The 60,969-nt window shown below is 41.8% G+C and overlaps 1 protein-coding gene and 1 pseudogene across 1 annotated transcript; both read right to left on the bottom strand.

Moving 5' to 3' along the window:
- Positions 1 to 16,225: 16,225 nt before the first annotated feature.
- On the bottom strand, positions 16,226 to 20,516 carry Slmap (Sarcolemma associated protein). The gene is made up of 5 exons (XM_017253837.3): positions 20,221 to 20,516; positions 19,638 to 19,726; positions 18,189 to 19,569; positions 17,561 to 18,133; positions 16,226 to 17,498 (listed from the first exon to the last, which is right to left on the bottom strand). Exons 3-5 carry the CDS (start codon positions 19,500 to 19,502, stop codon positions 16,650 to 16,652), a joined length of 2,736 nt encoding a protein of 911 aa, XP_017109326.2. The 5' UTR covers positions 19,503 to 19,569; positions 19,638 to 19,726; positions 20,221 to 20,516; the 3' UTR covers positions 16,226 to 16,649.
- Positions 20,517 to 27,551: 7,035 nt separating this feature from the next.
- On the bottom strand, positions 27,552 to 32,388 carry LOC108126068 (sialin-like; annotated as a pseudogene).
- Between the last annotated feature and the right edge of the window lie 28,581 nt (positions 32,389 to 60,969).

Here is a 60,969-nt window from a genome sequence, read left to right on the forward strand (position 1 = left end):
GTGCTCCGCGTCAAGGTTCAAGAATACGTGGCATTGTGCTTGGCTGTGACTCGTGTCGCCGCAAGCTACGGACCTCAATTAAACTTGCTGCTGAGCTGCTTCAGTATGTATCGCGTTCGATCGTGTTTGTCCTCGTGATGCTCCAGGCACATCTTCCTCTCCCTTGACCAGGCGGCGACTGTTGAGGAAGTTAACTGCGCCCGTTTTGTAAAACGATGGCGCCACCACTAATGACGCTGCCGCAGCGATTTTACACAGCGAATCACTGAATGCTTTCAAAGTGCTGAGAACTTCTGGGACTTGGTTAGAAAGTAGGAGATTATCTCCAACCAGTTCACGAGCTTTCCCTTTAAGCGACTTTTGCAGACGTAGCATATTTTCGACATTCGTATATCTGATGACGTGCTGTGTTCAAATGTGCTGATAAATAACGTCCTCAGGACTCCTGTGAATGTTGGAAGGTGCTTGGGTATAGCTTGCCGGGCCGCTATTTGAGTACTCGTAGGTGAATCTGTGGCTCGAAACATCCCATTTGTACTTTTCTTCTATGAACGTTGCCTCAGATTGTTTTTTCTCCCCGAGCATCTTTAACAATAGTTAGTTCTTGTTCAGGTCCGGATTGTCTTCCCCAACATTCATGTTCTCTCCGTTGCCGGCAGTATTGATTATTGTAGCTAGCGCTTTGCCGAGCGGTTCTGGGGTAGCCATTGCGTCTTCACGTGTTTGAGGCTGTACTGGTGATCTTTGCATACCGCTGTACGGTGCTATGTGGCTGCATCCCGCGAGACAGTAATCGCAACTCCAATCCTTGCTCTCATTGTGGTCTTCTATGCCGGCACACTCGAAATGGTACAACCTTCCGCAAAAGTCACATTGGACCTAATTTTTTTAGGCTGTCTCGTGTTTGTTCTCGCAAATTCTGCACACTTCTATATTTATGCTTCGCGTCGTCCGGCGTGCGTGAAATATGGCATAAGCTCTTCTTCTTAAGTGCCTGGGCCTAGGTCCGCAGGTCCTAGCTAGCTTTTGTCTGCAAGCGACGCGACGATGTTTCTCCGCCCTAATCCGCAGGTAACGAAGTTTTTGGAGGAAGTTTTTTAGAAATGTTGGGATCGGGGCGAGGTTGATTGATTTGAGGAAAAATTAAGGAAAGATAAACCAAATCCATAATTTAGCTTTTGTAGCCTTGGGTTAACCACCACCGTTTTTGGATATTTTCAATTTTGTATTGATACTCGCGCCTTTGAACTACCTCGACAGTCGTCTTAAAGGCTTCATTTTCGACATGTCACTTCCAATAAATATATTGGGGTAAATCCGACCGCATTGTTTTTTGCTTCCATCTGTAAAGGTGCTGGGGGCAGATTAAAACGGGGACTCTTACGTCTACACCTCTTTAAACTTTATTCCGGGTTTTGTTAAGTTGTCTAGTTGCCACTTTTCAAATTACTACTTTCGAATCTCAGCCACTCTATTTGATATGAACGTTGACGACAATGAAGAAAGGAAAGGATTCAATGAAGCGGAAAGTTGAACCCTACTAAAATACATTTCGTGTTATCGGAACTTAGTCAACACCGAATCTTTAAAACAGTGTTGCTCATCCCATCGCTCTCGCTGCTCATTTGTTTTTGCAAATGCTCATGCATACGGAGTTGTGTGTGACTGTTCACGCCATAAGGTTCCGTTGCTCACGCCATAAGATTCGTTGGTCCCAGCATAGGCAAAGGGCAATTACAATAAAAATTTTTCGTGTTCCTCAATCGTGCTAATTCGAATGCATTTTGTTGTTGGAGTGCCGAAAACTTTTCACTGCCAGAAATTCATTCTTGTTTTTGTTTCTGCCAAAATTCTCGACCTGAAGCGATGAATTTGTTCTTCGCAGAACATTTTTTTTAAGTAAGAAGCTCCGCATTATTTGTCATGGTATAAAAATAAGCTGTTGTAAAAAATGTTGTGACTTTTTATAATTGCTGTAATAAAATATATTTTTTTATTATATATATTTTTTCAAACCCCTTGTGAATGTTACTATAATTTTATTTTTCAGTATAATTTCAGTTTTCAGTATAATTGTTCCCACATGGATGGGAAAAAAATTCTCGCACCAATGTATTGATGATTTTTTGCATTGGTATGGGAGTTTGCTCTCCCGTATACAGAGCTTGGGCACCACTGCTTTAAAACCTACGGCAGTTTTTAAAAGAATATATCGAAGCGTCAGAAAAGGCATGAATTTGAAATGGTGACATCAGCTCGGGAAACACAAGTCTTGGTATCGAGATTACCCCCACTTTCGACACGGCAATATGCATTTTGTTTCACGCTCTCTTTTAGTGCAGAATTAACTTTATCTTAATCTAGGTTATTAAGTTCCAGCAATAGGATCTTTTTTTTTTAATATGTATTGGGCTTAATAAGCCAAGGAAGCCAAATAGGTCCGACTTCATGGAGTGGAATTGACTTATTTTAATCTAGTTGATTGAGCTCCTGCAATAGGATCTTTCCTTTAATCAGTACTGCGCTTAATAAGCCAAGGAAGTTAAATAGTTATGTTAGGATGAGGCGACGAATCGGGAGGCCAGTAACTGAATGCCCGTATCCACATGAGCCGCTGGGGGTCCTTGTAATACCGCATGGGCAAGTGTGGCAGCCGCGTGCTTTCCTATTAGTCAGTGCCCCGCGATGGCCTTTATCGATAGATTGCAGTTCTCCCCATCAAGGGAGTTAAGTATAATTAATCTTTTCCTGAGCGTTCTGTTCTGTAGAAAGTTCTAGAGATTCCTACATTTCCTCAGTGCTAACAGGTCAAAGTATTACTTGCAATTTTTCTTGCAACCTACAAGTTGGTAGGGTAAGGGGATGCCTTCTGGTTCGTTCTCTGGGAGGAGAGGATTGGTAGTACCTTCCTTTAGTAATTCGTCCTCGGCGGAGTGGTCCCTCGTGGTCCCTATGTCCGAACACATATATGAGGAATGAAGACCCTATAGTTTTAGGTATGACCATAGTTAGTCCTTTTCCATAGGATCGCCTCTCGTAGCCTAAATGCCGATAGCGTGGCTACCTTGATTATTTGGTATAGTACCAAAGCTGCCTGTAATGCAAACTTTCGCCATCTTTTGAGTTTTCCTAAACCTTTTCCTACATAAGGAGTGTATGTTATTCCCCATACACCCCATAGACAGTGTAAGGAGCAGACTATTCCCCAGTAGAACAGGATAGGTTTATGAGCCATCTCACTATTTTTGGACCAATGGTCTTACAACAGGTATAGAGCGCGATAGACGCTTTGTTTGCTCTATCCATGGTATTGAGAATCCACTCCAGTTGCCTGTCTAGCGTACAAGGAATTACTTGGCGTTACCCCTAAGGGTAAGTGTATCCTCTCAAAGCTTTGGAAGCCTCAAACTTGGTAGTTTGTTCGGTCTTGGATGGATTCACTCCTAGTCCGTTGATATCTCCCCATGTGGAGAGAACCCTAAGTTTGTCCGTTATACGGTCACGCAGTCTTTGGAAATTTTCCAGTGAAGGCAATTGCCAAACATCCACATAAGCAATAACTTTGCATCCACCGCCCTCTAAGGGTCGTAGTAAGTTATTCACCGCCACGTTCGAGAGAAGGGGGGTCCTTGCCTCTCCTGACGAATCTTTAAATAGACTTTCCTCTTAGTGTCGCCTTAGCAGTCTTGTTTGCCAGGATCTGCCTTAACAGTTGTACGGATCCATTATCTACGCATTGGTCTCGTCGGCGCCTTAGTGATCGAACATGGCAAGTTATTGTTGAACGCACCTTCCATGTCTAGAAAAGCAATAACCGCATATTCCTTGTCATTAAATGCCTTTTCGACCAACGTAGTGATATCGTGTAGAGCTGAAGTCCTTAGGAGAGCAATGCGGTGAGGTATTTTTCTGGCATGATACCTGTCCTTAAGATTTCTGTGATGATTTTCTTGATCCATAACCTCAGATTAGTCCCGGCTTTAGTTAATTGGGACGGGAAGGTGCCATTCGGCCTGGTGATTTAAATAGCTTGAAACTGTTTATCGCCTAACTGAGATTCATATTTTTTGGAAGTATTCGAGCGGACTCGAGTCCGCCTGGCTTGGCGTTTTCTGGATTTTCTTCTCCTGTAAGCATCCTGGGAAGTGTTCGTTTGTGCGGGAGCCTCCAAGGTCTCCTAAATGCTACGGCACAACGGTCCAGGAAATCCTCTTTGCCCTACACAGGTACGGTGTACGCGGTGATTCTTGCGAAGGTGAATGCTAGACACTAATGCTTAGCTTCATACAAGCAAACTGTGGTCGAGCTGGGACCATTGAGCTAGCGGTCCGGCTCAGAGAGTCCGGTTGCATGTTTGCACTGCTGCAGGAGCGATTGGCAGCGGGATGAAGGATGTTCTGCTAGATGGAATGCGAATATACACCGACCGGAGAGAAAAGGCCAGGATGTCATCTGCATGCTGATGGAGCCCCTCAACCACCGACAATTCGAAGCCGAGCTAGAACCGTACCTCAGGTACATGCATGCGGTCCTATTGCAGGCCAACAGAACCAATCTTGGGACTCGCAATCTTGGGACTCGACGTGAGCGCGAAGTCAGGAGACTTTGCCACCGGCTTCAAATCGCTCGTCGTCGTGGTGAGGCAAGCCTCAGCCAAGTGCAAGAAGCTCATCCTAAAGGCGAAGGAGAAGATCTGGAGAGTCTTCGTTGGAGAAAACTCACACGACCCTGGGTGCGCGTCTACAAGATCTGCCAAGGACGCAGGTAATGCACGAAGATTGGGTACCTCCGCGTTGATGGCGAGCTGGTAACCGAGTGGGGTGACATAACTTTATCCCAGTTTTTCCCTGGCTGAAGAGCAGACGCTCTTCCGGCATGGATGGCATCACAGGCACTATCTGCAAAGCAATGTGGCGCGCTATACCTAAGCACCTGATGGCGGTAGGACCGGTGCGAACCCTCGTTGTACCGTGAGATCACAGGCCTGTTACCGGTATTCGGCAAGGTGCTTGAGGCCATCATGATTGATCGGGTAAGAGAAGTTTGTCCGGAAGGTTGCAGGTGGCAGTTCGGATTCCGCCAAGGACGATGTGTCGACGATGCCTAGTGGCATGTGAAGAGCAGTGTCACCGCCAGTCCGGCGAGATACGTGCTCGTGTACGGGTACGTGTCGTTCAATGCATTTCTGCAAAAACGAGCTCTAAGCGATTATGCGCTGTGTGGCTAGAGGCGGAGAATTCTGCCACAGGTCGCCATAGCTTATCGTAGGAGGCGACTAACATGGCATGGCGCCCCTTTCGAGCTTGTCGGAGCTAAAGGGATGGGTCACCGACCGACAATCTTTGATGCCACGGGTTGGATAGTGCCAAAGCACTACCATTGAGGTAGGCCTCTTGTGGGGGTATCGTGGTGGCTGTGGTTGATACCCATTTCCCGGGTAGAATCTTCAGATTCGATTTAACTCGGGTTCTGTGACCCATAGATCAGTAAAGGTGAAAGATACACTTCCCCTCGTATTCAGAGGGAGTATACAGCACAGCAAGCACATATTCGAAAGGTACCAGGATGGTCACTATGTACTAGTCTGGAGCGCTGGCAGACATGCCATCCGTGCCCATGCACTAAATGCCTCTTGAAGGTATATTCGAGTGCTGTGTTTGTAGTCCCTTTCCTGAGGAACACGCCACGTTAAAAAAATTGGCAGAGATCCGCCTGTAACTTTGACAGTACTATTTACAAGGATCCGACGTATTAGGTCAATGGATTAATTAGTTTCGCGTAGGTTCGTCAGCGCATCGGTTATTGGCATGGAAAAATGTTGAAAGCACCTTCAATGTCTAGAAAGGCAATTAGCCCATATTCAATCATTAACCTCCATCTCGGTCATTGTTGTGATCTCATGGAGAGTTGCCAAACGCGGAGATCAAATGAAAAGGTATATCGGAGTTTTGTTATACTTGGGTGTATAAAAGTACCGCAATGAAAATTGGCCTGGTCAAAACAATGATATCATGAATGCGTCAAATAGTTTGATAATATGTCGATTCAACTACTATCTTTGTGTGAAAACCATTGCATTGAACATTCTGTGGTATTTGCTAAAAAAGAGCGTTGCAGACTGTGTAAGATAGAAACGCTATTGTCAAATGCTGTAACAATAAAAACAGTTTTTTATCTTACGATACTTAAGAGTTGAAAATAAACAGAAAAAAACTTCAAACTAAAAAACCAACAGGTCCTATATGGCAGTTATACATATAATGATTATTCAAAAATGCCAAACCTCTCGTTTTTTTAGAGTTAGAAATTTGGGATTTTCTATGGATACTATTTGATTTGGCAAAACAATACAAACTATCGTCGGTCGTGCGGAGTCGGATAGGTCTGAATACCTGCAACGTAGGCAGCTCGGGAAGCTTTCGTGGAATCGAGCTTCCATATCCTTCATTGGTCGTCTCACAGGCACCATGTAGGCGCGGCACGAAGATATTCCACGTCGTACAGCTCTGCGAAACGGTACACGGTACGGGTTCACTCCAAAATGGCGGTCTATCTGACGCCACACAAGCACTTGTTGGGTTAAGTGCGGCTATTCCCGTTGCAAATGGCAGCTGAACTACTCTAACCTCAGTGAACATAACGGGATCAGCACGGGCGGATGACGCTGGCTTCACTGCCACATCTTACTATCTCCTGTCCATCGTTCACACGAGGTATTTTTCTGGGCGAGCACTGCATCATCTCGTTCAGGCACTAATCCAGCAACATCCAATTCGCAACAATTCGGCGACTCTGTGCATCATGAACTGATGAATGTTGCGGGGGTCCACAGTTAGCCACTGCAACACTGTCTTGGAGTTCGACCAGTATGTGGCGTTGTCAATTCGTAGGTTGCGTGTGTTCATAACCTTGTGGGCTAACCGTGCTTCCATAACTGCTGCCTGCAGCTCCATACGGGGAATCGATAGTGGTTTTAAAGATGCCACCTTGGATTTCCCTATCACCAAAGATACGATGACTCTGTCATCCGTTGCCACGCGCAAGTAGCAGACTACAGAATACGCCTGCTCGCTGGCGTCGACGAATGTATGAAGCCCAATTTGACATGGCTCCCATGTAGCTAGGGAAGAGAAAAAGCATTCCTCTAGAATCCTTTCAGGTAGCTTCTGATCCCATTCAATTTTTTGCCGCCATATGCGCGGGAGCAGTATTTTCAGCCAAATCGTCTGGCATGATAAAAATCCCAATGGATCTAAGGTCCACATCAGAACTTGTAGTACTTCTCGCTTGGTGGGGACTGCGTTTTTCGCCAGAACGTCACGCTTCAGCCTTAAAAATCTGTAGATAAACTTTAACATATTATTATGTGGGTCCCAGGACATACCAAGTATCTATTCTGTTGAACAAAAATCTACATGCTTTTGGCTTCCAAAGTTGACATTATTCTTCAAGCTGCAAGAATCTATGACGTCTAGTAAGACGTCTATGAGTGGGTTCTGGCTGGGTGCCGGCAATTTTTCGGTTTGGATTTTTGTTGTTTGGATTCAACGCTATGAATATCGGCAGATACCAGGTACGGCTGTTCACCCGGCTGGTTTCTTCCTCAGACAGTTTAACCGCATATCCTTTATCTAGGAGCTTCTTGATTTGGGCGTAAATCTTTTCGTACAGAGCAGGTTCCTGAGAGACCTTTTTCTTCACATGTTCCATGTCCAGTAGCAGTGGTACATGGAAATGGATCGTTGTTGGTACGCCGATCCTTGGATTCTCCATCCTAGTATGCACTTCGATGCTATCGGCTCGTTCTATTTTCCTTCGCGGACCTTGCGAGGGACTGCTAGCTTTTAGTTATTTGTTCCGATTAGCATTGTCGGCTGGGCAGAGTAGGACTGTAACGGTATGTCTCTCAAATGCTGGAATCGGTCGCATAGCTCTTTGAACGGATGCATTTACGGATCCACTTTCGAATCGAGTCGTCTCTCCGGTCCACTGTAAAAACATTTGCGCTGCCTGGCCTAGTATTCCCAGTCTTTGGAATACTGATGCGTCTGCTAAGGTCATGACTTCATCTAGAAAGGCGATGATTTTGGTCTGCCTGCTGCCTTAATGCAGCTTGTCTAAAATGATGCGAAAGAACTGATGCTCGATGCGTACTCACGTGACTTTGTGATCTGTCTTGGGCTATGTTGTTAGGAACGTATTTTGTATAAATTAACTCATGGTGTCTCCTTGTACAGCCATTAATTCCACAGTTCCCGGTTCAGCATCTGTTCCGTTGTACCTTGAGGCAGCAGAAACAGGCTTTACCCGCTCTAATTACCTGCCACCTGTGCTCCGCGTCAAGGTTCAAGAATACGTGGCATTGTGCTTGGCTGTGACTCGTGTCGCCGCAAGCTACGGACCTCAATTAAACTTTCTGCTGAGCTGCTTCAGTATGGATCGCGTTCGATCGTGTTTGTCCTCGTGATGCTCCAGGTACATCTTCCTCTCCCTTGACCGGGCGGCGACTGTTGAGGAAGTTAACTGCGCCCGTTTTGTAAAACGATGGCGCCACCACTAATGACGCTGCCGCAGCGATTTTACACAGCGAATCACTGAATGCTTTCAAAGTGCTGAGAACTTCTGGGACTTGGTTAGAAAGAAGGAGATTATCTCCAACCAGTTCACGAGCTTTCCCTTTAAGCGACTTTTGCAGACGTAGCATATTTTCGACATTCGTATATCTGCTGACGTGCTGTGTTCAAATGTGCTGATAAATAACGTCCTCAGGGCTCCTGTGAATGTTGGAAGGTGCTTGGGTATAGCTTGCCGGGCCGCTATTTGAGTACTCGTAGGTGAATCTGTGGCTCGAAACATCCCATTTGTACTTTTCTTCTATGAACGTTGCCTCAGATTGTTTTTTCTCCCCGAGCATCTTTAACAATAGTTAGTTCTTGTTCAGGTCCGGATTGTCTTCCCCAACATTCATGTTCTCTCCGTTGCCGGCAGTATTGATTATTGTAGCTAGCGCTTTGCCGAGCGGTTCTGGGGTAGCCATTGCGTCTTCACGTGTTTGAGGCTGTACTGGTGATCTTTGCATACCGCTGTACGGTGCTATGTGGCTGCATCCCGCGAGACAGTAATCGCAACTCCAATCCTTGCTCTCATTGTGGTCTTCTATGCCGGCACACTCGAAATGGTACAACCTTCCGCAAAAGTCACATTGGACCTAATTTTTTTAGGCTGTCTCGTGTTTGTTCTCGCAAATTCTGCACACTTCTATATTTATGCTTCGCGTCGTCCGGCGTGCGTGAAATATGGCATAAGCTCTTCTTCTTAAGTGCCTGGGCCTAGGTCCGCAGGTCCTAGCTAGCTTTTGTCTGCAAGCGACGCGACGATGTTTCTCCGCCCTAATCCGCAGGTAACGAAGTTTTTGGAGGAAGTTTTTTAGAAATGTTGGGATCGGGGCGAGGTTGATTGATTTGAGGAAAAATTAAGGAAAGATAAACCAAATCCATAATTTAGCTTTTGTAGCCTTGGGTTAACCACCACCGTTTTTGGATATTTTCAATTTGGTATTGATACTCGCGCCTTTGAACTACCTCGACAGTCGTCTTAAAGGCTTCATTTTCGACATGTCACTTCCAATAAATATATTGGGGTAAATCCGACCGCATTGTTTTTTGCTTCCATCTGTAAAGGTGCTGGGGGCAGATTAAAACGGGGACTCTTACGTCTACACCTCTTTAAACTTTATTCCGGGTTTTGTTAAGTTGTCTAGTTGCCACTTTTCAAATTACTACTTTCGAATCTCAGCCACTCTATTTGATATGAACGTTGACGACAATGAAGAAAGGAAAGGATTCAATGAAGTGGAAAGTTGAACCCTACTAAAATACATTTCGTGTTATCGGAACTTAGTCAACACCGAATCTTTAAAACAGTGTTGCTCATCCCATCGCTCTCGCTGCTCATTTGTTTTTGCAAATGCTCATGCATACGGAGTTGTGTGTGACTGTTCACGCCATAAGGTTCCGTTGCTCACGCCATAAGATTCGTTGGTCCCAGCATAGGCAAAGGGCAATTACAATAAAAATTTTTCGTGTTCCTCAATCGTGCTAATTCGAATGCATTTTGTTGTTGGAGTGCCGAAAACTTTTCACTGCCAGAAATTCATTCTTGTTTTTGTTTCTGCCAAAATTCTCGACCTGAAGCGATGAATTTGTTCTTCGCAGAACATTTTTTTAAAGTAAGAAGCTCCGCATTATTTGTCATAGTATAAAAATAAGCTAAATGTAAATAAGCTGGCTAAATGTCCAGTATCCATCGGACTTTTATAGAGCCTACAATTGATGCAGTATGCAGGCAAGATGCCTTCGAAGTCCCCAAGAATGGAAGCAGAAACTGGCCCAGGCATTTTCTTTGCCCTGAGTATTTCCGTTGTTTTTTTACCTCCAAAGCTTCTGCCGTGTTTGTTGTCTTATCGAATGGAGGAATGGAAGCAGAAACTGGGCCAGGCATTTTCGTTGCTCTGAGTAATTCCCTCGTTTGTTTGCCTCCAAAGCTTCTACCTCCTTCAAGATCGTTGTCTTATCGAAAGTCTTAAGTCTTTTTAAAGGCTTTATGGGACTTTTCGAAAAAAAATGTAGTTCCTGCATGAAGTTCTCGAACTTGAGCTTTTAGACCAGAAGAATATACTAGAAGACTAGACTAATTAAGACTAATAAAGTAGCGCAACGGCGGCGGATGGACCCATCAGCGGGAGCCAGAGAAGCAGTGCGTGAGTCCAAGCAAAGTGAGCCACGACCTAAACTGGCTGCTAGGCACCATGACCGCGGATTTTCCCCGTCGTATACCTGGGAGGTGTGCTAATTGCCCATCAACCCGGAATAGTGACTGGAGAGTGATGAGCGGTCGAACGACGACGACGAAGCCAAGCGGAAGCTCAGACAAAAAAAAACAGTGGGGATCACAGTAAAACGTTCCCACAAACTCTGTAAGCTAGGCGCTGCATTTGTTGCCAGCAAAAAAACTGTTCATTAAAACCGTTTGCGTTAAAACCCAGCCTTTGACGGAGGGCTTAGGGTACCTGGCGACCCCCTGTTCTATGAAGCCTTACCCGGGTGTATCGGATCTAGCAATTGTCTTGTAAAAGTCTTGTAACAAGACATTCTCCTCATCCCAGCCTACCATCGATTGCTGGCTATGCGAAAAGTTTTATACCCCAAGGATGCCGGGTTCACTGCCTTAGTTTCGGATGCCATTTACCGTACATTATTTTTGTGATAATTGTCGAGCTGTCCAAGACGAAATGAGGTCGCGCATGAGACAGACTAAGAGTGCATTTAAAAAGTTGATCACTGGTTTTCGTAAAATTAATACGAATTCCGCTGTTTGTGATCTGCTCAGCCGACATTTACGCAGCCGCTCTCATCTCTGGCCACCCCAAGGGCTAGAACTGAGAACAATTCACCGCCCGAATTTGTCAGTGCAAATGAGCAATTGTCCGATATGTCCTCCGTGGCATCCCTTTAAATGATAACACAGGTCCAAGGATATAGGGTATTCCACAATCTACAAATCTTTATTTGTGCCTAGCATGCTTTAATCTAGCATACGGCAGAGCAAACTCCCATACCAAAGCAAAAAATCAGCATTACATAGGTGCGAACATTTTTTTTCCCCATCCATGAAAAATAAAAATTAAAGTAGCATTATTAAAACATTAGTATAGTAAAACAATCAATATGTATAATAAAAAATACATTTTACTATAGCAATTAAAAAAAGGACCTCCAGGTTTTACAAAAGCTTATTATTATACTATGACAAATAATGCAGCGCTTCTTAGTTAAACAAAATGTTCTGCGAAGAAGTAATGTTTCGCTTCAGTTTGACCATTTTGGCAAAAAAACAAAAACAAGAATGGTTTCCTTGCAGCGAAAATTTTTCGGCACTCCAAAAACAAAATGCATTCGGATTAGCACGGTACAGGAGAATAGGGAAAACACGAAAAACACACGATTGTTATTGTAATTGCCTTTTGCCTATGCTGGGAGTCAGAAACGTATATGAAATTTCATATCCCAAATGAAAGAGAAATTCAAACAACAAAGGAGCACCTCGCTGCTGGGCACCCCTGCTTTATATGTACCGGTTCATATATACCATCTTCGTCTGAACCGCGCACACACTGGCATCATTTGTCTGCTATTCAATCCGTTTAAATCTTATGATAACTCACCATCATAAGCACTTATCACGCACCATGATTTCACCGCAGGCATGTTTGACATGTCCCTAGGGAAAATAAGCCATGTTAGAAATTCATTAGGTCGGCTTTTAGATATATGTTTTGAAACTGATCCTGATGGTATCACTCTTTCCAGAGCTTTGCCCCTTTCACCTCCACAGGATCCATATCACCTCACGCTTGAGGTTTCATTTGAAACAATTCCTGGTATCGATCAGAAGTTTCCATGCGTGTCAAATAAGGTTCGATTTTTTGTAAGGCCGATTTTCACAAACTAATAGTCTTATCGATATACATATGACCATACTTTAAATCAGTGGGGCGCAAAACGCACACACGTCTAAAATTTGAGTTTATGCGTAGCAGAGAAAAACAATGAGAGCAGAGCATTTACTGAGCAAACAAGCAGGGACCGTAAATAATGATTATGAGTTTAAAAAAATTGAAGCCCAAAACAGTCTCCAAAAAAATTGAAAAAAATTGTCATAAGTTAAATTTTCATTGCGAATTCAAAAACAAGATAAATTTTTTTTTTCAATTTTTATGAAAAAAATTGATTTTTAATAATTAAAATTAATTTTAATAATAAAAAATTAGTAATAATTATTAAGTATCAATTTTTATATAAAAATTACGCAATAACTTTTATTTTGTAATTTTTATTATATAAATTGAAAAATAAAAATTATTCGATAACTTTTATTTTAAAAATTGAAAATAAAGATTGAATCTATATATCTTTTGATCCGTTGAAGCCAGATCCAATATATATGTATATATATGATCAACACATCAATACCTTTCAGATGGTATATAATAAGTATGTATATATACATACATATATGTATGTATGTAATAAGTTTTCAACGGATCAAAAGATATATAGATTCAATCTTTATTTTCAATTTTTAAAATAAAAGTTATCGAATAATTTTTATTTTTCAATTTATATAATAAAAATTACAAAATAAAAGTTATTGCGTAATTTTTATATAAAAATTGATACTTAATAATTATTACTAATTTTTTATTATTAAAATTAATTTTAATTATTAAAAATCAATTTTTTTCATAAAAATTAAGAAATAACTTTTATTTTGTAATTTTTTGCTTTTTTAATTATAACCGTTACAGTCCCTGCAAACAAGAAAGGAAAGCTAACTTCGGGCGGAGCCGAAGTTTATATACCCTTGCAGTTAAAACCGGATATATATCCCAAACATCGGATATAGTTGGCCGATCCTTATGGGAATAGGAATATATAATGCAATTTATTACAATACAAAATCTAAAAAAAGTCCCAAACTTCTATCTTCAAAAATACGAAAGTTGATATTTCTACCAAATACCATTTCCGATCGTTCAGTTATATGGCAGCTATAGGATATAGTCGGCCGATCCTAATGAAATTTAGTAGGTCGGATCAACTGACCAAATATATAATATGTACCAAGTTCCAGCTTTCTATCTTCGTAAAAAAACGAAAGTTGGGTCATTTCCGATCGTTCAGTTATATGGCAGCTATAGAATATAGTCGGCCGATCCTTACGAAATTTGGCATGTCGTATTATTTTGCCAGTCCAGGCGAAATACATACTTTTTCCTCTTCCAAAAATAGATCTCACCTAAAATTTGAACTCTCTAACTATAAAAACACCAAAGTTCCGATCAATCAGTTATATGGCAGCTATAGGATATAGTCGTCCGATCCGGGCCGTTCCGACTTATATACTGCGTGCAAAGGAAAGAAGGGTGTGTGCAAAGTTTCAAGACGATAGCTTTAAAACTGAGAGACTAGTTTGCGTAGAAACATACAGACAGACAGACGTACATGCTCATATAAACTCAGGAGGTGATCCTGATCAAGAATATATATACTTTATAGGGTCGGAGATGTCTCCTTCACTGCGTTGCACACTTTTGACCAAAATTATAATACCCTCTGCAAGGGTATAAAAACGTAGTTTTTTATTTCATTTTTCGTTAGTTCCAAAGTTGGAATGGGCACTAAAATAGAATATTTTATTTTTAACAATGCTTTGCTAGCAAAAGTTCAAAAAAAAATGAAAAACTTCTCTTCCCTATCGATATTTTCTATGGAGAAAACTTTTTCCAACCCTATTTCTGGGTAAATTGTTCTCAGTGGAATCATTTTGAATTTAAAGCATAGTACTGAGTTGACGAAAATCCGCTGTCCAACGAGTGACAGCTGTCAAACTCCATATAAAAAAAACGGTGTAAAAAAGGAAAGAAGAAGAAATTTTTGCCTTCTGGATTTTGCGGGTACTGAGTTGACGAAAATTTTTGTTATCGATTTTAATGGTGTTGCCGGATCAAAAAAAATAAACAGCTGCTCTCGGGGTGTTAAAATAAATATTTCAATTTATTTTTATAGGTGTGACATGGAGGGTCAATTGACCAAACAAAAAAATAGTCGGCCCGAAACATTTTCGACGCGCCAGGACAAATTAAAATGAATTTCTGCGGTCAAGATGAAGCCCATAATATGAGATTTGACCGACAAGGGGCATTTTTTTTTTTTTTTTTTTTGTATTAAGTTACTTCCATCCAGGAAATTGGGGAAGATTTATTTGGCCGTCCCGAAGGGGCATTTTAATGCCATAAAATGGCATTGAAATGATTTGTGATTGATTTGGATTTTGATTTTGACCCAGTTTTCTATTTCTTAATCAGCTCCTTAGCGGCGAAATACATAAACAAAACACCAACATCCAATCGTTTTGAATTCATTTTTGCTTATTTGTTTTTTGTTTACAAACAACAGCTGTTCAATATTACCTTATTTCTTCATTGTTTTGGTCACACTACCTCGGCAGCCGAATAAAGTGCAAAATCGCTATCAGAATTTCAACAGCGGATTTTCGTCAACTCAATACTATGCTTAAGTTTCGGCTGTCATATGAGTCAAAATGAGAGCAATTAGGAGAGCTTCTAAAAAAATTCAAGAGTGCTCACACTGACACTGACAGTGTGAGCACTCTACCAGTTGCACTCTCGGAAGCTCTCTCAGTTGCTTTCATTTTGACTCATTTGATAGCCCAAACCAAATATTATAAAGTACATATGTAGATGGGACATCAGCGCCCAGAACCTAAGGAAAAATCGCGTGCTATGGAAAATAAGAGTTTGCCCCCCACTCTATATTGCCTATTGCCCCCCAGTCTCTATAATCCACGCGTTCATACAAACAGACGGGCACGGCTTTGGAAAATGGAAATGTTTCCTTTTCTATGTTACATAAATACAACTTACCCCTGTATTCTACGACTAAAGGGTATAAAAATTGCACGTAGATGTACGTTTTTTATTTTTATTTTTTGACGAAAACTATTTTTTTTTACTTAAAAAAAAAAAAAAGCAAAAACCGTCACACTCTTTCCCAAATCGTTTTCCATATTTTTTTTATTTAAGCATAGTACTGAGTTGACGAAAATCCGCTGTCCAACGAGTGACAGCTGTCAAACTCCATATAAAAAAAACGGTGTAAAAAAGGAAAGAAGAAGAAATTTTTGCCTTCTAGATTTTGAGGGTACTGAGTTGACGAAAATTTTTGTTATCGATTTTAATGGTGTTGCCGGATCAAAAAAAATAAACAGCTGCTCTCGGGGTGTTAAAATAAATATTTCAATTTATTTTTATAGGTGTGACATGGAGGGTCAATTGACCAAACAAAAAAATAGTCGGCCCGAAAAATTTTGATTTTGATTTTGACCCAGTTTTATATTTCTTAATCAGCTCCTTAGCGGCGAAATACATAAACACAACACCAACATCCAATCGTTTTGAACTCATTTTTGCTTATTTGTTTTTTGTTTACAAACAACAGCTGTTCAGTATTACCTTATTTCTTCATTGTTTTGGTCACACTACCTCGGCAGCCGAATAAAGTGCAAAATCGCCATCAGAATTTCAACAGCGGATTTTCGTCAACTCAATACTATGCTATAAAAAAGAATAATTTTACTGTAAATATTTTATTAAATCAATTTTTTTTTATTTTTTTATTGAAGCTTATGACAATAATCCAATACCATTTTTTTAGTCGTTATGTGCTTTTTTTTTGTAACGTTGGATTTGTTTATCTTTAGGAGGAAATATATCAGATTTTGATAATGAATCTGATTCATATTTAACATGTCTTTTCCTCTTGTTTAACTCTTTGTTTTAGCCAATCAGCCAAAATGTACGACTTTTAATTTTGCGCTCGAAGTAAATTGGAAAAAAAATTAACAAAATTGGATTGCAGATCGATATTAACGATCCTTTTTATAGTAACTTAAAATGCTTTTACCCCGGCGTGTACTTCTCATAAAATCACATCATTAACATAATTTACGAAAACTTTATGTTGCATCGAAATCAACATCCCAGAACTATATATAATATTTCGAGTTGATTAAATACGATTGAAAATAAAGTATAGAAGTGCAGCAAAAGCTACACAGCCAATCGGCAGGATTCTATGCATTAGCACTTGGTTCCCGTGAGGAATTAGTTTAAGTCGGAGCTGTAATATTTCTTTGCGAAGCTGCATATTGCTAGTTTCCGACTCTTCTAGTTTTTCCTTGTAAACTACCAGCTCCTCTTCTCTATCTTCCTGAGGATTGATTATGCCCGTGGTTTCTTCATACCAATTCTGTTCAGTTCCTTCTACATTGTTGTCTTGTTGGCTAGGTGAGCGTCTATGAATATTATTCAAGTTCAGTGTTGAGTCTCTATCGGAATTTTTTTTAATCTCATTTTCCAGCATGGTTTTAAGTTGCTCAATTTGGTCGTGCATAAAGCAAATATCGTCCGTCAGCAGAACTGTTTTCTGCTTGTAGGCTTCGCATTCTTCCTGGAGCATTTCAAGGGCCTGATCGGTGGGAAGTCCAGGCGAAATACATACTTTATCCTCTTCGCTTACGAGGGTATTTTGAGTCGATAAATTTTTAACAATGGGGCTCAGTTTATCCTCTTTTGATTCATCAACACTATTGAGCCCTATGTAGTTTGATGGATTGTGAGTAAATTCATCGTTAGTAACTGCCGCTGAATCAATTAATAAGCCTGCATTGGGCTCAAATAAAATTTCCGATGCATGAAATTCATCTTGTCCTTTTATGTTTTTAGCGTCCACCTCTAAGTCATCTTCAGCGTCAAAAATTGCTTTAAGGACAGCGGTACTACCTTCCCCCTTGCTAAGATCCGAGTTCTTTAACAATTTCATCACGCTAGATTTGCGGGTTTCGTTTTTTTTGAGTTCCTGTAGGGTTTAATTAATAGATCATATTTGAATATTATATATAAAACACAAATAATATTTACCTTTATTTTACTTTCCTGAGCGTCAATAGATGTTTTATTATAATCATGTGCTGCCATTGACATTTTAAAAGAATTCTCTGGATTATCATTCTCATCGATTAATTCATCATCACCGAGCTCATCATCAGCAAGTATAACTGCATCCAGTTGCTCCAGAACATTTTTCTCCTGTTGCTTCTGTTCGTTGTCATGTTCGGCAATAGCTTGATGTAGTCGCGTGATCTGCTGACATAATTCTTCCTTTTGCCGTTCTTGTTCTACCATCTTATTTTTGAGCATCTCAAAACGGGTTTCTTCCTGTTCCTTAGCATTATGCTGTTGGCGCAAAGATTCCTGTTTATATTCCACATATTCCTGCTGAAGCTGCTCAAGCCGAACATTAAAGTCCTGCATGGTCTGTTTCGATGTAAGAATCTGTGCACGTAGTATTCCGCACTCGTTTTCTGAAGTAGTGTAAGCCATTTCCATTTTGGATAGCATTTGCATAGCATCGCAGCGCTCCTGATAAACTTTTCTTAGAGCCTCTTTAGCGGTTAATTGGTATGTTGTCTTGTCCTCAAGTAATTTAACAACCTATAAATAAAATAAATATTTAATTTGTAACTTAAATAAAAACTACCCTGCTTACCTCGTTACGCAAAGCATTCTCCGGCACGTTTTTTTCCATTACCTGTAACTTCTTTTCTAGCAAATTAATTTTATGAAGCAACTGGTCTTCTGTAATCATACTCTGCCAACACATGGCAGAGTTCTTTCGGGTAGAGTCAAGAACGCCTTGCAAGCTGCTCAGTTTGGCCTTCAAAGTTTTTTCTCTCTGCGCGGCCTCCTGAAGAAATGAATTAAGGCGTTGAATCTCATCGAGGCTAATACGATTTGGCCCCGTCAATTGAAGCTGGTCTGATTCAAACGAAATGGCTTCCCTTCCGTCTGGCAAAAACAAGGTCACACGGGCAATAATACAACCGTGAACCTCCTGTCGTGAGTTTTCGATTACCTCTACGCCGAACTTAACGATATCTCCGTAGTGTAATTCAGCTGGGTCATTGCCCAACTTGTTGTCGTTGATAAAAGTACCATTACTCGACTTTGTATCCTTTACCCAAAATCGACCATCGGCAGTGTACCAAAGCATAGCGTGGTTTCGTGACAAAACCTTGCAGTCGAATATAGCGTTTCCTTCACTGGCCTTGCTTTTTGCTATGAGGCGCCCTACCTTGCACTCCTGATTTGGTTGTAAAGGTATGGAACGCGTCTCAAATTTATGCGATTTGGCTTCACATTGCAGGACAATTTTTGCATCACCTGAGGCTGCAGAAGAAGGAATTTCAGAGTCTATATTTAGATCGGAAATGACTGCAGATGGTGAGGGGGCAACTATAAACGAACCACAGTTCGATGGTGGCTCTCGATTTATGGCACAATTACTAAGTCCGCCCATTGAACCAAAAAGGTTGCTCGCCCCCGGAGATCCTATCATGGACGTATTTGCATTCACAGAGCTGAGCAGATGTGGCGAAACGACTGGGGAAAGCTGAAGAGATCGTTGAGCATCTTGGCTACTAGTATTTTGTAAAGTGTTAGTATTTGAATCGCAGACTTGAATGTCGTTGTGTCCATGGCTTTCATTGGCATTGGCTTTGTTGCTGAATGCAGTTTCGATTTCGTACTTATTCTCCATTATTTGAAATAACTGATCCTGCTCAGGAGTTTTTATATTTAATGTATCCATGATACTGGGTTGCTGAGCTCTTTTACGCTTTCCAATCGCTGCTGCTACAACGCTGATTGTAGCTCTACTTGTTTCAAGAATATCACTTGTGGGTGTAGCTGCGACAGCAATCACCTCGTTTACTTCGATTACTGATGGCGCTGGCGTCGTTGATGAGGCATCTGGCTTCTGCTCGTCATCCTTATTTGGCCATTCGTTGCTCACCAAGACCATCACTGTACATCGAAAGTTGGGGTAACCTTCAAAGGGTGCAACAAAGGCTGATATTTATTTCTTTTTGCTAAGATGGAAATTGAAATTACAAGTTTGAGTGCCTATTTTTATGTGGTCTATTTCAGTAATACACACATGTGACATTGACAATTTATGTAGACTTTATTTTCAAGGGTCTCCTCCCTCATTAGTAATGGTAAATTTTAAAAAATCCGGAATCGGTGCTGGAATAATGTAGAAGAGATTACATCCAAATATAACTATGTATGTATGTATATATATGTATATGTATATGTATATGTATATATAAATATATATTTTGAATAAAAAATGTTCAATTTTGTCCCTTGATTCTTTGATCCTATTCTTTCAACTCTAGTTTTTTTTGTCCTAAAGGTATACAAATTTGGAAAGAAAACAGAAAAAAATAATTTAAAATCAAGCTGTACAATTGTGCGCTTAAATTTAATGAAAAGAATTTTCTTAAAAGAAATTAGTAAGACGAATTTGTTGTCTTTTATTTTGATCTTAATTCATTATAATTGAGCCTAACTAGTACCTAGTATCTACGAGTAGTATTAGTACCTAAGATTTGACCATTTGTTATATTTTTTTATTCACGCTTTTTATACACAAGTATGAATAACAAAAGATAACATTGGAGTTTTGTTTGAATATATTTATACGTATGCACATACATATATGAAAATAAAGTTACCTTGGATAAGTGATTTAATGTTCCGGTTGTATGGTTAATTTTCTGGAATTTATTGGCTTCTTGAAATCTTATTTAATTGTCTTTGGTTCCCTTATTTGCATTCGCATTGTATTATTCGGTACGATAAAAGTGTTATCGTGAAAAAGGTAAAAAAAAACACACTGAGCTGGGCACTCTATATTTGAGTGGCGTATTTATATTCATATTTCAGAATAGAGTATTTAATTTAAAGCCCACAATGTACAATTTACTAGCACTCAGATTGACAAAAAATTTTTTCAGCTCTGGGAGTAAGCGAGAGGCAAATACCTGAAAAATAGTTTTTGACGGTCTTTTCGTCATCCCGTACTCCGAATGTCCGTCACAATAGCGTCGCTCAGTTAGGGTCGAAGCGGAACGGTGGAATTGTATCACAGCATTCAGCAACATTCAAGCAGCAAATCTTATTTTCTGTCCGTCTTTTTCTGAGAACAACTTATTATCTGGTCTTTTAAGGGTAAAACCCATTTATTCGCCAGGCCCCGACGGAGTACCAGGCTGTGTGCTAAAATACTGCGCCAGGGCTCTGTGCAAACCTCTTCGAAAACTTTTCCACTTGTCTTTGGAAGCCTCGATTTTTCCCCTTAAGTGGAAGGAATCATGAAGGAAAAAAGGGAAAAAGTCCGAGGCTGCCAACTACAGAGACATATCTAAGTTGTCGGCAATTCCAAAGTTATTTGAAAAATTAATTAGCCCTCATTTGCAACACCTTTGCTCTTCGATCATCACTCCTTGTCAGCATGGCTTTATTAAGCGTCGCTCCACCACCACAAACTTATTGGAGTTGACATCCTTTGTCATAGATGGCTTTTGTAAGGGATATCAAACCGATGTAATTTACACAGACTTCAGCAAAGCATTTGATTCAGTTAATCACTCACTCTTGTTGAGTAAACTGAATATGCTGGGTTTTCCTAAAGACCTCTTAACGTGGATCTCCAGCTACCTAGATGGAAGGACACAAAGAGTTTTATTTAAAAACATTCAGTCCCGTCTGGTCCGTGCTACATCCGGCGTCCCTCAAGGAAGTCATCTTGGCCTGTTATTATTTACGCTTTTTATAAACGACTTGCCCCCTGCTTTAACGAACTCTCTTGTTCTTATGTATGCAGATGATGTAAAGCTTTGTCTTCAGTACAAATCCATCTCTGCCCAATGCAGTCTTCAGTCTGACCTTGATAACTTTCAAAAATTGTGTTTAGCTAATGATCCAATACTTAATGGATCTAAATGCAAACATATGTCTTTTTATCGTTCTTGCCCTCTGCAAGCTACTTATTCTACAAATTAAAATTAATTTCTGCGGTCAAGGCGAAGCCCATAATATGGGATTTGACCCACATGGGGCATTTTAATGCCATAAAATGACATTGAAATGATTTTAATGGGATTGCATTAGAAAAATTAACCCAGGTTAATGATCTCGGCATCCTATTAGACATCAAACTTAAATTTGCCAACCATATTTCCTTAATGGTTAATAAGGCTAAAGGAGTCCTTGGTTTTATCAAAAGGTGGTCAAAAGAATTTAATGACCCTATATAGGGGTATACCAAAACACTATTCATTTCATTGGTCCGTCCTATACTGGAGTACGGTTCATGTGTCTGGAGTCCCCAATATGGAGTACATCAGGACCGCATAGAATCCGTACAAAAGAATTTCCTAACTTTTTCACTTAGAGGTCTAAACTGGGATGCAAATCTTCAACTTCCATCTTATAGTAGTAGACTCTTACTCATAAACTTACCTAGCTTAACAAATCGTAGGACAATGCTCGGTGTAGTTTTTCTGCATAACCTTATTAATGGGGATGTAGATAGCCAGCATTTACTAACACGCTAAAAATTTAACATTCCTAATAGAAGGACTCGAAACTTTAGTCCTCTGTTCCTTAGCCGTTGTAGTTCGACATATGCACTGCATGACCCTTTTAGGGTATTATGTTCGAACTACAATGGTCTCTACTCTATTACATCTCTTTCCTGTCCCTCTAATTTAAAATATAGAATTTTAAATTTCCTTACTAACTCCTCTTAGCTTAATAATTAACAAATAACTTAATATATTCTAACAAATCGTTTCTTGAGCGCCCCTCGGTCGTCTGGGCCTCTAAGCTTTATGATGAATATAGGAATGCTAGCTGATGCTCTCATTGATGCACAAGCCATTTCCGAATTCTGAAAGACCGGTAAAAAAAAAAAAGAAAAAAAAAACAGCAACGTAAATTTTTGATTTTAAAGCATAGTACTGAGTTGACGAAAATCCGCTGTCGAACGAGTGACAGCTGTCAAACTCCATATAAAAAAACGGTGTAAAAAAAGGAAGAAGAAGAAATTTTTGCTTTCTAGATTTTGCGGGTACTGAGTTGACGAAAATCTTGTTATCGATTTCAATGGTGTTGCCGGATCAAAATAAATAAACCGCTGATCTCGGGGAGTTAAAAGAAATAATTTTATTTATTTCTTTAGGTGAAACATGGAGGGAAAATTGTTAAAACAAAAAAATAGTCGGCCCGAAAAATTTTCGACGCGCCAGGACAAATTAAAATTAATTTCTGCGGTCAAGGCGAAGCCCATAATATGGGATTTGACCCACATGGAGCATTTTAATGCCATAAAATGGCATTGAAATGATTTTTGATTGATTTTGATTTTGACCCAGTTTTCTTTTTCTTAATCAGCTCCTTAGCGGCGAGATACATCAACAAAACACCAACATCAAATTGATTTGAATTCATTTTGCTTATTGGTTTTTTGTTTACAAACAACAGCTGTTCAGTATTACCTTATTTCTTAATTTTTTTGGTTACACTAGCTCGATAGCTGAATAAAGTGCGATAACGTTATCGGATTTTCAACAGCGGATTTTCGTCAACTCAGTACTATGCTTAAATTTTATTATTTATTTAAGTATTTCGCCACTAAATTTCATCAAATATCACTACAATTGTAACGAATTAAATGAATTATTGTTTGTTCTTTCTTTAAGTAGCTTAACATTGTGTTTGAAAAATTGCCACATATTGTTTTAGGCCTTATCACAGAAACTAGACAATGCGCCAACAAGCTCGATACACCAGCTTATAGCCCATTATTTTGAGAATATGCCCTTAAAATTTCATTAAAATTGCTCCCCACTTAACAGCCTATACACAAATTACCCCAAACAAAAAAGGAAACCAAACTTCGGGCGGAGCCGAATTTGATATACCCTTACAGATAAAACCGGATATATATCGCACACATCGGATATAGTTAGCCGATCCTAATGAGAAAATCATAATAAACGCAATTAATTACAATAAACAAGAAAAGAAAGCTAGCTTCGGGCGGAGCCGAAGTTGATATACCCTTGCAGTTGAAACCGGATATATATCGCAAACACCGGATATGGTTAGCCGATTTTTATGATTACATCATAATAAAACAAATTACCTAAAATAAAAAATCTAAAAAAAAAATGCCAAGCATCTATCTTCAAAAATACGAAAGTTGATATTTCTGCCATATACCATTTCCGATCAATCAGTTATATGGCAGCTATAGGATATAGTCGTCCGATCCGGGCCGTTCCGACTTATATACTGCGTGCAAAGGAAAGAAGGGTGTGTGCAAAGTTTCAAGACGATAGCTTTAAAACTGAGAGACTAGTTTGCGTAGAAACAGACAGACGGACAGACGGACATGCTCATATCAACTCAGGAGGTGATCCTGGGTATTAGGGTATTATAATTTTGGTCAAAAGTGTGCAACCCAGTGAAGAAGACATCTCCGACCCTATAAAGTATATACATTCTTGATCAGGATCTCCTCCTGAGTTGATATAAGCATGTCCGTCTGTCCGACTATAGCTGCCATATAACTGAATGATCGGAAATGGTATAACTTCAGTGTGTTTAGAGTTAGAGAGTTCAAATTGAGAGCTATTTTTGGCAAAATAATACGACCATAATAATACGACCAAATTTGCCATTTCATGGGAATTCATAATCATGGGCACATTGGGCAAAATCGCAAAATTTTTGCGATTACCAAAACAACCATATTTTAGTGCCAATTTCATTGCACCAATTGGGAATATACGTTCACACTGCTTATTGGGCAAAATCGGAAAATTTTTGGCATAAAATCCAAAAATGGTGTTACAGAGCTGAAACTTGAAGATTTTGTTATTCCGGGTTAGTGTAATACTTACATAAAATTTGAAGTATGCGCGTCCACGCCTTTCCTTAACGGTCATATATGATTACACTGCTACTACGCGATTCGTTATAAGATATATTGATATTTTGTTATATTTTTGGCACTAGGAAGTCAACTTAACTTCCTTCTTAAATGGAAGTTATGGTGGGAGTTACTAACTTCTTTGCTATTGCCCTTAGGCATGGTAACCAATGTTTAATATATGAATTGACTTTAACGGCTGTGCCGGAGTATTGGAATTAAGTCCATTTTATTGAGTGACGTTCTGATACAAACTGAAACTTTAAGCTAAAAAAAAATGTATTTCATAGCGGCCACGCAAATATGCAGTGTTCGCCGGCTATGCATGGGCATGCGGCCAGACGCTGTGTCAGCAGTTTGGCCAGAGCGAGCTTTTAAATAATCGGACATTGCCGTTCGGCTGTTGACTTCAGTTAATATTACATGTTTTGTCCGGTCGAACTATCGAAGCCATTTTAACAATTAACTTAAAGTTCGTAATATCAATTAAGTTTCTAAGAACGTCGTCTTGTATGGGTAAGATGCGGCTGGCAGTATGATTACACATTTCTTGTATGGACACTTTAACCACAGTTTAACCATTTAACCATTTTTTATCATTGCAATTTCCCTTTTTGCAGTTGACCACAGCTAGGAAATATATCAGAATTTTGTGTTATTGATAGAGATCGCATTTCATTATATTTATTTTTGCTTAACGAGTGTTCAATCAGAAAATTAAAAGCTTTATCAGGTGAGAGTGGTGTAGGCTCTGCTGCAAAATACTTTCTTTTTATCTCACTTGGCCCGCATTCAGAGAGCAGAGATTTCTTTAGCACAAACGCAGTATCACTATAATTTTTTTCAACTATAATTAAATGTGCCTACTTACATTTAATTATATTTAAAAAAAAACACAGAATTAGGTGCAACTTGACGAAAAGATAGTCCACAATTCACAAGTGTGTAAGACCGCGTTATCCAGATCTAGGGACTTCACAAAAACAATTCACAAATAAATAATAAACTTATATAACGATTTTGGGTTCTTTTATTAAAATAATACATATGTACCTTCAGGTATATTATCCATACTTTCCTTTGATTATTTAGTTTCACTGCAGCCACTTAATTTTACATGAAAAGGGCAAGAAAAAACATGTGCTCTCTTAATTTTGAAATCAGCTGTTTTTATATCGAACTTTGCAGCCCTAGTAAAAACTTAGGGCTGGTATCAAAAAGATTTGATCCATGAATCCGTATTTGTTTCTATGACTTTATGCCAAAAATTCTGTGATTTAGCCCAATGTGCACTGAAAAGAATAAACGTTTTTACTTGTCAAACATGTTTTTCGTTCTCGATAATAAGCACAGTACTACTAGCCTAATCCTCGATACTACTAGCCGATCGACAAAAACTGTTTTTCAGCTATGAGAGTAGGCTAGAGAGATGAAAAACAATTTTAACATGATTGTGGTATAAAAAAAAGCATTACATTTATGTACATGCCAACTCGATCCGGTACATTTCGTAGCGAAAAAATTTGGAGCAGGTAAAATTATAAAATTTTTTTTACTCTTTTTATACCCTTGCAGAAGGTATTATAATTTTGTGCAAAAGTTTTCAACGCAGTGAAGGAGACATCTCCGACCCTATAAAGTATATATATTCTTGATCAGGATCACCTCCTGAGTTGATATAAGCATGTCCGTCTGTCCGTCTGTCTGTTTCTACGCAAACTAGTCTCTCAGTTTTAAAGCTATCGACTTGAATTTTTGCACACACCCTTCTTTTCTTTGCACGCAGTATATAAGTCGGAACGATCGGGATCGGCCGACTATATCCCATAGCTGTCATATAACTGATTTATCGGAAATGGTATAACTTTGGTGTTTTAAGAGTTAGAGATTTCAAATTTGGCACGAGAAATATTTTCGACAAAATTTTTCGACGTGCCAACTTTTGCAAGGCCAACTATATCTTACAGATGATATAGTCAACCATAAGGATTGGCCAACCATATCCGATGTTTGCGATATATGTCCGGTTTTAACTACAAGGGTATATCAACTTCGGCTCCGCCCGAAGTTTGCTTTCCTTTGTTGTTTAATTTAATCTTTGTTTATGCATATTAAATTATATTATAATTTTTCAAGTTTATATGAAAAAATTTGAATTAAATTATATGTATTTATATTGGATATTATCTATATTGGTGTTCAAATGACACGGATCAACATTTCAAAATATTATTTGGATGTATTGAAGTAGAAATAAGTCCTTTGAAACTATGGTCTATGAAACTAATATGCCAGCAGTGAAGAAAATGTGGTACCTGAATTTCGCGCTTTCCTGCAATGAAAAGAGGCTAATATTTACATGCTTGGTAAATAATAGTGGGATCATATTACAATCCTCGGCTCATAGCAAATACAATAATCCTTCGGCTACTTCATTATAGCAAAGTCTCTGACACTTCCAAATCATTACTGGAGTTGTATATATCCACCATAGAAACCATTGCATCATTGAAAAGATTTGGCATTAACGTATCCACAAGTGATGCGTTCCTGGTTGTTATGATTATTGACAAGCAAACAATAGAGAAAGACAATGCTTGAATTCCTAGAGCAAAGTATCAGATTCTTGAATCTTGAGTCCTGAAAGGCAACGCCTCCACCGGTAGACAAGAATTGTGATTCTTTTACAAGAAAAATCTTTTCTTTTACAAGAAAGCAATAAAATTTACAATCTTCCTGTTACAGATAATATAGCAGTCCAGGCAAATAACGGCAGGCAACGAAGTTTCAAACTCTGCTAGTCTTATCGCAGATCATGTTAAGATCATACAGCAAATGAAATTTGAAAACGCATGAACCCAAAGATCATTAGTTGATTCCTCATCACTGCGTCATGAAGCCTAGCAGCAAATGGTACATCCCAATGGCATATATTTGATGAAAAGGTTCCAGTCACACAGTCAACAGTCAGTCATATGCAGCAGCAATATAAATTTAAAATTTTTTAGTTTTGTTTTTATTCAGTACTTATGTTATTAATTCATAACAACGAAAACATGTTTAAAGCTAACTATTATTTTCTTTGGATTCTCTGTTTCCAGTTGGCGTCTTGTTGCTCCTTGGATCCCAAGGTTGGAATTTCGTACTGCTGCACAGTCCAAATACCAGCAAGGCCATGACATTGAACGCAATCACAGTCAACAGAACCATATCCCATTCGGATTTACTACCAGTATGCACGAGAGAAGCCACAAGAAGTGGCGCCAAAAACCCGGATAGATGTGCTAGTCGATTGGCCACTCCCGAAATTAAGCCGGCCAAAGAGAATCCAAAGTAAAGCAAGGTGGGCTAGTAGATGCTGAATCCCAAATCCGAGAAGCAAATGAGTAGGGTTAACATAAACAGGACCAACATTTTGTAGCCACAATCAGACATGATAATACCGATTGTGCAGCATATTGCCACTATGCAACAGATGACATAAAAAAGGCGACGCATCCAGTTTTGATGAGATCCCATGCGGCGGTCTAGATAGCTTCCCCTAAGGATGCACACGGCCTTCGAGCAGCATGCGCCCAAGAAGGGAATAGATGAGAAAACTCCCACATGCCTTAAATCAAATTCCATTGCCTCCCGCATTAATCGTGGCATTAAAATTGCAAGCACCATGAAGGCGTAATTATGAAACACATGGGTCACTATGAAGGAGTATACCGGAAGGGAGCTTAGCAACTTCTTTCAAGGAACCTTAACCATCTGTGTGTTTTGTACTAAAACTCATTGTTGCAGGTATTCCAATTCCTTTTTAGTTATACGCGGATGTTGATCCAATATATAAGCCAAATGCAAAGAATTACAAAAATAAAAGATGCACAGCCTATCACATAGAATGGCAGCTCCCAGGAAAATTCGCTTAGAAAACCGGTCAGGAATATGGCCACACAAGGTCTTATTGCACGCTTCGTCCAGTATGCGTTGCTTGTGGAGACCTTCATGAATCTCACAAATGCCCAAAAAATAAAGAGGATCCCAGCGGCAAAAAGTGCGGAAACTGTGGAGGCAACCATACGGCTAACTACAGGGGCTGTCCAGTCTACAAGGAACTGAAAAGTCGAACACACCAAAGAGTGACCACTGCTCACTCACATACACCACCTATGAAATCTACACGTAAATCTACACCGACAAATCCACAAGCTATGCAACTGCTCTAAAATTGGGTCTTAAAAGTACCGCTCCCACCAATCCAAGATCATCAGTTTCCCCTCATCAACCAAAAGAACCGTCTACGAACAAACTTGAAACAATGATATGTAATCTTCAACAAAGTATGATGGAGTTCATGTCATTCATGCAGACAACTATGCAAGATCTTATGCGAAACCCGAACGTTTTGATTTAGCTGCTTGTTGCTCAAAAACAGACTAAATAATCAATGGCACAAATAAATATAATTTTCAAATTCGAGGCTATCTATTCTACAACACGAATCACCCAGACGGGAAAGCTCATGGAGGCACTGGGATTCTGATTAGAAATCGCATCAAGCACTGCTTCCACAACAGCTTCGCCACTAACTTCATGCAAGCTACATCAATAGATGTGCAAATGGATTCCCGATCTTTAAAGCTTGCCGCCGTATACTGTCCTCCTCGGTTCACAATATCAGAATCCCAATTCATGGAATATTTCAACTCTCTGAGCGAACAATTTATAGCAGCAGGAGACTTCAATGCCAAGCACACGCACTGGGGATCTCGACTTGTGACTCCTAAGGGAAGGCAGTTGTACAATGCAATAATAAAAGCAAGCAACAAGCTAGACTGTGTGTCACCTGGGACACCTACATATTGGCCAACAGATCCTAGAAAACTGCCAGAGTTGATAGATTTTGCAGTCACAAAAAACATTCCTCGCAACCTGATAAGTGCCAACTCCTTACCAGATCTATCGTCCGATCACTCGCCTGTACTTCTTCATCTAAATCTACATCCAGTTGCGGTAGATAAACCATTCAGACTAACAACGAATAAAACCAATTGGCTTAAGTACAAAAAATATGTAAGTTCGCACATCGAGTTGAATCCACGTCTGAATGACGAAGCTGATATCAACTCCACAAACCCCAAAAACATCGTACAATAATAGATACACGAACGTTGAAATAGAGCAGCTCGTTCTAGCAAAGCGACGCTCACGGCGAGAATGGCAATCCAACAGATCACCAACCGCAAAACAAAGGCTAAAAGACGTTACAGAGAGGCTCTCAGCTGCACTTCGTCATGAAGAAGAAGGGTCGCAAAAACACTACATAGAACAGTTATCCCCAATTCCCATTATTATTCCCACTTTGGAGAGCACACTCATCTCTCTGCGCACCAATCGAATCTGCAATGCCAATAAGGACATCCACAGGCAACTGGGCTCGAAGCGACGCAGAAAGAGCCGACAGATTCGCAAAGCATCTTCAAAATGTATTTCAGCTCAACACATCATCAAACGGGATCTCACTGCCAGCAACATCAGATATCGACACATCAACGTATGAACCTATTGTATTTAGGCCACATGAGTTACTCAAAATCATAAACGAACTCAACCCAAAAAAATCTCCAGGATGCGACCTAATATCACCAAAAATAATTATTGAACTTCCTCTCTGTGCTGTTCCAGCTATTTGCCAGCTCTTCAATGCAATAACGAGACACGGACACTTTCCAGAGAGATGGAAAAAGTCGATAATTATAATGATACCAAAACCTGGCAAAGACCGCACAATCGCTTCATCATATAGACCAATTAGTTTACTAACGTGTCTATCAAAACTCTTTGAAAAATGCTTCTTTTGACACATTACCCCATATCTCAGAACACACAACAAAATCCCGATTCATCAATTCGGTTTTCGAGAAAAAAACGGAACCATTGAGCGAGTCAACCGCATAACCTCAGAAATCAGAAAAACATTCGATCAAAGGGATTACTGCACTGCGATATTTCTGGACGTATCACAAGCTTTCGACAAAGTATGGTTAGATGGTCTAATGCACAAAATTATAGAAATGCTCCCAACCAACACTCACAAACTTCTGAAGTCATATCTATACAAAAGGAAATTCTCAGTAAGATGTAATTCAGCCATGTCCGATGACTACATCATTAGAGCCGGAGTTTCTCAAGGCAGCGTGCTTGGACCAACACTCTACCTTATCTACACTGCGGACAACCCAACGAGCAGGAATCTAACCACATCCACTTTTGCAGATGACACAGCGATCCTAAGCCGCGCGAGATGCCCCAAGCAAGCAACGGCGGAACTTGCTACACATCTGGTGGCAGTGGAGAAATGGCTATCCGACTGGCGAATCAAAGTTAACGAACAAAAATGCAAACACGTAACGTTCACTCTTAACAGGCAAGACTGCCCTCCACTTACTCTTAACAACACAGTGGTTCCGATAGCAAATGTAGTAACATATCTTGGCGTACACCTCGATAGACGGCTTACCTGGCGCAGCCACATTGAAGCCAAAAGAACGCATTTAAAGCTCAAAGCCAACAGTCTCCACTGGCTTATCAATAGCCGCTCGCCCCTTAGCTTGGACTACAAGGTACTCCTATATAACACCGTCTTGTAACCAATCTGGATGTACGGCTCCCAGTTGTGGGGGAATGCCAGTAACAGCAGTGTGGATATAATGCAACGAACTCAATCAAAAATTCTCAGAACCATCACTGGGGCACCGTGGTACGTTCGGAATGAAAACATTCACAGGGACCTTCACATACCACTCGTCAGAGAAGAGATAGCACAAATCAAAACAAAGTACTACAACAGGCTATCAGTACATCCAAATCATCTCGCGAGAGCCCTCACGCGAGTTTCCAGCAGTTCTCGTCTTCGCCGTAACGACCTCCCAATCCAGCGCTAATTAATTTGACCACGTAGTCTCTATTCAGTTCAAAACAAACTGTTAGATATTGTATTATTTTAAGATTTGCAACCTTATTGTTAGACTCATAAAGAGTGATCCAATAAAAACAAACTAAGCTTAAAAAATAAAAAAAAAAAAAAACCGGCCGGGGGATATACCGTCAGAGATCCTATAAGAATCCCGCTGTAAAATGCAATCAAAGACGTTCGTCCAGATAGCGCCCAGATAACGAAAAGTTTATACAAAGCTGGATTTCCGCCGCCCGCCAGAAATCCGTAGATCACTAGGTTCACTGCTGCTGCTTCGAATCTATAATGAGCCGTAAATGGTAGCAGGATATAGACAAGGGCTGTCAGGATAATCGAAAGGATAAAAATCCTCTTGCTGCTGCATCGATCAGCTAAATAGCCGGAAAGGAAAATGGAAACAACATAGCCATAATTATAAATTCCGGGAAATGTTAACTCCTGATTAACTCCTGATAACTCAAATCTCCTGTCTTTGCCACCTGTATTATTGGGTTGGGCATGCCTCGATAGTCACCGCATTGGCCCGTAGGGCTGACATTGTGCTTTCTCAGCTGTTCAGCCACCAGGGATGCAGTCTCCAGGTGATCCTCTGGGTGCGGCATGACCATTTTCAGTATTATCATGCCGAGCATGATTCGCATGGCGGCGTGAAGAAAATCAATTCAAAAAAGCACACATGGCATAAGTGAGACGCACTGAATTCAGGAGACTGTGGCTGGATGGACGTGATTGCGACATACGCGGCAGAGTCCACGATTTGCATGAAATATTGTAGGTAATAATCTAAAAATTTATTTTCAATACAGAAACTAAACACTTATCGAAAAATGGGGGGACGGTCCCAAAACAGCAGGTGACCCGAGCTAGAGAGCGACTGACTTCAACATCGCTGCAAATGCTAGCCGATCGGGTGGGGATGTGTTGCAAAACATTCTGCATTGCTTTCATCAATTTGCATTGTGCAATATTGTACAATATTGGATCGTCAAAGACAAAACAATGGCAAGGAGCATTATCCACAACAGCGTGTGGTGGGGCAGCAAGTGCAAGCCAAAATTAATGAGCCAAATCAATCAAGACTCATTCTTCATTCATACATTTTTAAACACTGGTGGTGACTACTGCGGCTTGACATGGATTTGTCACAAGTTTTGAGACAATGGACCGGACAAGGCTTACCGCAGTTTTCTGTTACTTCTTCAAAAAGGTAGTTTATTTAGAGTTGATGGTATTAAGAGTGATGTGACCACAGATGCGTTTCTGGCCGCACTGCGCCGCCTCTAGAGACGTAAAAGGAGTAACAAAACGTCATATTTTCAAATGATGCTAGGGATCATACATATTTGAACTACAGAACAGAGCGGACGTGAATTGCGAGAGCTCCGGGAAATCGGAATCGCAGTTAACCCAACCAAAAATCTGGCGTAGCCCCAGATAAGTGAAAAAACGCTGAACCACAACTTGGTAAAAGAAATAGACTAGCTTAATAAGAGAAGTGATGTTTTGAAACAAAAACTGGTATCTACCAGGTATCTATATATCTGGTATCTATATATCTATATGTATTAAATAAATAAGTACCACGCAAATTAGCTCTATGAGCAACGATCAAAAAACGAACGTAGAAGCTCAGTAAGACAAAGAAACTGCTTCTTCTCTTACTTTTCTATCCGCGATAACGAGATGAAGAAATCGGCGTTTAGGAGCAACGTTTCGCAGTGTAAAGCCCCCCTCCCATAATGGAAATAAATATCGCACCAACAACAAGAAGTGCTAAAATTTCTGCGACCGCATCAACAACTGCTGAGCAAAATCAACCAGCGCAAAACACTTTAAATAAATCAAGCCCCTTCACATTAATGAAACAAAGGTGCAAACAAAGACAGAAAAGCACTTTCAAGACGTGTAAAAGAAATTGAACCCGACGTCACCGACGCGAAAATAAAAACTGCCATTTAAGAAAAAGGCTTCGCCGCTAAGAATGTTGTTTACATTCTAAACAAAAAAATAGCCAAAACCCCTCTTCAAGGTCGAGCTCGAGCCAGAAAGCAGGTCGTTGAAAAAGAACGAAGTCCATCCATACTACACACTTCGGGCTGTCTGTGTAGTCTGCGGAGACGCCCATAACTCCGCTCAATGCACTACAAACAAGAAAGACAGTACCATGAAGAAATGTGACAACTGCGGAGGGAACCATACGGCAAACTGAAGTCCAATAAAACTCTGGGATAGGTAACTGGAACAAAGCAACTCGTGACGACGAATCCTGGTGACGGAAAGCTTTATTTTGTCCCCTGAGTACGCGGGGTGAACCCCCGATTAATTGCAGCTTCTGCCCCCGCCCCGCTAAAATTTGGCAAGTTTCCTGAAAACGCTCCTCAGGTGTCGCCACTAAGCTGGCCGTGCAGGCTCAGATGTACCATACCTAACCAACGCGGATCTGGCTCTGAACTCGACACCTCGTAAGGGCTAGAGTCAACCCTAGCATAGACCTCACTGCGCGCAATGGTAACCATGGGATCAACGACGCGACTGCACAACACCTAAGGACAACGGCTCAGGAGTTGGGACCCACTAAAATGAGCAACTTAACCCAAAACCGCGGTACCGCGGGGTCTGGGGTGTATGCGGGGGTGTCTTTAAAACGTAGGCGCCGGCTAGACATGCCAGTGAATTGTGCATGCTATTGGTACGGGCCAATAGTATCGAGAATAGATTTTCACTTCAATGGCGCAATCCAAAAAAAAAAAAAAAAGAGGATGTGTGAAAAGTCGCATGCGACATGCGATAGCAAAGCGCAATCATAATACATAGAATGTTTACACGGCGTCTAAACTATGCCAGACGTCTTCATCGCCAAAGCAGCAAGGTCCTTCTTTGGTCCTTTAAACAACATTTATAGGCTTCTCCTCTACCGATGCTATACGGTCTGAGATGGAAAATCCTATTCAGCCTAGTTCACAAAGCGCTCATCAGGCCCCAGAACAGCCACAAAGAAAAATATATGTTTACCCTCGGAAGGACAATTTATGGACTTCTTCAATTCACTTGGCATCGTTTTATAGCCGCAGGAGACTACAACGCCAAACATACCAAAGGAAAACAATTGTACAATAAAATTATAAATTTGAGAAATAAACTGGACTATGTTTCACCTGGAAGTCCCACATACTGGCCAACCGACTCACGCAAGCTCCCAGACCTTATTGATTTTGCGGTGACAAAAAACATAGCTCGCAAGCAAGTGCCAAAGCAGTCTCGGACTTATAATCAAAACACTCGCCTGTGCTTCTAACGCTTCTTCAAAGACCAGAAATAACCGAACACCCCTTCAGCCTGACAACGCCAAAAACGAACTGACTTAAATACAAAAATTACGTGAGTGCCCACATAGAACTCGCCCCGGAGTTTAACATGGAATCGGACATCGACTACACTACGAGCGCCCTGGCAGAAGTACAAGTACTCTCGAACATCTCTTGCGAGAAAAGAGGCGCACGCGTGATTGGCAAAACTGCAGATCACCAGCTTCAAAACAATGCCTTAAGGGGGCAACTCAATCTCGCGACCAGATTTTTCCCTAACAGAAAGAAATTTCACAGCTGAGGTAAATCCAGAATCTTCCGCCAACAAGCACAAAGTACCTCCTGGGGAGGGTTTTTGCCCACCCAAATCTTAGCACTCCCATTGAAACGACCACCCCGATAAGAAACTCTTCGGGATGCTGGGCTCGCAGCGACGAAGACCGAGCTGAAACATTCCCTACACATCTCTAAAGTGTCTTCCAGCCAAACCCAGCCTCAAATTCATTCCTCCAGCCAGAAATTAGGCACGAGGCTACCCCTTAGCCTGCTGCACCTTCATTCCGGCCGAACGAAATCGAAACAGCCATAAGAGGGCTAAAACCAAAAAAGGCACCCGGTGGTGACCTATTGACGCCAAAGATGCTGATCGAACATCCAATATGCGCTATAAAGGTCATCTGCAAACTATTTAATGGAATCATTAATCTTGGCTATTTCCCAAAAAAGTACAAGAAATCCATACCGAAGCCTGGAAAAGACCATCATCATACAGACCAATAAGCCTTTTATCTTGTTTGTCTACATTTTTTGAAAAATGCTTATTAACTTGCATAATACCATACCTGGAAGCTTGCAATATTATCCCGGCACACCAACTTGGCTTCCGAAGAAACCATGGAACCATCGAGCAAGTGAACAGATTAACATCAGAAATACGCTCAGCCTTCGAACAGCGAGAATATTGCAGCACCTCTACAATAGTGTAATCTCATTGAGATACAACGCAGCTACTTCGGGCGACTACATCATCGAAGCTGGAATTCCACAAGGAAGCGCATTTGGCCATTGTCTATATGTTTTGTATACTGCGGATATTCTTACGAATGTACAAGTAACAACGTTAACGTTTGCCGGCGATTCCGCTATCTTAAGTCGCTATAGAGGTCCAACGCAAGCAACAACCCAACATGCTAATCATCTAATAGAAGTGAAAAGGTGGCTGCCCGACTGGCGCATTCGAGCAAACAAAATAAGCAAACAAAAGTGTAAACATATAACGTTTACTCTTAATAGACAAACATGCGCTCGCTTTCACTAACGCAGTAACGTATCTTGGCGTCCACCTTGATAGACGACTTACCTGGCGTTAGCACATCGAATGCTAGAAGATGCACCTAAAACTGAAAGCCAACAGCCTCCACTAGATCATAAATCTAAGATCGCAACTATGCCTGGGCTACAAGTTACTACTCTACAATTGAGTCCTAAAGCTAATTTGGACGTATGGCTCCCAGCTGTGGAGTTGGGGAACGCGACCAGCAGCAACATAGACATCATACAGTGCGCACAATCAAAAACCTTGAGAACTATCACTGGGGCACCTTGGTATGTTACCAACGAAAACATCCACTGGGATCTGGGAATCTTCGCAGTGAAGGACGAAATCCAGAAGCAAAAAGAGTCATTTTCTTGCTCCATTCTCTCGCACCCGAATTTTCTTGCTAGTGTGTGCAAAAATGCCATTTCATGAATTCGGCAACACACGAAAGTTTACAATGATTTCAGTCTCAAAGCAGCAATTGGTGATGCACAACCAACATAATAATGCTTAAAAGTAATGTTCATAAATATGTTCCGTTTCATTTTTTCCGATTGTAAATGAAGAATTTAAGTTTGTTGCTTGGTTAACCGCGTTGTTTGACTTATTTTTTTTTTTGTGAAAGTCTGGCTAGACTAAAATTCCTAATTATATACGGCTCGCATCTTTTCTAAAATAAAATTACGAAATGATATGTGTCGCATAAACAGGGAATAATAAAATAAAAGCAAATTAAAAAAAAAATTATGCTAACAAGTAAAGTCCAGCACTGCAACAAAAGGCAAATATTGGTGGTATAGGATAGCTGTGGGGAAATCCGCGTTATCACTTTATCATCAATACCACAAGAACATTTATTGATTGGTGAGCCGTTGACAGCTTCTGATGCCTGTGATGAGTCTTAAAAACATATCCTCGACCGGTCAATTCGTCCGGTTAGTCATCAAAACGTCATCTAGAATTTTCAAGAGACGAGGAACGGTAGGTTCTTCTGGTTCATGAAGAAATCAATAACAAGGGCTCTTTAGATGTCACTTGAGCAGTCTAAGCAGCCTGTACAACGCAAAAAGGTTAATCTTTTACCATTACACATAATACTAGCACATATATTGCTGTTTCCACAGTCAATAAAAGTGACTAAGTTCAGCAACAAGCTCTGAAAATTATACGAACGTCTGGGAATATAAAAAAGTGTAGTCTCAGAATGGCCTTATTAGAAGGATATGAAGATACTGGATTGACTGAACTCTTTTACAAGTGCCTAGAATTGCAAAGCATGTCATCTTGCAGATCAATGTTAGCGGAGCTTGATTTAGGAAATAACCTAACGCATCAATGTTAAATATCATAAGAACCGTACCCAATAAACAATTCAGTGTTCTTAATTCCACGTGCGCAAAGGACATGGTCAAAACTATGGCAAACGTAAAAGACCATGCCGTTTTTCGCCTTCAGGCTCCAAAACTAAACCTTTATTGTTTATTTTACTATTAACAGATTGAGAAAGTGAAGTTCAGTTACTAACAATAAATCGGAAATGGTTAAAGTATCGCACGCGCAGCTGGAGCAAGCATTTGTGATCCTCACAGCTCAAATGAGTCTACTTGCAAATGGAGTACAGTGGTTTCAGAGTGAAATAACCAATGTGCTACTGATGTTTACTATAAAACCCCCAGTCCAATTTTAGACTAAATCCGTGATCTTTTAACACCCGATCAGAACTCTGGTTTTTCGTCTTTATTAACAGAAGAATTCCATTTGTGTCTTTGAAATTATTAGAAGTCTATAAGAGTAGACCATACTCTTAGGTTCTCACCCTATCACAAAAGATAGACGACGGAGAACAAGAGGTTCTGCAACATCGACTAGCCGTAATAAGAGGAAAAACTTCACCGTATCAACTGGACCACCAGACAAAATTTTCATACGCAGCATTGCCCATCTTATTTGTTCTGATATATGTTTACGTCTTGCTTTGTAAACAATCTTTGTGGACTACAACATCTAAAGGTACCAAAAGAAGAACAACTCCGGAAAATACCCCTGCCATTTTGATCTGAGGCTAAAGGCCGTGGTAGGAAAAGCATGGAATTATTAAATTCCATTCCTCGGAGGCCAGTGAAAGAGTCAAAGAGTTTTTGTGAAATCGTTCGACGAGGTTGCATCGACTTATTTCTACGGCAGTTGTGCTGGCCGGTTTTTAAAAAATTTTTCCAATAAAATTTTTTTTTAATAAAATCTCTAAAAAATCTCATCCTTCTTAATTCTCCATTGACGAAATTTATATTTATGTTAGGTTCAATTGCGTCGGTTTTTAAGTAATTTTTATTGGTTTAATCCCATTTTGAATGTTTTATTAATTAAAATTTTTAATCGTGTTGGCATACCGTTCGTACCTATGTCAAGAAGTTTGAAGTATTTGTGCGCTTTTACTCTCGATTTGAGTCCCCTCGAAAGTATTGCTGAGTTGACCTTGACTAACTTCTATTGGGTGACACGAATGGCAATAGTGATTCTGGATCAAGGTGTCTTCATTCATTACCTTTTTTATGTGGACAACTCTGAAGTATTAAACCTTTCCTCAAGGAAGGGTTCCATCGTAGCCCAGCACTGGAGTCTTCTTCTTCTTCTTCAGCCACTATTTCATCAAAAAAAGCCTAGTATTTGGTCAACTCATTTAACCCCTTATGCCATCCCCAACTCTTATGTGCTACCTCAAGCAAATGCTTTATAGTGCTAGTCGCGGTGTTATGGGTCCAATAACTCAAATAATCATCCAGCGTTCTTTATAAATATGTGTTTTATTTTACAACAGTTTTAAGGCGCCGTTGCTATTATGGCAATCTGTGGCTTGTAAAGGACTTTCCAACTGGCATTCCCTGCCAGTCCTTGTATTTGGTAAAAAAAGAAGAAGCAGGCTTCGCTATCCCAAAAAAGGCTTATGCTAATGCTATCCGCTTCACCCCACTAGAAACACAGCAAGATACTGTCACTCAAGAGTAAGATAATAATGAGGCTGCTGACGTGAGTTTTTAATTCCTTCCAAACAAGTCCAAAGGCCATTATTTCCAATTTAAAAAAATTATTTTGAGGTAGGGTAAACAGTGCTTAATCAATTTGATGGAAACTTTTTTGATCTTAAGCTTAGTCGATCGAGGACAGTCGATAAGTGCAATTCCGAAGGCTCTATTAATTCGAATATAGCCTATATGCTTTTTTTTTTCGTTTTTTTTCTCTACGAAAAAAATCTGGTTTCTACTACTCCAAAGGACTTTATTTGCAGTGAAAATTTACAACCCTTTTAAAACGGAAAGCCCGGTCTCAACTTAATAAAGAGACATTTTCAGAGGTCCTTAGGTGTAATATGTGGTTTGTGGATTTTAGAAAATAAAAAAATAACAAATACATATTTTAAATTAATATGATCGCAGGCAGAAGTTCGTGAGTTAACCAAAGTCTGATAGTCATTGTGCTCCCGTTGTTTTGGTTTTGACCACACTAAGAAGTACTGCTTTAAGAAACTTACTTGCGGTCGTTGCGGCGGTAGTCATTTTATTACCTCTGCCTCCTGCAAAGCCAAAACTGTTAATGAAAACGGTGCTAACTGTGCCGACAGTCATGCCGCTTATGACAAATTCGGTCGAGCTTACATGGAAAAGCTCTTGGCAAGGCAGCCAAAGGTTCCTTTACCATTGAGAGTGAATTCCCAGCGACAGGCACGCTCTCAAGGTAGCTTTTATCCCAACAAACATTGAGAAACCAGGGTTATCCTTCTCCCAGGATGCACGAAGTCCTTCTGGTACCTTTCTTTCATACAACGCTCTAAATCAACGCAGACAACGGTCTGAAATCAACTCTGTACATCAGGATCCTTCATACTTATCTACGCAGCACTGTAGAAAAGATCGTCTCAGCAATGGCACCCATATCGACCTCGCACAGTGGTCTGTGCTGTATGGAAGAGGCGGCCAAAAGTACTTCTAGAAGAGATATCGACTTGATTTTTTTTTAAAGTTTCTCAATGTTATATAATGAAAAATATGACAAATATACAAATATGAATCTCAAGTGTAGGCACCATATTTTTAAGCAAAGTGTCAAATAAATTTATTTTTGAAAATTTAACAATTAAGGTTAAAAATAAGGAAACAAATTTTGAGTAATAATATAAATTCAAAGTTGTTGTTTGAAAATATAAATTACTAAATAAAAATTAAAAATCTTTACTCCAGCAAATCATAAACTTAACTATCCAACACTGATTTTGTGGTTTTTAATTTTCTTTGCCCTCATATGGAACTTTCAAAACTTAACAAAAGACTATTAAATAAATCTGCATTCGTTAAGACACGAGACATTTTACGTTTTGCTGGCTCCTGAATCTTTTAACATCCTTATTTTTTGACTCGGCCGCTTCTTCCGAATTTTCCTCTAAGGCAATAATGTCAGGGAAGGCAGGTAGGAATGAAAGGCAATAATGTCAGGACCGTACATGAAAACGTTATGCACTGTATCTGGGATATAATACCACGAGTATTGTTCAATTAGTTTCATAGCTTTACCAAGTGTGTACTCTTTAAACTTTTCTGGATTAATACGATAACCTGATAAAAAAGTTCTTAATATTATCCCATATTTATCTATTCAAGGAAATTTAATCCTGTTATCTCAAACGACAGGATACTGTTTTTAAAAAACTCTCTGGCTGTCCTTTTGGTTTATTTACAATAAGGCCCAATTTTCGACAGACTTGCACCTCAATACCAAGTTCTCATTGTGAAAATTTTTCCCAATGAAAAATTTCAATTCTTATTTGCCGTTGTTTAATTGGAAATCTATTGGCTGTTATAAGCATATAGAGGAGGTAAACAACAACCAAATATCAAAAACAAAATGTCGCAAAAAGGGGGGGGGGGGGAGATCAGCACGCCGTGCACCCGTGTTTAGAAAGTGCGGCAAGGTTAGCGTCAACCAAGGAGAAAGGAGTTGGGGGGGTGACGCAAGGCGTAGCGGGCCCTCGAGGTCCGTTTAACGACAATGAATGTCCGTGACCGAGAGGGACGAGGCGGCACGGACGGCGACCCGCCAACGGAAGAGTGGCGTGATTTTGGAGCAGGATTAACGGCAGGAGCAGAACCAGCGAGGATTAACGGGCGCTCCAACCAGTATATAAGGAGGCCCATTGGAGCAGATCGAGACTAGTCTATTTAGGAAGCTTGTAGCGTTGAGTTGAAGGACCGCCTGTGGAGAGTCCGCCATTCAATTGTTACAGCGTTTCTAAAAAGGATTCGGTTTGTTTGAGGTTAAGGACCGCCTTTGGAGAGTCCGACAGCCAAGCGCAAGGAGAGCGATTAGACAATAAGGAAAGGATCCACTGCTGAACTTTCCTCTGAAAACCCAGGGTCGTGTGTAGTCGAGTTGGTTCATTCCCGAACACGGCAGGTAGCCTTGCAAGGAAGTGAGGAAAAGATACGTCTGGCGTACGCCTTACCGACTCCTGAAATCGCAACCAACAGGCGGTATCATGCGAAGCAAGGATAGGCCTACTCGGGGACTCACGCCCGGTGTTCCAGAAAGAACAAGCCAACAAAGGACCCGTTGGTCAGACGGTTCCTCTAAAACCCCAGGACATCGGAGTCGAGTGGGGCCATTCCCGACCACGGCAGGTAGCCTTGCAAGGAAGTGAGGGAAGGATACGTCTGGCGTACGCCTTACCGACTTCTGAAATCGCAACCAACAGCCGTGATCTTGCAAGGAACGGATAAGCCGGCTCGTAAACTCACGCCCAAGTTTTGGAAACCGATAAGGAACACCCCGGTCACCCGCAAAACAACTCCCAATTCGGACTCACTGGTGTGTCTCCGGAGTAGTGGAGTCGCGGCACACGGTGAGTAGGGCAACTTCTGACCCTAGCTCATTTGCGCACGCGCACGGTGTGTCCAGGTGTAGTGGGGGGCGCATCGTCCACAGGCAACTCCCAAACCAGGCTCGCTGGTGCAAGTGCATTGCGTGTCCTGGCGTAGCGGAGGCAGCAGTCGCCAGAAGACTTCCAAGCCCGGCTCTCTGGTGCATACGCACTGCGTGTCCCGGCGTAGAGAAGGCGACAGTCCGCAGCCTACTCTCAATTCTGACTCTCTGAAGAAGCGGAGCGGAAGAGCGCTGTCCTTGACCAGTCGCAGTCGACCCAAGGGGGTGTTCCGAGAGGTAGGAAGGCCTGTTTGTGGTAAACGAAAGGGCGAAGTTGAGGGGGTCTACGTCAACGGAAGCAGCATCGGTAGCCGCGACGGCAGCAGCGACGGAGCAGCGACAGCGGCCGGAGCCACGGAGACGGCCAGAAGGAAGCGACGGCGTCGAAGCAGCAAGGACTCGAAGCAGAGCGCGTGTCCGGGATCAAGAATCAGATCTTTTGTATTGAGAAGAGCATACAAAACAAAGAGTTTATAACGTTTCGCTATTTGTATTATTTCTGGACTCGGGCAATCACGTCAAACTATAAATTCGGTGGAACAGACCCGCAAACTCTGTGAGCTAGCCGCGGCAAACTGTGGCGAGCGGAAGCAGTAGGAACAGTTCGTTACACCTGGTGCCCAAACAACGTGATTGCAGAGTCTAGAAGTAACATAGCCAAAAAAGAAAAATGGGAAAGAAAAACTGGATCTACACGTGTTGCGGGAATTCGAAGTTGTTTAGCGCCGCCCGAGTAAAGACGCCCGTGTAGATAATTGTTGATAATTGTTTATTTTCATTTATAACGGGGCAGCAAGGGCTAACAGTGGTACAGTCGGTAACCACTCTGCGATAGCAGCACTTTAAATTCCTAGTAAATTAATAGTGTTACAATTCATAATCAAAACTTAAATATTAATATGTCCTCACTTTTCGTCCGCTTCCCTCGAGTGTCAAATAGAAAAGAAAGCTTGGGCACATGGTTACCGGCTGAGTTAACAGAGATTCAACACCCGCTAAAACTATCGATTCTGCAACTTCGGCGTTGCCGGATGCCGCGGGAGCAGTTTTGCTATCTATCGTAACAACACGCTTAAAAAGGAGGAGCTGAGCGAGGTATGCAGAGAACTCGGTCTACCAGCAGACGGGACGGTGGAAACCATGAGATCACTAGTGGCGAAGTGGGTCGACGAGTCCAAGGACGAGGATGTACTGGCGTTGACTCACGGGCTCGAGGAAAGGTTTGGGCAGAGATCCACCCAGGCAGAGAGCGACTAGCTAGACCGAAAGGTTTATAGCAAGCTTAGCGGTACCAGAGCCAAAAATAGGAACGAGCATGGAGCCACAATCGAGGAAATATGTCCCGACCCCAGTGAATTATGCCAAAGTGGCCAGACAGGTGCGGGACTGGTCCTTTCGGTTCGACGGAACAGGAGACCCGCTAGAGTTTCTCGACCGAGTGACGTGGTCCGCGAAAACCTATGGTTTGGACATAAACATGATCCCGAGAACTACTACAGGGCAGGGCTCAAAGATGGTTCATCATGAACGATGAAGAATGGCCAACATGGACAAGGTTCAAGGCGAGCTTTGAAAACTTTTTCCTGCCGAAAGGGTATTTCGAGAAATTGGCGGATCAAGTTCGCCAACGAAAGCAGCAGCGTGGAGAGCCATTCAAAGAGAACATGGTGGACCTTCAGTCCCTAATTAAGCCACTAGGAAAAACCACAAAGGAGGTGATCGAGAGGCTCGTCGAGAATTGCATGCCAAGGATGAAGATGTTTATAAGGCCATACGCCTGCGCATCCTTAGAGGAGGTGATGGGTCCGAAGAGTTCGTTCGGAGTTGGCGCAAGAAGAAGAGGCCTTTAACAGGCAAGTTGCAACAGAACAGTGATGGAGCCACAATCAACCGGCCGTAGACGAGAGGTGGCCAAGAGAGCAACCGCAGCATGGCGAGACAGCAAGGTTCCATGGGGGTCAATGGACCCAGAAAACGCCACGGGACGAGTTCCACCACCTGGCCGTCCAAAACTCTCAATGGACGCCAAAGTGGCAGCAGGAGGAAGTGCGCCAAGGTCCGCCGGAGCAGCAAAACACAAGTCAAGGGTGGATGCCAAGATGGCAGCCTGAGACCCAGCGCAGGGCAGCCCAACAACGACCAGATCGGCATTGGACAGCAGGACCAAGGCAGGGTTCTGTTGAAAACCCAGCACAAGCATGCAGCGGATGCAGGAACCCACGAATATTGTTCCGCAAGATGTGCGGCGCAATAGGGGTAAGGAGCACAGAATGCCGCCAAAGGTCGGGAAATGCGCAGCGGTCCCAGCAACAGGGAGGAGAGCAGGGATCGCACGGTGCTGCCTCTCAAAACTGATAGGAGGACTTTCCGGTGAAAATGCTGCTCTTGTTGACAGCGACCATCGAGGTAGAGGGCAAGGAAGTGAAAGCCATGCTGGATACAGGAGCAACGGCAAGCTTCATCGCGGAGGAACTAGCAGAGGGCCCGGAGATCACCGGGCAACGCATCGCAACAAGGAGGCGGGTGAAGTTGGCCAATGGAAGCCATACGGAGACACGCGCCGCTCCCAGGCAAGAGTAAGCTTAGGCAACAAAACAAGGACCCTGAACCTGCTGGTGATGCCAGGCATGGAGGAAAGTCTGGTGCTAGGATGGGACTTCCTCAGCGAATTTGGCGCAACCGTGACATGCGCAGGCCACCGCGTTACGATACCCAAAAGGGAGAGATGGGGCGGCTGTCTGGAAGATAGGCTGTCTGTAGCAGTGGCCGGATTCCCAGAGAAATGGGAGGAGGAACGCGATAAGAGATTCATCGAGAGAGAGCTGGAGGCGTTCGCGGGCCAAAGTGGCTGCTCGAACATAACGCAGCACAGAATCACGATGAAGGACGACATTCCCATAAAACAGCGATATTACCCCAAAAACCCAAAAATACAGGGGATAATAAACGCGAAGGTGGAGGAGCTGCTGCAAAAAGGATGCATCGAGCCTTCGAATAGCGCCTACAGTTCACCCATTGTGATGGTGAAAAAGAAGACGGGTCAATGGAGGATGTGCGTAGACTTTCGTCAGATCAACGCAAAATCAATAAAGGATGCGTACCCAATGTCACGGATAAACTTCATTTTAGAAAAGCTGAGGGAGGCCAAATTCTTCAGCAGCCTCGACTTGAAAGACGGGTATTGGCAGATCCCTCTAGAGAAAGGAAGCAGAAATTACACCGCCATCACCATTCCAGGAAAGGTCTTGTACCAATGGAAGGTGATGCCGTTCGGATTGCACTCAGCCTCGGCAACGTTTCAGAGGGCCTTTGATCAGGTCATAGGCCCGGACATGGCTCCACACGCATTCGCGTATTAGGACGATATCATCGTGATCGGACGCACCAAGGAGTAGCACATGGAAAACTTAAAGGAGGTGTTCAGGAGTTTGAAAGCGGCGAACCTTCGGATAAATGCGGAAAAAATGCCATTTCTTCAGGCAGGAGCTGCTATACTTAGGACATCGAATAACAAGCAAGGGAATCGGCATGGACCCGGGAAAGGTCGCCGCGATTACAGAGCTAAAACCCCCGACAAACGTCAAAGCATTTCGGCAGTTCATCGGGATGGCGTCATGGTATCGGCCGTTCGTCCCAGATTTCGCAGGAATCGCGAAGCCCTTGAACGATCTGCTACGAAAGGGGACGAAATGGGAATGGACCGTTAAGCACCAGGAGGCGTTCGAGACCCTAAAGGCACGGCTGGCGGAAGATCCAGTACTGGCGTGCCCAGACTTTGAGAAAAGGTTCGTGCTGCAAACGGACGCAAGCGACTACGGCGTCGGAGCGGTCCTGACCCAGGACACCGAGGAGGGAGAACGAGTGATCGCATACGCCAGATGAACGCTGATTGGAGCTGAAAAAAATTACTAGGCAACGGAAAAGGATGCCTAGCCATAGTATGGGCGATCAGGCAGATGAGACCCTATCTGGAGAGGTACCAGTTCGACGTAATCACGGACCATATGGCGCTGAAGCGGCTCAACAACATAGAGAGCCCGCTGGGAAAAATAGCGAGATGGGTGTTCGAGCTGCAACAATATGACTACGTCACCATCTACCGGAAGGGGAAACTCAACGTTGTCGCCGACGCGCTATCCCGCCAGCCAGTATTGAAGAAACTAAGAAGTACCACGGAGGCGGAGATCAAAGAATGCGTGTGGATAAGCGCGTTGAAAAAGAAAATGAAGACAAGTCTGCAGAAGTTCCCGGATTACGTCGAAGAGGGCGGTTTAATCTACCGCCACATACCGCATAGAGCCGAAAGCGAGGAAGTGGCGTCATGGAAGTTGTGTGTGCCGACGGAGATGAGGCAGCAGGTCCTCAAAGAGAATCATGACGCACCAACAGCCGGACACTTAGGCGTGAGGAAAACAATAGCCAGAGTGGCCGCCAGATACTTTTGGCCAGGGATGCAGAGAGACATCCGGAAATATGTCAGGAGATGCGAAACTTGCCTAAAATACAAACCATGCCAGATGCAAGCAGCAGGACAAATGCTGACGCAGGTCCCGGAGGAACCATGGGCAACTGAATGCGCTGACTTTGTGGGTCCATTGCCCAGGTCGAAGCATGGAAACACAATGGTCCTGGTGATGATTGATCGGTTCTCGAAGTGGACGGAGATATTGCCACTGCAAAAAGCAACAACCGAGGCGCTACAAAAAGCGATCCGAGAAAGGATTGTCGCTCAGTATGGAGTACCAAAGATAATGGTGACGGACAACGGCGTACAGTTCACCAGCTGAAGCTTTAAAAAGTTCCTCGGGGAGCTCGGCGTGCGCCACCAGTTCACCGCGCCCTACACACCGCAGGAGAATCCCACGGAAAGAGCTAATAGGACGGACAAAACGATGATCGCCCAGTTTGCTAGAAAGGATCAAAGGGCGTGGAACGAGCACTGGCCAGAGCTAATGCTGGCAGTAAACTCGGCAGTGTCGGAGTCCACGGGGTATTTGCCGTGTTTTGTGACGCAGGGCAGGGAGCCAAGGATGCCGCAAGCCCTGTTCGACGAAAATGCTTCAGGCACAGGAGCCAACCGAGAATGCGACAACGCTAAAAGAAGTCTTTGAAATAGTGCAGAGGAACATGGAGCGAGCGGCCCAGGACCAGGCCCGGCACTATAATTTAAGGAGGCGGAAGTAGAGTCCAAAGGACGGGGAAACAGTGTGGGCAAAGGAGCGCACTTTGTCAAAGGCGGCAGAAGGATTCAAGGCGAAATAAGCGCCACGGTACGACGGACCCTACACGGTCGTGGATTTCGTGTCGCCGGTGATTGCCATTTTACGACACGGAGGCACGAACAAAGAGAAAAGGGGACACGTGAGTGAACTAAAGTGCCAAGATGTAGAGGACGCGAAGGCATAAGAGACACAATATAGAGAAATAAATTAGAAGAAAGCACCAAGTGCGTATACACCATGAAGCACAGATGCATCACGATATTTAGATGGATATATGTACGCATGTATGCATATGGAAAAAAGAAAACACCGAAGTGGAGGCAAGCGAAACCCTGAGCCCCAACGGGACAATCTCAATAACGGGAGAGGCTGGCACTGATGAAATCAGGGCATGAACGAGCGCTAACGATAGCCAAGGAGAGGAGGGCAGGGCGTCTGGTGAAGAAGGCCAAGGAGAAGACGGCCACCAGGAGGAAGCGGGAAGCAGCAGAGGCGGCCACCAGGAGGAAGCGGGAAGCGACAGAGGCAGCCTCCAGGAGGAAGCTGGAAGAGAAGGCCAAGGAGAAGGCGGCCTCCAGGAGGGTACGAGGGGCGAGTCGATGGCCAAAAGTACCGCCGACATCCACGACCAAGGGCGGAGCCGGAGGAGAAGGTGGTACGGCGGCCGAAGAAGGTCGAAGAACGGAGCGTAAGAAAGGAGAGTCGATGGCCAAAGGTACCGCCGACTCCAAGACCAAGGACGGAGCGCGAGGAGGAAGAGCCATGGACGAAGGGGCCGTGGATATGGCCGGTGCCGGAGAGGCCGACATTTGGCCGACAAATCTCATGCCCCGAGAAGCGAAAGACCAATCCTGATGCGGTCAGCGTCGGAAGGAGGCGCGACGGAGGTCCCCGAGGAAAGATGGCCTCCGGAACTATGCGCGAGGGTGGCAGGAGAAGTGGAGAGGCGGAGAGGACGGGCCGGAAGATGGTCCATAATGGCAAACGTGGGAACGAAAAGTTTCCGGGTCAGAGAAAGCGCCACAGGCATAAAGGTGACTCAGAAAATAAAAAAAAAGTGGAACAAAAAAAAAAGTTACAGTGGAACGCAGTAAGGTTAAAAACAAGAGGGGGTTTTAGGAAAAAAAAAAAAAAAAAAAAAACATGTATACAAGAAAACAAAAAGAAAAGAGCAAAAAAAAAATATATATATATATTAATACATATGGGAAAAATATGAAAAGATAAATATAAAAAAAAAAAGGTTTTAAATAACAAAAAATTTTTTAATAGGAGAAAGTTATATATACACCCAGTCCTTTTTTTACGCGATTGTTGGTTCTGCCACTAATCGCGTAAAAAAAAATTGCGTAAAAATGGTAACCGCTAACTAAATGGCTAATGACTAGATCTGGAATAATTGATACACATAGAGTAATCGCAATCGCAATCGCGATCGCGTTAAAGTGAAAAATCCGCGTAAAAAAAGAAATTTGCGCTGCAAAAATAACCGCGTTAAAGTGAAATCGCGTAAAAAGAGATCGCGTAAAAAAAGGACTAGGTGTATTTAAAAATTGGTAAAGAAAATAAAAAAAAAAGAAGAGGGGACACAAAAAAAATATATATGCAAACATAAATGGATAGAAGGGGGGAAGTGGATAGAGTTATCCACACAATATCCAGAAGGAATAATAGGCAAGCATCATTTTTTTTGTGAGCAAACATGGGGAACATGGTACGACAACTGGCCCTGTCGTTTCCCGAAGAAGGGGGGAAGTGTGAGGAGATTTGGTCTCCCCACACGCTAAGACACGAAGCCGGGGGCAGAAGAGGGGGTGCGGTGCGGAAGCGGTCTAAGGGGTCAAGCACCGGTCAACAACCGAGCAGTCAAGCGGAGCGGAAGAGCGCTGTCCTTGACCAGTCGCAGTCGACCCAAGGGGGTGTTCCGAGTGGTAGGAAGGCCTGTTTGTGGCCAACGAAAGGGCGAAGTTTAGGGGGCCTACGTCAACGGAAGCAGCATCGGTAGCCGCGACGGCAGCAGCGACGGAGCAGCGACAGCGGCCGGAGCCACGGAGACGGCCAGAAGGAAGCGACGGCGTCGGAGCAGCAAGGACTCGAAGCAGAGCCCGTGTCCGGGATCAAGAATCAGATCTTTTGTATTGAGAAGAGCATACGAAATAAAGAGTTTATAAGGTTTCGCTATTTGTACTATTTCTGGTCTCGGGCAATCACTTCGAACTATAAATTCGGTGGAACACACCCGCAAACTCTGTGAGCTAGTCGCGGCAAACTGTGGCGAGCGGAAGCAGTAGGAACAGTTCGTTACAGCGGGATACGCTAAAAACCCGAGTCAATCCCCGAGCGAGAAAATTTGGGTGCGAGAGAATGGAGCGAGAAAATGACTCTTTTTGCTTCTGGATTTCGTCTTTCACTGCAATTGTAGAGTAGTAACTTGTAGCCCAGGCATAGTTGCGATCTTAGATTTATGATCTAGTGGAGGCTGTTGGCTTTCAGTTTTAGGTGCATCTTCTAGCATTCGATGTGCTAACGCCAGGTAAGTCGTCTATCAAGGTGGACGCCAAGATACGTTACTGCGTTAGTGAAAGCGAGCGCATGTTTGTCTATTAAGAGTAAACGTTATATGTTTACACTTTTGTTTGCTTATTTTGTTTGCTCGAATGCGCCAGTCGGGCATCCACCTTTCCACTACTATTAGATGATTAGTATGTTGGGTTGTTGCTTGCGTTGGATCTTGAGCGACTAAGGATAGCGGAATTGTTACTTGTGCATTCGTAAGAATATCCGCAATATACAAAACATATAGACAATGGCCAAATGCGATTCCTTGTGGAACTCCAGCTTCGATGATGTAGTCGCCCGAAGTAGCTTCGTTGTATCTCAATGAGATTACACTATTGTAGAGGTGCTGCAATATTCTCGCTGTTCGAAGGCTGAGCGTATTTCTGATGTTAATCTGTTCACTTGCTCGATGGTTCCATGGTTTCTTCGGAAGCCAAGTTGGTGTGCCGGGATAATATTGCAAGCTTCCAGGTATGGTATTATGCAAGTTAACAAGCATTTTTCAAAAAATTTAGACAAACAAGATAAAAGGCTTATTGGTCTGTATGATGATGGTCTTTTCCAGGCTTCGGTATGGATTTCTTGCACTTTTTTGGGAAATAGCCAAGATTAATGATTCCATTAAATAGTTTGCAGATGACCTTTATAGCGCATATTGGATGTTCGATCAGCATCTTTGGCGTCAATAGGTCACCACCGGGTGCCTTTTTTGGTTTTAGCCCTCTTATGGCTGTTTCGATTTCGATCGGGCGGAATGAAGGGGCAGCTGGCTGAGGGGTAGCCTCGTGCCTAATTTCTGGCTGGAGGAATGAATTTGAGGCATGGTTTGGCTGGAAGACACTTTAGAGATGTGTGGCGAATGTTTCAGCTCGGTCTTCGTCGCTGCGAGCCCAGCATCCCGAAGAGTTTCTTATCTTATGTCTTATGTCGCTTCAATTGGAGTGCTAAGATTTGGGTGGGCCCTCCACAGGAGGTACTTTGTGCTTGTTGGCGAAAGATTCTGTTAGTGAAAAACCTGGTCGAGTGATTGAGTTGCCCCTTTAAGGCGTTGTTTTGAAGCTGGTGATCTGCTGTTTCGCCAATCACGACGTGTGCTCCTTTTTTCTCGCACGAGCTGTTCGATTTGCTGATTAGATTTGTAGTATTTGTTTCGACTCGTCTCTTCCTGGACTCTTCACCTCCTTGTATACCATACATCCTCTATAGTTTGCCGTATGGTTGCCTCCGCAGTTTTCACATTTCTTCACGGTACTGTCCTTGTTTAAAGTGCAGTGAGCGGAGCTGTGGGCGTCCCCGCAGACTACACAGACAGCGCGAAGTGTGCAGTATGACCTAGTGTGTTCATACTCTTGGCAATTAGTGCATTGCACTGGACCGTTGCGTTTATGTGGCTCTTCAACAGTGATTTTCCGATGCAAAAAAAATTGCAACTGGTGGAATGTGTGGACTTCGCTCTTCTTCAGCGACCTGCTTTCTGGCTCGAGCTCGACCTTGAAGGGGGGTTGTGGCTTTTTATATTTATTTAGAATGTTAATAACATTCTTGGCGGCGAAGCCCTTGTCTTTAAGGCGGTTTTTATTTCCGCGGCAATTAGTCTTTAAGGGCTCCCTTTGATAAGCGGGAGAACATGAAAGTTGTCACCGTTTCCGATTAACGCCACAATTCGGTTGACCGGGGCACTCGAGCTTTTCTCCCTGATATAGATTGGAGTGTGCTTGGGTTTTTTTTGCGGTGTCTTGGGCTGGTTGGTTTTCCTCAACCTCCGCCAGTTGGGCAAATCTTTTACTAGTGGATCTGCATGGTTCTTCGTCGATCTTCAGGACGCGGTTAATTTTTGTTTTATTGTCTGCCGGATTGCTCTTCCGGCTAAGCTTGCGTTTAATTTGGATGTAGCGATCTATTCTAGTCTGTGAGGCCGGGCCGCTTTGGCACTTTCACTTTGTCAAACAAATTGTTGTTTTTGTACGCGCTGTAGTCATTGAAGTCGTGGTAGTTTGAATTGCAGTGGTTGTCGCTGTGATTGCAGAAATTTTAGCACTGCTAGTTGTTGGTGCGAAATTTGTTTCCGATATTGGACGGGGGGTTTTACACTGCAAACTCCATGGCGCGGGAGTCGAAGTGAGCAAGACCGTGCCCTTTGGGTTTCAGCGGTCAGTAGAGCCGGGTAGCTCATGATCGCCGATTTATCCACTGAATCGTTGGTTGAAAAGTAAGAGTAGAAGCCGTTTCTTTGGTTCACTGAACTTCTACGCTCGTTCTTTTGATCGTTCCTCAATGAGCTCATTGCGTGGCACTTATTTATTTAAAACAATGCACTAGTTGCACTAGGTTACCCCTGTTTTTTTTTGTTTGATTATCTGTTTTATGTTGCAGTTTTTTTGGAACTCGGGAAAAGCACGTCCGCTCAGTTCGGCAGTTCGATGTTCCAGCCGAATGTGTCTAATGGTTTTTAATACACTATATGCTATCATTTATTTTCTTCTGTTAAGCAATCCGCTTCTTTTAATACTTATTTTATAATGAGGGAGTTTACCGAAAGGTAAATTATAATGAGAGTGTTTTTTTCGCAAATGTATAGTTTTTAACGGTTATTATTATTTTCTTAGTGTTCTTATACCCTAGCCTAGCAGAGGGTATTATAATTTTGGTCAAAATTATGAAACGCAGTGAAGGAGACCTCTTTAACCCTATAAAGTATATATATTCTTGATGAGGATAATTTCCTGATATAGGTTTATATAAGCATATCCGTCTGTCTGTCTGTTTCTACGTAAACTAGTCTCTCAGTTTTAAAGCTATCGTTTTCCAACTTTGCACACACCCTTCTTTCCTTTGCAGTATATAAGTCGGAACGGCCGGGATCTGCCTACTATATCCTATAGCTACCATATTACTGATTGATTGAATATGCTATAACTTCGGTGTTTTTAAAGTTAGAGAGTAAAGAATTTGAACGAATACTATTTTTGACAAAATAATGCGACCCACCAAATTTTCTAAGGATTGGCCGATTATATCCTATAGCTGTCATATAACTAAAACATCGGAGATGACCAAACTTTCGTGTTTTTAAGACAGCAAGTTGAAACTTCGTACATATTTTATTTTGGCTTAGTTAATCCCACCTACCAAATTTCAAACCGATCGACTATATCTTATAGCTGCCATATAACTGAACGATCAGGAAATTGTTTTGACAAAATATTTATTGATAAAAATTGAAAATATTTTTACATTCTTATAAGTAAAATACGTAAAAAAAATGAAACATAATAATACCAAAAAATTATGACTTTCCTCCACTTTCCAGCGTCTAAAAATACACGCAAATATGCATAGTTTTATCGTACATTCTAGATTGCATTAGAAACAATTCGAAATAATTAACTGAACCTCAATTAGAATGAGTCTAAACGACGCTCGCACACAACGTCAACGAGAGAAAGACGAGAGACGACTTTCTCTCGCTCAATTACCCCCAACTTGACCGAATTCTTAAACGTAGAGAGTGAGAGAGCGCGCTCTTGCTTCCCCTCGCTTCCATTGATGTCTCTGCAGCTAAAAAGCGCAGTAACTAGCACCACAATTTCTTTAACAACATCAACCGTAACAACAACAAAAACAACAACAAAACAACCGTATCGACAGCGCGTTTAACTACATCATCAGCTAGCAGCGCAAATGTTAATGCGTCCAAAAAACACAAACAATGAAATTTACTATGGCGGGTTCCAGCGCTGGAACCCGCTGGAATGAGTGGGTTGCACAGCGCGACAAGTTAAGTTTGAGAAATTTTTCGCGCAACAACGAGAGGGATAGACGAGGTGTAGAGTGCTTTACTGAAATGTAAAGTAAAACGAGTTCAAACCAGACTAGGGGACATCCATTTTTTTTAAATTTTAAATCTATTTATATTATATTTTTATTCTTTTAATGTGTTTTCCTTAATTTATAATCCAATCAAAAGAAATACAAAATTTAAAAATCACCTTAAAATCGTCTCAGTTCTCAGATGAGAGAAGAAAAGAGAGAATTCTATTTTTAGATCGTAACATCTTTGGAACGATGAAAGTTTGAAACGTTCAAATCGAACCAGTGTGAGAGCAAAAAGATCAAAAATATCTTCTACTATCCTTCCCTTTTCAGCTCTAATTTCGGTATGGATTCTCGCGCTTCCTTTAACACCAATTTTAAGTATCATGAAATCAACTTTGAGGGTAGCATAGGTGGATAGTGCGCGCTCCTTAATCTTGGGGTACTAAGTTCGACTTTGGTCAAAAGTGTGCAACGCAGTGAAGGAGACATCTCTGACCCTATAAAGTATATATATTCTTGATCAGGATCACCTCCTGAGTTGATATGTGCATGTCCGTCTGTCCGTCTGTCCGTCTGTCTGTTTCTACGCAAACTAGTCTCTCAGTTTTAAAGCTATCGTCTTGAAACTTTGCACACACCCTTCTTTCCTTTGCACGCAGTATATAAGTCGGAACGGCCGGGATCGGCAGACTATATCCTATAGCTGCCTTATAACTGATTGATCGGAAATGGTATAACTTTGGTGTTTTTAAAGTCACATTCACATTCACAATTTTAAGTGAAAGCTATTTTTGGCAAAATATTACGACATGCTAAATTTCGTAAGGATCGGCCGACTATATCTTATAGCTGCCATATAACTGAACGATCGGAAATGACCCAACTTTCGTGTTTTTGAGTATAGAAACAGTTGATCCGACCTACCAAATTTCATTAGGATCGGCCGACTATATCCTATAGCTGCCATTTAACTGAACGATCGGAAATGGTATTTGGTAGAAATATCAACTTTCGTATTATTGAAGATAGAAGTTTGGGACTTTTTTTTAGATTTTGTATTGTAAAAAATTGGATTATATATTCTTATTCCCATAAGGATCGGCCAACTTTATCCGATGTTTGCGAAATATCCGGTTTTAACTGCAAGGGTATATAAACTTCGGCTCCGCCCGAAGTTAGCTTTCCTTTCTTGTTTTTAATTGCATTCTATTAAAATTGTTGTAAAAATAAGTGACGTGTGTCGGATGACAAAATGCCGGAAGGACTCCCTTGAAATTTTATTATTTTATTTATTACATCGGCGCTTTGAAAACAGAAACGAGAAATTGAAATTTAAATTTGAAAGCCAAAACATTTTTACGCCGTCGTGCGAGCAGTCACACATGCATATGTGGAAACATTCATTCAGGAAACAAAAGTTCAAATTCAGTCTAAAGATAACTACAGAGTATTATCGAAATATCGTAACAAAAATAAAAAGAACTTCTACACGTACCAGCTAAAAAGCAGGAAGAGCCTGCAAGTCGTACTTAAGGGCATCGAGTCCGATCAAAAGCCTGCAGAGGTAACAAAGGCGCTACGAGATAAGGAATTTAGCGCTACGACAGTCTTTAATATCCTTACCAGGGATAGAAAGCCGCATCCACTCTTTAAGGTGAAGCCTCAAAAAGTTAATTTCTGCAACCAGCTTACCAAGAACCAATCAGCATAAATCGGTCGAGCAGCCAATTTTGTAGCTATGATAAGCAGCCTACAACAAAACCTTACGGAATTGATGTCGTTTATACGCACAACTATGCGTATTAATGCGAAACCATGATACGCATGATAGCTATGATATGCAGCCTACAACAAAACGTTTGATGTCATTTATACGTACAACTATGCGTATTAATGCGAAACCAAAATCTATTTATCAATCCAAATAATGACTTCCCTACGCATATCTAAGTGGAACGCTTACGCCGTTTTACAACATAAACTTGAGTTAGCAATTCCTACTCGACAATCATTTCGACGTAATGCTGCTTTCAGAAACACATTTTAAAAACGAATACAAAACTCTGAACTCTTTTAAAAATGCGTAATGAGTTGAATAACATCAATTTGGGTTTCGTGAAAAGCACGGAACAATTGAGCAATCAATTGTCAATCGGACAGCATCAAAAATTGGGAACGCGATCCAAAACGAGAGTACTGCTTACATCTAAAAATTTTTAGATGTCTCTCAAGCATTTGATAGAGTCTGGCTAGAAGGTCTAATGTACAAGATCCAGACAATGCTCCCCTACAACACCCATAAGCGTTTAGAGTCTTACCTTTACGACACAAAATTGGGTGTGAGGTGCAACAGTGCTATAACATATGATTTTATTATTGGAGCTGGAGTTCGTCAAGGTAGCTTCCTAGGGCCAAAATTCCTCTACACAGCGGACATCCCGACAAGCACACCACTGACAAAATCAACGTTTGCTGATGATACAGCTATTTCAAGCCGCTAAAAATGCCCAATGAAAGCAACTGCGCAACTAGCTCTTCATCTGGTCAATGTACAAAAATGGCTATCAGAATAGCGAATTAAAGTGAACGAACGAAAATGCAAGCACGTTATGTTTACCTTGAACAGCAGTCTACTCCCTCAAGCTTACGAAGTGACATATCTAGGAGTACACCTCGATAAAAGACTCACATAGCGCCGGCACATTGAAGTCAAAAAAACACACCAAAAGCCAGCAGCCTTCATTGGCTTATCATTGGCGGGGTGCCTTGGTACGTTCGCAACGAATACATACATCGCGACTTACACATTCACCAATAATAGAAGTGATCGCAGAAGAGAAGGAAAGGTATAATAAGCTTTAATAAGCTACTGTTGCACCCTAACCACCTGGCAAGGGGTCTAATAAGGTTGAGCAAACAATCACGTCTTCGTCGCAATGACTTAGTATACTTAGTATACTTAGGGATCTGCATACCGTTTAGTGAAAGCGAAGGGCATTGGTCTATTTAGGGTAAACGTTACATATTTACAATTTTGTTCGTTTATTTTAATCCGTCAGTCGGACAACCACCTTTCCACTACTGTAAGATGATAAGCGAATTTGTTTGCTGCTTGGTTTGGACATCTGGAGCGACTAAGGATAGCGGTATCGTCGGCGAACGTTGACGTTGTTAGTTGTTCGTTCGTATTAATATCCGCACTATACAACACATACAGACTAGGGCCGAGTGCGCTTCCTTGTGGAAGCCCAGCTTCAATGATGTAGATGTAGTCGCTCACTGTTCGAAGGCTGAGCTTATTTCGGATGTTAATCTTTTCACTTGCTCGATGGTTTTTGGTTGCTTCGAAAGCCAAATTGGTGTGCCCGGACAATATTGCAAGCTAACAATAGTTTTCAGACGACCTCTATAGCGCATTTTGAAAGTTCTATCAACATCTTCGGTGTCAGTAGGTCACCACCGGGAGCCTTTTTTGGTTTAGCCCTCTTATGACTTTTTCAATTTCGTTCGGCCGAAATGTAGGTGTAGTTGGCAAAAAAGTAGCTTCTGGCTGAATTAGTGGCAGGAGGAATGAATTCGAGGCAGGGTTTGGCTGGAAGAAACTTTTGAGATGTGTAGCGAATGTTTCATCTCTGTTTTCGGCGCTGCAATCCCAGCAACCCGAAGAGTTTCTTATCGGGGTTTCTTAAGTCGTTTCGATTGGGGCGCTAAGATTTGGGTGGGCCCTCCACAGGGGATACTATGTGCTTGTTGGCGAAAGATTCTGGATGTACCTCAGCTGTGCATTTTCTTCCTGTTGGCGAAGAGCCTGGTCCTGTGATCGGTTTGCTTCCTTAAGGTGATGCTTTGAAGCTGGTGATCTCTGATTAGAACACCGGTCCCGCCCTGGGATTTCCCATCCAGATGATCAGTGCGGTAGATTGTATAGCCTCTTATTTGAAAGTTGTATTTGCTTGTAAGATGCGTTTCCAACAGTAGCATAACGTCAATATGATTTCGTTATATGATGATCGTTAAAGAATTGTGACAATTCTAGTTTATGCCGTGATACACCACTGGCGTTCCACATTGATATTTGTAGAGTCTGCATAGATTAATTAGACTGTTGTGCTACGAGATGCTGTATTACAATGTTCTGGTCTTGAACAAGTGTAGCGATGTATTCCAGTCTGTGTGGCCGGGCGCACTTTGACACTTTCCGAAGTTGTTGTATTTGTACTCGCTGTAGTCGTTGGCGTCGTGGTATTTTGCATTGCAGTGACTTTCGTTGCGGTTTCAGAAATTGTAGCACTGCTTGTTGTTGGTGCGATACTTTTTTTCGCCGTTGGAGCGGGGGTTTTACATTGCGAACTCCATGACGCGGGAGTCGGAGTAAGCAGAGCGGGTGAGCAAGTCCGTGCCCTTTGGCTTTCAGCGGTCAGTAGAGCCGAGTTTCTCTTTATCACCGATTTTTCCATTTCGGTATCGCGGGTCGAAAATTAATAGTTGAAGCCGTTTCTTTGGTTCACTGAGCTTCTATGCTCGTTCGATTCGTTTCTCATTGAACTCATTTTCCTGGCACTTATTCATTTAAAACCTATCGACTAGTTTTTGTTTTAAGACATCACTACTGTTATATTAAACTTGCCTATTGCTTTTAATAGTATGTGGTTCAGCGTCTTTTCGCTTATTTTGGGATAAGATCAGACCCCTGCAGTTTATATCGGATATACATCGCAAATATCGGATATAGTTTGTTTACCTTTATAAATTTTATTATTAGCCCAATTTATATTATTATTAACCCAAATTAAAAAAAAAAAAAGTCCCAAGCCAATCCCTTCGGTTGGTCGGTCAATTGCCCAAAAAGAGAATTCATGAAAAATAACTTAACTCTAAAAGGTTTTGCATTTCCGATCAATGAGTTATGTGGCTTCTGTTGAATTGCCGAGTCTTTTCATCCGATAGCCGATCCTGCTGCTTGCAAAGGAAATAACTATGTGTGCAAAGGTTCAAATCGTTCGCGTAGAAACAGATAGACATACAAACGGACATGCTTATATAAAATCAGGAAGTGGAGGATCACTTCAAGAATATCACTTCACGTCAATATCAAGAATATATATATTCTTATATATAACAAACACTTTTAAGCTAAATTATAATACCCTCTGCAAAGGTACAAAAACAACAGAGAACGGCTCTAACAGACTTTCCCCGACTCTATTTTATCGGGTACTCATCTCTTCCATCGCACATTAACTTATTTTTTAATTTAAAGGATCAAAAGACTCTCAACTAAAACAAGAAATCAAAAATTGTATTACATACTTTTATGCTTTTGCAAAAAATATAATAGATGAAAGAGTTTGGTGGGAAAGCATAATAAAAAATCTATAACTTCTCCAAAAATTCCCCGATTTAACAGAATTTTGAGTTGTAAATATGTACTAGTCATTGCTTCTGCAATGCATCTACGCAGATACCAAGTCCATCGAAGTTCTAAATCAGATTGTTGTAACTCTTATAGTCTTCGAGATCCACGTGGTCAAAATTTTAACACTTTTGTATGGTAATAAAAATGTCTATATCTCCTCGGATAATCGGCCGATTGACATCAAAACCTTTTCTAAATACTGGCGCTCTAAAAATTTGCGATTTGTGGGGGCTGGAGGGGGTGTTGCAACAAATTTCATTTGCACGAATTCAATATAGCACCCCTGCATCCTCAGCGATGCGGCACTGTTTCCTTGTGGCTCCTTCCTTTACAATACTTCGATGCAGGCCGGGAGTATCCGGCGGACAATCTGCTTCCTTGAGCAGATCATTCGGCGTAAGAGATGCTTCCTAGTCCGCACTCTCTGGCAGGTGGGTAGGCGGGCTAGAACTAACCATATTCTCTGCCTCTATTAGGAAACTCTCCATGACGTACTCCTTCGGCGCCACAACCGGGAACCACTCTCTTTGCGATCTGCAGACCAACAAATTCTCAACTGCTTCACACTCAGCCACAGAGAGGCCGGAGCTAGCTCATATCGTTGTCCAGGGCATCGACGTGTTAACTTTAGAACCCAGACCGTTAAATTTCACAAATCGCCTGTAGCTTGAGAACCTCTGCAACGATAAGCACAGCGGTCCCATAAGCACAAACTCACTTGGTATTTCTTTTTTATCCTCTTCATTCGCTTTATCACTGGGTGCAGATCCTGGCCAGCTGCCTTTTGGTCTCTTCAGGAATGTTGTCGTCCTTAATTAGCGTGAATTCTCCCGGTTCTCCCCTCATTCTATTCTACAGACATTTTGCAATATGACTTCACTGTTATCATCAGGCAACACAGGAATCACAATGGATCAAACGTCGATATAACCATGTTCAAGAATACCTTTTTTGTGGCAACTTTCCGGTACATCGAAACCTAAAGTCGATCTCGGCTGCCGCCTTCGCATTCCCAAAATCTTCTTTTCTGCCTTGCCCCATCCAATACTCTGGGCATGATCAATGGGTCTGAGCATCCTCTCTACTGTGGGCGAACTAAACGAAAACTTGCACAGCTTGAATCCACCTTCCGCATGTATCTCCTTTACCCAGGTAGATACGTCAATCGCCTCATTTTCTGTGGCGAAACTATCCACGTAGTCGTCTACGCAATGGTAGTCCATGATGGCCTTGAACTCTGGGAACTGTATATTCGGATATTCAGGAATCGCGCATATCTAAAAAATAACGGGATCTCGTTGATCATCCACAAGATGATTAATTGCGGACATTTATCAGGTCAGATCAGCACTTGGTGGAACATCTTCTTGATGTCACTGCAGACTCCAACAGCACCTTTCTTTGAAATGGAAGAGTATAGAGGCCAAGGGTTTATAGTGTTGTGGGCCTTTGCTCATCGCAGAATTTAATGACTCTTATAAGACTTGTGCCGCCGCACTATGGGGCCAACGACCACTAGTTGTGGCCAAAAGTCATTTTTGAAAAGCCGTTAAAATAAGGGTCTAATGGCGTCATTAACTAAAATAACATCAAGCATTTATGGTTCATATAAAAAAAAAACAGACTAAGCCACTGTTAAGATATAAGCTGTTAAATGTCACTGTTATTACCAGAAAACAACTCATGGTTTGAAAAGCAAATTATTGCAGTTTTTTAATATCTTTAAATATGAACTAAAAGGATTTAAATTTGTTACATTTTATAAACAGTCAAATCAGTGGGACTTGTAGTAGTAAATTTCTGTGTCTATGGAAGGAATTGATCGGTTTGTTTTTTTTATTGAGTGTATATGGGTACCTATTTAAAGGATAAATGTTAATGGGAAATATAAGCTTAGAATGGAGAAACAAAAAAAAT

This window comes from Drosophila bipectinata, chromosome 2L (genome assembly GCF_030179905.1).
Source record: "Drosophila bipectinata strain 14024-0381.07 chromosome 2L, DbipHiC1v2, whole genome shotgun sequence".
In the NCBI taxonomy this organism is placed as follows: Eukaryota; Metazoa; Arthropoda; class Insecta; order Diptera; family Drosophilidae; genus Drosophila; species Drosophila bipectinata.

Excerpts from the sequence above, each read along its gene's own strand:
- Slmap (XM_017253837.3), bottom strand. The coding sequence starts at position 19,502 with ATGGTCTTGGTGAGCAACGAATGGCCAAATAAGGATGACGAGCAGAAG. Across the intron at positions 18,134-18,188 it reads AGAATGCTTTGCGTAACGAG|GTTGTTAAATTACTTGAGGA; the intron begins GTAAGCAGGGTA and ends TTTTATTTATAG. Across the intron at positions 17,499-17,560 it reads CTCAGGAAAGTAAAATAAAG|GAACTCAAAAAAAACGAAAC; the intron begins GTAAATATTATT and ends TAAACCCTACAG.